We start from the raw sequence: 69922 nt of genomic DNA, 5'->3' as shown, positions 1-69922 counted from the left end.
CATCTCACATCATTGGGAAGGTGATAAACCCCGATTTCGTGGTTCATCTTGTGCTTAATTTGGGGGATTTTATCACTTTTTCCACATTTATTCAATGAAATAGCATGGTTTTGCAATTCTCCCTTGATTTGTGCTTAAATGTGAAAATATGCTTTTTAGGCCTTAAAATAGCTAAATTTAATCCACTTTAATTCCATTCGATGCCTTGACATGTTTGTTGAGTGATTTCAGGTTCATAAGGCAAGTATTGGATGGAAGAAGTGAGGAGAAAAGCATGCGAAGTGGGAGAACTTATGAAGAAATGAAGGAACCGTAAAGCTGTCAAGCCTGACCTCCTGGCACTCAATCGACCATAACTTGAGCTACAGAGGTCCAAATGAGGCGGTTCTAGTTGCGTTGGAAAGCTAACATCTGGGGCTTCGAAATGATATAAAATTTTTTATATGTTGCTTCGCGTTCAGGGGCGCGCACGCGCCATGTACGCGTGCGCGCCGATGCTGCTCGTGGCCCACTAAAGTGAAATCGCCCCCAGCGATTTCTAAAGCATTTTGGGGCCAATCCAACTCATTTCTGATGCTATTGAACCTAAGGATTGGAGGGGGAATAAACCAAGTAGTCATAGTTTAGTTTTCATCATGTTTTAGGAGTAGAATTCTAAAGGGAGAGGCTCTCTCCTCTCTCTAGATTTAGGATAGAAATTAGAGTAGAGTTAGGTTAATCACTCTCAAATTTCTCTTTCAATTATTGTTTTGATCTTAATTCTCTTTCATTTTAGTGTTCTATTGTCTTAATCTTCTTAGTTTCTCTTGTTAATTTCTTGTTTTGCTCTCTTTTATGTTTATAAACAATTGTTGGATCTTATTTTTCTTTAATGCAATTTTATGTTTCCGTGCTCTTCTATGTTCATCTTCATTGTTATTGTTGATTTCTTGCTTATGATAATTATGGGTTTTACTCATTCTTGCAATTGATGATGTTTACTTTTCTTGCACTCTAGGTGTTTGTTAAAATGCTTTTACTAGTTTTTGAGTAGTTTTCTTCACTCTTGGCCTAGGCTAAGGGAATTGAGTGACCTTGAGCCATTGGGTCTCAATGATTTGGTGATTTGAGAATCCTTGGTGGTCAATTTGATACTCATTGACACCAACCCACTACTAATCTAATTAGTAGATAGGTTGGGACTTATGGGTTGATGTGATCAAAGCCATTTGACGTACTTCAAGTCTAGGAGTAGATATTACGTACTTAAGGCTTTTGGAAGTAGACTTAATGAGCTCGGTTCCTCATAATTGTCAATATTTGGTTTGTAGACAAGGATGGTAATCTCAATTACCTATGTCTAGCCAAGAGTACTTTCCTTTATTTTATTAGTTCATTGTTTATTTACTTTTCTTGCCATTTATTTTCTTACCAAAACACAAAATCAAAACCCCTTACCCCTTTATAGCCAATAATTAAGCACTTCATTGTAATTCCTTGTGAGACGACCCGGAGTTCAAATACCTCGGTTAATTCTTATTTGGGGTTCGTTACTTGTGACAACCAAATTTAATTTGATTCGAGGATTGACTATTGGTTTGGACTATACTAACAACGGAATTATTTTGTGGAATTCCGAACCGGTATAAATACTTGTGTCAAATTAATGGCGCCGTTGCCGGGGAATTGCAATGGTGTTATGTTATTGGTTATTGTATATATGTGAATATTGCGAATAGGATTGTCTTTTGCTTGCTTACTAGAATTTGTTAGTTTTATTTTGTTTTGCTACTATGAATTCTCACCACTTTGGCTATGAGTTTGGTTCAAATTATGTTGTAGGCAATGGGAACTATAATGACAATATGCATCAAGGATGGAACAATCAAAGGTGGGAGGAGCCTCAAAGGATTGATCACCCTTTTTGGCAACAACCACCTCCGGATTCTTATGGGTATAATCTTAATCCTAATGCATATCAATCTAATGGATATGGTGACCCTTATTGTGATTGTCAACAACCACCACCATATGCCTATTGATGAGCGGATAATTTATACGCTTTTTGGCATTGTTTTTACATAGTTTTCAGTATGATTTAGTTAGTTTTTAGTATATTTTTGTTAGTTTTTAAATAAAAATCACATTTCTGGACTTTACTATGAGTTTATGTATTTTTCTGTGATTTCAGGTATTTTCTGGCTGAAATTGAGGGACTTGAGCAAAAATCAGATTCAGAGGTTGAAGAAGGACTGCAGATGCTGTTGGATTCTGACCTCCCTGCACTCAAAGTGGATTTTCTGGAGCTACAGAACTCCAAATGGCGCACTCACAATTGCGTTGGAAAGTAGACATCCAGGGCTTTCCAAAAATATATATAATAGTCCATACTTTATCTGAGTTTAGATGACGCAAACTGGCGTTCAACGCCAGTTCCATGTTACATTCTGGAGTTAAACGCCAGAAACAGGTTGCACAGTGCAGTTAAACACCAGAAACAGGTTACAAACTGGCGTTCAACTCCAAGAGAAGCCTCTACACATGTAAAGCTCAATGCTAAGCCCAAGCACACACCAAGTGGGCCCCAGAAGTGGATTTCTGCATCATTTACTCATTTCTGTAAACCCTAGTAACTAGTTTAGTATAAATAGGACTTTTTACTATTGTATTTACATCTTTGGATCATCTTTGGATTGTCTTTTGATCCCTTGATCACGTTTAGGGGGCTGGCCGTTCGGCCATGCCTGGATCTTATTCTTATGTATTTTCAACGGTAGAGTTTCTACACACCATAGATTAAGGTGTGGAGCTCTGCTGTTCCTCATGAATTAATGCAAAGTACTACTGTTTTTCTATTCAATTCAAGTCTATTTCTTCTCTAAGATATTCATTCGCACCCAAGAACATGATGAATGTGATGATTATGTAACGCTCATCACCATTCTCACCTATGAACGCGTGCCTGACAACCACTTCCATTCTACATGAAGATGAGATAGAATGAGTATCTCTTAGGTATCTAATATAGGGGACCGAGTCCAAGATATTAGAATCTTTGTGGTATAAGTTAGAATCCATGGATGGCCATTCCTGAGATCTGGAAAATCTAAACCTTGTCTGTGGTATTCCAAGTAGGATCCGGGAAGGGATGGCTGTGACGAGCTTCAAACTCGCGAGTGCTGGGCGTAGTGACAGACGCAAAAGGATCACTAAATCCTATTCCAGTATGATCGAGAACCGACAGATGATTAGCCATAAAGTGACAGCGCATTGGACCATTTTCACTGAGAGGACGGGATGTAGCCATTGACAACGGTGATGCCCAACATACAGCTTGCCATGGAAAGGAGTAGGAATGATTGGATAAAGACAGCAGGAAAGAAGATGTTCAGGAGGAACGAAAGCATCTCTATACTCTTATCTGAAATTCTCACCAATGAATTACATAAGTATCTCTATCCTAGTTTATATTTTAATCATGTTTTTATTATCAATTCACCATAACCATTTGAATCCCCCTGACTGAGGTTTACAAGGTGACCATAGCTTGCTTCAGGCCGAAAATCTCAGTGGGATCGACCCTTACTCATGTAAGGTTTATTACTTGGATGACCCAGTGCACTTGCTGGTTAGTTGTGCAAAGTTGTGACAAAGTGTGATTCACGTTTGAGAGCACCAAGTCTTTGGCGCCATTGTTGATGATCGCAACTTCGTGCACCAAGTTTTTGGCGCCGTTGCCGGGGATTGTTCGAGTTTGGACAACTGACGGTTCATCTTGTTGCTCAGATTAGGTAATTTTATTTTAATTTTAAGCTTTTAGTTCTTATTTTCAAAAAATACAAAAAAAAATTTCTTCTTTTTTGTTCTTCCCAAAATAATTTTTGAAAAAATCCAAGAAAAAATTAATAAAATCATAAAAACCATTAATATTGTGTTTCTTGTTTAAGTCTTGTTTCAGTTTTTAAGTTTGGTGTCAATTGCATGTTTATCTCTTTCTTGCATTTTTCGAAAATTCATGCATTGCATTCTTCATGATCTTCAAGTTGTTCTTGGTAAGTCTTCTTGTTTGATCTTTAAAATTTCTTGTTTGATGTCTTTTCTTGTTTCTCATATGCATTTTTGAAGTATTAATGTGTCAACATTGAAAATTTCTAAGTTTGGTGTCTTGCATGTTTTTCTTTTCTTAAAAATTTTCAAAAATAAGTTCTTGGTATTCATCTTGACATTCAAAGTGTTCTTGGTGTTCATCTTGACATTCATAGTGTTCTTGCATGCATCATTTGTTTTGATCCAAAATTTTCATGCATTGAGTCTTTTTGATGTTTTTCCCTTTCATCATTAAAAATTCAAAAATAAAAAAAATATCTTTCCCTTTTTCTCTCATAATTTTCAAAAATTTGAGTTGACTTTTTCAAAACTTTTTAAATTTAGTTGTTTCTTATGAGTCAAATCAAATTTTCAATTTAAAAATTCTATCTTTTTCAAATCTTTTTCAAAAATCAAATCTTTTTCATTTTTTCTTTCATAATTTCGAAATTTTCAAATTTATTTTCAAAATATTTTTCTTATTTCTATTTCATATTTTCAAAATTAATGCTAACAATTAATGTGATTGAATCAAAAAAAATTTTAAGTTTGTTACTTGCCTAATAAGAAAGGTTCAATCTTTAAATTTTAAAATCAAATATTTTTGTTTCTTGTTAGTCAGTAATCAACTTTAATTTTTAAAATCAAATCTTTTTAAATTTCTTTTTCAAATCTTTTAAAAATAAATTTCAATCACATCTTTTTCAAAATCTTTTCTAACTTCTTATCTAACTTCCTATCTTTTCAAAATTGATTTTCAAATCTTTTTCAATTAACTACTTGACTTTTTGTTTGATTTTAAAAGTTTTCTATTTCAATCATATCTTTTTCAAAACTACCTAACTAATTTCCTCTCTTTAATTTTCGAAAATCATCTTCCTCTTTTTCAAAATTTCTTTTTAATTAACTAATTGTTTTAACTTTTAATTTAATTTCATTTTTCTTTTTTTTATTTTCAAATTTTTTATCTTAATTTTAATTTAAGAAAAATATTTTTCTTTTCTTTTCAATTATTTTCAAAAATTCTCATCTCTCATCCCATTCTGTTTATTTATTCATCTACTAACACCCCTCTTTCACTCAAGAATTCAAACCCATTCCTCTCCCCTGTGTTTGGATTCTTATCTTTTCCTTCTTGTATTCTTCTCTTCTTATACTTACATAAGGAATCTCTATACTGTGACATAGAGGATTCTATATTTTCTTTTCTGTTTTCTTCTTTTTCATATGAGCAGGAACAAGGATAAGAATATTCTTGTTGAGGCTGATCCTGAACCTGAAAGGACTCTGAAGAGGAAGCTAAGGGAAGCTAAAGCACAACTCTCTGGAGAAAATCTGACAGAAATTTTTGAAAAAGAAGGAGACATGGCCGAAAATAATAACAATGCAAGGAAGATGCTTGGTGATTTTACTACACCAAATTCCAATTTACATGGAAGAAGCATCTCAATCCCTACCATTGGAGCAAACAATTTTGAGCTAAAGCCTCAATTAGTTTCTCTGATGCAACAGAACTGCAAGTTTCATGGACTTCCATCAGAAGATCCTTTTCAGTTCTTAACTGAATTCTTGCAAAATTGTGATACTATTAAGACCAATGGGGTTGACTCCGAGGTCTACAGGCTTATGCTTTTCCCGTTTGCTGTAAGAGACAGAGCTAGAATATGGTTAGACTGTCAACCTAAGGATAGCCTGAACTCTTGGGATAAGCTGGTCACGGCTTTCTTAGCCAAGTTCTTTCCTCTTCAAAAGCTTAGTAAGCTTAGAGTGGATGTTCAAACCTTCAGACAAAAAGAAGGTAAATCCCTCTATGCAGCTTGGGAGAGATACAAGGAACTGACCAAAAAGTGTCTTTCTGACATGCTTTCAGAATGGACCATCCTGGATATATTCTATGATGGTCTGTCTGAGTTATCAAAGATGTCATTGGACCATTTTGTAGGTGGATCCATTCACCTAAAGAAAATGCCTGCAGAAGCTCAAGAACTCATTGACATGGTTGCAAATAACCAGTTCATGTACACTTCTGAAAGGAATCCTGTGAGTAATGGGACGCCTCAGAGGAAGGGAGTTCTTGAAATTGATACTCTGAATGCCATATTGGCTCAGAATAAAATATTGACTCAGCAAGTCAATATGATTTCTCAGACTCTGAATGGATTGCAAGCTGCACCCAATAGTACTCAAGAGGCAACTTCTGAAGAAGAAGCTTATGATCCTGAGAATCCTGCAATAGCAGAGGTGAATTACATGGGTGAACCCTATGGAAACACCTATAATCCCTCATGGAGAAATCATCCAAATTTCTCATGGAAGGATCAACAAAAGCCTCAACAAGGCTTTAATAATGGTGGAAGAAACAGGTTTAGCAATAGCAAGCCTTTTCCATCATCCACTCAGCAACAGACAGAGAATTCTGAGCAGAATCCATCTAGCTTAGCAAATATAGTCTCTGATCTATCTAAGGCCACTTTAAGTTTCATGAATGAAACAAGGTCCTCCATTAGAAATTTGGAGGCACAAGTGGGCCAGCTGAGTAAAAGGGTCACTGAAACTCCTCCTAGTACTCTCCCTAGCAATACAGAAGAAAATCCAAAGAGAGAGTGCAAGGCCATTGATTTGACCATCATGGCTGAACCTACAAGGGAGGAGGAGGGCGTGAATCCTAGTGAGGAAGACCTCCTGGGACGTTCAGTGACCAATAAGGAGTTTCCCTTTGAGGAACCAAAGGAATCTGAGGCTCATCTAGAGACCATAGAGATTCTATTGAACCTCCTTTTACCATTCATGTGCTCTGATGAGTATTCATCTGCTAAAGAAGATGAAGACATTGCTGAAGAGCAAGTTGTTCAGTATTTAGGAACTATCATGAAGCTGAATGCCAAATTATTTGGTAGTGAGACTTGGGAGGATGAACCTCCATTGCTCATCAAGGAACTAAATGCCTTGGTTCAGCACACTTTATCTCAAAAGAAACAGGATCCTGGTAAATTCCTAATTCCCTATAACATAGACATACCATGACCTTTGAGAAAGCTCTATGTGACCTGGGGTCAGGAATAAACTTAATGCCACTCTCTGTAATGGAGAAACTTGGGATCTTTGAGGTGCAAGCTGCCAGAATCTCTTTAGAGATGGCAGACAACTCAAGAAAATAGGCTTATGGACAAGTAGAGGACGTTTTAGTAAAGGTTGAAGGCATTTACATCCCTGCTGATTTCATAATTCTAGACACTGGGAAGGATGAGGATGAATCCATCATCCTTGGAAGACCCTTCCTAGCCACAGCAAGAGCTGTGATTGATGTGGACAGAGGAGAATTGGTCCTTCAACTGAATGATGACAACCTTGTGTTTAAAACTTAAGGATCTCCTTCTGTAATCCTAAAGAGGAAGCATGAAAAGCTTCTCTCACTGTAGAGTCAACCAAAGCCCCCACAGTCAAACTCTAAGTTTGGTGTTGAACCCCCACATTCAAACTCTAAGTTTGGTGTTGGGAGGTTCCAACAATGCTCTGAACATCTGTGAGGCTCCATGCTCACTGTCAAGCTATTGACATTAAAGAAGCGCTTGTTGGGAGGCAACCCAATGTTATTTAATTATATCTATTTTATTTTTATTGTTACTTTCATGTTTTATTAGGTGGATGATCAGGTAGAGTCACAAAAACTACTAAAAAATCAAAAATAGAATGAAAAAATAGCATTAAAAATAGCACACCTGGAAGAGGAGCATTTTGGTGTTTAAACGCCAGAAACAAGCACCAAGCTGGCGTTTAACGCCAGAAACATGCATCTACCTGGCGTTAAACGCCAGAAACAGGCTACATTTGGGCATTTAACGCCAGAAACAGGCAGCAGTCTGGCATTAAACGCCAGGATTACACAACAAGGGCGTTTTACACACCTAATTGGAGCAGGGATGTTAAGTTCTTGACCCCACAGGATTCCCATCTTCTCCCCTCTTTCTTCTTTTGCTCGAGGACGAGCAAACATTTTAAGTTTGGTGTGGTAAAAGCATTGCTTTTTGTTTTTCCATAACCATTAATGGTACCTAAAGCCAGAGAAACCTCAAAAAAGAGGAAAGGGAAGGCAAAAGCTTCCACCTCTGAGTCATGAGAGATGGAAAGATTCATCTCAAGGGTCCATAGCTCAGTAGTAGAGCATTTGACTGCACATCAAGAGAGCCCACTCATGCACCTCAACAAGAGCATGAGAAATTCCTCACCATGAAATCCCTGAGATGCCTCAGGGGATGCACTTTCCTCCACAGAATTATTGGGAGCAAATCAACACCTCCCTAGGAGAATTAAGTTCCAACATGGGACAACTAAGGATGGAGCACCAAGAGCACTCCATCATCCTCCATGAGATTAGAGAAGATCAAAGAGCTATGAGAGAGGAACAACAAAGACAAGGAAGAGACATAGAGGAGCTCAAGAGCACCATTGGTTCTTCAAGAAGAGGAAGACACCACCCTTACTAAGGTGGACCCTTTCCTTAATCTCCTTGTTCTTATTTTACTATTTTTCGGTTTTTGAGCCTTATGTTTTATTTATGTTTGTGTCTTTACTATATGATCATTAGTATTTAAGTGTCTATGTCTTAAAGCTAGGAATGTCCTATGAATCCATCACCTCTCTTAAATGAAAACTGTTCTAAAAACAAAAGAACAAGAAGTACATGGTTTCGAATTCATCCTTGAAACTGGTTTAATTATTTTGATATGGTGACAATACTTTTTGTTTTCTGAATGAATGCTTGAACAGTGCATATGTCTTTTGATGTTGTGGTTTATGAATGTTAAATATGTTGGCTCTTGAAAGAATGATAAAAAAGGAAAAATGTTGTTGATAATCTGAAAAATCATAAAATTGATTCTTGAAGCAAGAAAACGCAGTGAATACAAAAGCTTGCGAAAAAAAATGGCGAAAAAAAGAGAAAGAAAAAGAAAAAGTAAGAAGAAAAAGCCAAAAGCTCTTTAAACCAAAAGGCAAGAGCAAAAAGCCAATAGCCCTTAAAATCAAAAGGCAAGGGTAATAGAAAAGGATCTAAGACTTTGAGCATCAGTGGATAGGAGGGCCTAAAGGAATAAAATCCTGGCCTAAGCGGCTAAACCAAGCTGTCCCTAACCATGTGCTTGTGGCGTGAAGGTGTCAAGTGAAAACCTGAGACTGAGCGGTTAAAGTCAAGGTTCAAAGCAAAAAAAGAGTGTGCTTAAGAACCCTGGACACCTCTAATTGGGGACTTTAGCAAAGCTGAGTCACAATCTAAAAAGGTTCACCCAGTTATGTGTCTGTGGCATTTATATATCCGGTGGTAATACTGGAAAACAAATTGCTTAGGGCCACGGCCAAGACTCATTAAGTAACTGTGTTCAAGAATCAACATACTGAACTAGGAGAATCAATAACACTATCTGAATTCTAAGTTCCTATAGATGCCAATCATTCTGAACTTCAATGGATAAAGTGAGATGCCAAAACTATTCAAGAGGCAAAAAGCTACTAGTCCCGCTTATCTGATTGGAGCTAAGTTTCGTTGACATTTTGGAATTTATAGTATATTCTCTTCTTTTTATCCTATTTGATTTTCAGTTGCTTGGGGACAAGCAATAATTTAAGTTTGGTGTTGTGATGAGCGGAAAATTTATACACTTTTTGGCATTGTTTTTACATAGTTTTCAGTATGATTTAGTTAGTTTTTAGTATATTTTTATTAGTTTTTAAATAAAAATCACATTTCTATACTTTACTATGAGTTTGTGTGTTTTTCTGTGATTTCAGGTATTTTCTGGCTAAAATTGAGGGACTTGAGCAAAAATCAGATTCAGAGGTTGAAGAAGGACTGCAGATGCTGTTGGATTCTGACCTCCCTGCACTCAAAGTGGATTTTCTGGAGCTACAAAACTCCAAATGCTGCGCTCTCAATTGCGTTGGAAAGTAGACATCCAGGGCTTTCTAGAAATATATATAATAGTCTATACTTTACCCGAGTTTAGACGATGCAAACTGGCGTTCTACGCCAGTTCCATGTTGCATTCTGGAGTTAAACGCCAAAAACAGGTTGCAAAGTGGAGTTAAACGCTAGAAACAGGTTACAAACTGGCGTTCAACTCCAAGAGAAGCCTCTACACGTGTAAAGCTCAATGCTCAGCCCAAGCACACACCAAGTGGGCCCTAGAAGTGTATTTCTGCATCATTTACTCATTTCTGTAAACCCTAGTAACTAGTTTAGTATAAATAGGACTTTTTACTATTGTATTTACATCTTTGGATCATCTTTAGATTGTCTTTTGATCCTTTGATCATGTTTAGGGGGCTGGCCATTCGGCCATGCCTGGATCTTATTCTTATGTATTTCCAACGGTAGAGTTTCTATACACCATAGATTAAGGTGTGGAGCTCTGCTGTTCCTCATGAATTAATGCAAAGTACTACTGTTTTTCTATACAATTCAAGCCTATTTCTTCTCTAAGATATTCATTCGCACCCAAGAACATGATGAATGTGATGATTATGTGACGCTCATCACCATTCTCACCTATGAACGCGTGCCTGATAACCACTTCCGTTCTACATGAAGATGAGATAGAATGAGTATCTCTTAGGTATCTAATATAGGGGACCGAGTTCAAGATATTAAAATCTTTATGGTATAAGTTAGAATCCATGGATGGCCATTCTTGAGATCCGGAAAGTCTAAACCTTGTCTCTAGTATTCCGAGTAGGATCTGGGAAGGGATGGCTGTGACGAGCTTCAAACTCGCAAGTGCTGGGCGTAGTGACAGACGCAAAAGGATCACTGAATCCTATTCTAGTATGATCGAGAACCGACAGATGATTAGCCATGCAGTGACAGCGCATTGGACCATTTTCACTGAGAGGACAGGATGTAGCCATTGACAACGGTGATGCCCAACATACAGCTTGCCATGGAAAGGAGTAGGAATGATTGGATGAAGACAGCAGGAAAGCAGATGTTCAGGAGGAACGAAAGGATCTCTATACTCTTATCTGAAATTCTCACCAATGAATTACATAAGTATCTCTATCCTAGTTTATATTTTAATCATGTTTTTATTATCAATTCACCATAACCATTTGAATCCGCCTGACAGAGGTTTACAAGGTGACCATAGCTTGCTTCAGGCCGACAATCTCCGTGGGATCGACCCTTACTCATGTAAGGTTTATTACTTGGACGACCCAGTGCACTTGCTGGTTAGTTGTGCGAAGTTGTGACAAAGTGTGATTCGCATTTGAGAGCACCAAGTCTTTGGCGCCATTGTTGATGATCGCAACTTCGTGCGCCACCTATGAACCACTTCCTCAACATAATTTTGCACCACCTTACTCACAAGCCCTTTTTCACCAAACACCCCCATATGACCCCAACCCATATCCACCATACCAACCACCTTGTGAACCATATTAACCATATGAAGAACCACCCCAATTCCACCACCAATACCCTCAAGAACCACCACCTCCATATTATCACCAAGATGAATCACCTCCCATGTATGATAACTTTCAACCACATAATGAATTTCCCTTTCCACCACAACCCTCCATGGAAGAACACCCATATCCATCCATCCAAGAGCTAATGGATCATCTCAATTAAGCAATAGATCGGCTTCAAGAAATAATCCATCAAAAGGAGCAAGAGGAAGCCCAAAAGAATTATGAAGCTATCGAGGCTAACCTTGCCAAAATTAAAGCCAACTTGGACTCATGGGACTCATGCAACAAGCAAAGCATCTCCACAGATGAATGTGAGAAATCAACCGAAGAGAGGAGTATGAAGGAGATTTTAGAATCTCAACATGAGGACAAGGAGATGGGGTATGTCTTGCAACAAGTGGAGGAGGAAGAGATGGTTGAAAAAGAAGAAGTGGTTGAAGAGTTAAAGGAAGTTGAACAAGAGGTGGATTTCAAACTTGAGAGCACTTCCACACCAACTGACATTGTTGATGATTTTGTGGAAGTTTTTGAACCTTCTTCCAATGAGCTTGAATTTGGTGTTGAGGAGGATAATGCGCAACCTCATAAGCATATAATGAATGATAAAGAATTGAAAGAAGGTGATCAATTAACAAATCTTCCTCTTGGAGATGAGGCCACACCAACACATGATCCTTTGGTATTTGAGAAATCTTCTCCTCTTGAATTTGAGGTGGATGTTGAGACAAGTTCCACATTACCTCCAAGTTTTGATATGAAGAATGGAGAAGAGTTAGAAGAGGTTGGTGAGGAAGTAATTGGACATGAAGAGTCTTGTCAAGAGGTGAACATGGAAGAAGCTTGCCAAGAGGTGGAGGTATTCAAAGAAGAGCACAAGGGAATGGAACTTACAAGACCATTGGAGACGTCCCTTCCTAAGTCACCATCCAACATAATATTCAAGTGGGTAAAATTCTTATCTCTAATCTTTACTTTCCCACTTGAATATGGTTTGATTGAGACGGATGGACAACTTAGAGCTCTTTGTGGGGTTAAGAGCAAAAGAGAATTTATTAGTGGGTGAAAATGCCAATCAAGGTTTGTTATGGTTGAAAACTCAAAGCCTAAGTGCAATGGTTGGTATAGTTCTCAACTAAAGGGGTCTAGGAAGATGCTTTGGTGTTTACTTGAGAATTCGGATCACTTGTCACCTAATTAGAATTGTGATGATCAACTTGAAGATGGGTGTAGAAACAAGATTTGGGATCCGGAAATATATGAAGACCAATTTTGGAAGCTCTTAGCTTGTGTAGAACTTCATCAAGGCTTGATCTTGAATTTTGGAGCTTACTTGAAGTCCAAGCATTGGTGGAAGTTTCAAGATGAGTTCAAGCATAAGCCACCATGACAAGGAGCTTCCCAAATGTCCAACTTAAGGACTTAAACTAAAAGTGCTAGGTGGGAGACACCCCACCATGGTAAACTCTTTCCATTCTCTTGTAAATATAATCAATGGATGAATTGGGTTGCCATTGTTAGGTAGTTTTCTTCTTTGCATACTCTTGTTTTAATATTTTGGTTGTTGGTTTGTTTGATTAGATTTGTGCCTTAAGTTGTAGTTCAGTTGTTATTAAGTAGTGTTTTGCTTGTAGTATAAGTTATGTTTTTAGTGTATTTGAAAATTTTTCAAAAACCAAAAAGAATTTTTGTTAAATTTGATTTTTGATTATTTTAGAATGCTTGTAGATTAGGAGAGTACCTTGTTTTTATCCTAAGCTTCTTAAAAGAAAAAAAAAAGGGAATCCGCGCGCGAGCGTGCTATGCGCGCGCGCGCGCCGGTGTTGCATATGCACTCCTGGTACAAAAACCAGAGAGTTGTGCCAAAGTGGTGCCTATTCTGTGCCTGCGACCACGCGTAAGAGTGCATGACACGTACGCGTCGGTCGCCATCTTTACATCCACGTGTATGCGTGCTATGCGCATACGCGTCGCTTGTCATGCCTGCCCACCCACGCGCACGCGTGCGTGACGCGTACGCGTCGCTCTCCGCGCCCTGTTTTTTCCCCTGTTCTGCCCTATTTTCTTTCTCCCTTCTTCTCTTCTTTTCCTTCTAGTTTCTTCCTCTTTCTTTCTCTTCCTTTCTTCCTTTCTTACTTTCTTTCCCTTCTTCTTTTCTTTCCAAAATTCCACTTTTTATTTTTCTTATTTTCATTTTCTTCTATATGTTGCATTCGCATATTATCACCCGTTGCATTTTAATTTTGTTTTTATAGCTTGTTCTTGTTTTCTTTTCTAAGTTCTTGTTTTAATAATGGTGTTGGATTCTTATATTCAATTGTTGAGGATTTCTTGGTTAATCTTGGTGCTTTGTGACTTGTTTGACATTAATTGTAATATTTGCTCTACACACAAGATTAGTGCTTTAGTCCTTCCTGACTCATGATCCCTTGTTTTTGTACCTCATCATCATTGAGTTAGGATGGGACCAAATGCTCTCATGCTTATCACTAATCTTGTTTGTGTCAATTGTTGATTAACCTTGATGCAACATGCTCTTCATGTCATTTGCCTATGCTTTGACTTTGTTCTTGCATCAAGTATTAGTTAATATGCCTTTGCTTGAATTATTTTCTCACTTACAAGCGTAGCTAACATGTAGTGAGAACCTTACTCTTATTTGGCATTAGCCCCCGCCTATGTTCTACTTGCTTTGCTATCTTTGTTGTAGGCTTAATTTTCTTTCTTTTTCTTTCCTTTTAGGTTGGCCACCAAGAAGGGAAGGAATGGAAAAGCTTCTAAATGGGGCAACAAACAAGTTCACTCACACACCCTTTTGAAGGAGCTCATCAATTGTAGCAACCCATCCACCTTGCTCTCCTTTGTATGCACCGAGGACGGTGCAAATTTCTAAGTGTGGGGAGGTCGTTCGACCGACCTCCATGGGTAACAACTTCCTTTTTCAACACCAATTCTTAATTTTTGTCTTTGTTAGTTAGTTGTTGCATTGCATGATAGGTTTCATGTTAGTTAGAATTTGTACATATTTCACCATTTCTTTTTATGTTAGGACTACTTGGTTAGGGTGATGATTTCTTTTTCAAGAAAAATTATTTTTAGGGCACCCTACCAATTTTGAAAAAAAAATTGTTGAACTTGCTTGGAAGAATGTATTTTGGAACATGGTTTTTGAGCTAAGAACACAAGCATGTGAGTTTTGAGCCCAATTGCGTGGTTACATCATATAACCACTTATTTTCATTCTTGTGTGCATTATTCTTTTTCTATGATTGTAATCTTTGATTTGTTTGATTCTTTATGTCCATTATTCCCTGTATACATGCATTTATATGATTGAGGCCATCATTTCATTTAGCTCACTTACCCAAATAGCCTACCTTTCATCAACTATTGTTAGCCAATTTTGAGCCTATTTAATACCTTTTGTTATTAATGTTAGCACATCACTACCCATAAGCGAAAAATAATAAATGTCCCTTAATTTGGATCTTTGATTAGCTTAGGCTAGTGAGGGTGTGTATCATTTAGGTATGGGAAACTTGGGACATTGGTTGAGGTAAAAGTGTAGTTTTTATTTTTGTTGAAAATATTGGAAATTTGGTACATATTCATGCACTATATGTAAAACCATATGCATTGATACGTTTGTATATACTTTAGAAAAAAATGATAAAGGAAAAAAAAAAAAATATATATATATATATATATATATATATATATATATATATATATATGTGGAATATATATATAGAAAAAGGGAATGCATATAGAAAAAATGTCCCAAAGTAAAGTTCAATAAATATAGAAAAAAAAATCAATGCATATGGAATATGAATAAAAAAATATATATATAGAAAAAATATAGAAAAAAAAAAGAGAAAAAAAATAAAAAGGGGACAAAAATGTCCCAAAGTAAAGTTCAATAAAAATCAATGCATATGGAATATGAATTAAAGAGAATGCATGAGTATGTGAAAAGTGGGAATCATATGTACCTAGGGTGTGTATTAGAATTATATAAGTTGTTATATGTGTTTGGTGAGATCTTAGGCTAATCAAAGATTCAAATTTCAAGCTCACTTGACCATATACATCCCTAGCTTTACCCTAGCCCCATTACAACCTATGAATAAGACCTCATGATGAATGTATGCATGCATTGAATAATTGTTGATTGTTAGATGAAAAACAAATCATAGAAAGCATGACTAGAAGAGAATTGAGTGAATCGACCCTATACACTAGAGCGACTAGAGCGGATACACTTCCGGTGAGGGTTCGATGCTCAATTCCTTGTTCTCGTCTTTCATGAGCTTTTCTTCTTGCAAGTCTATTTGTACTTTATTTTGATATTCAAATTGGTAGGATCCATGAATCGTCATATGATCTTAGCCCTACTTGTTCATATGTGTTCTTGGAGATTGATTTACCTTTAACCAAGTAGGTAGAATCATTTTGCATTTAGTTGCATTCATATAGATAGGTGCACATAGTTTATTTGCATTGAATAAATGTTCATACCCCTTTTCCTGTCCTTCTTTATTCTTAGCATGAGGACATGCTTGGTTTAAGTGTGGGGAGATTTAATAAACTTCAATTTCGTGGTTCATCTTATGCTTAATTTGGGGGATTTTATCACCTTTTCCCACATTTATTCAATGAAATAGCATGGTTTTGCAATTCTCCCTTGATTTGTGCTTAAATGTGAAAACATGCTTTTTAGGCCTTAAAATAGCTAAATTTAATCCACTTTAATTCCATTCGATGCCTTGACATGTTTGTTGAGGGATTTCAGGTTCATAAGGCAAGTATTGGATGGAAGAAGTGAGGAGAAAAGCATGCAAAGTGGGAGAACTTATGAAAAAATGAAGGAACCGTAAAGCTGTCAAGCCTGACCTCTTGGCACTCAATCGACCATAACTTGAGCTACAGAGGTCCAAATGAGGCGGTTTCAGTTGCGCTAAAAAGCTAACAACTGAGGTTTCGAAATGATATAAAATTTTCCATATGTTGCTTCACGTTCAGGGGCGCGCACGCGCCATGTACGCGTGCGCACCGATGCTGCTCGTGGCCCACTAAAGTGAAATTGCCCCCAGCGATTTCTGAAGCATTTAGGCCCAATCCAACTCATTTCTGATGCTATTGAACCCAAGAATTGGAGAGGGAATGAACCAAGTAGTCATAGTTTAGTTTTCATCATATTTTAGGAGTAGACTTCTAGAGGGAGAAGCTCTCTCCTCTCTCTAGATTTAGTATAGAAATTAGGGTAGAGTTAGGTTAATCACTCTCAAATTTCTCTTTCAATTCTTGTTTTGATCTTAATTCTCTTACATTTTAGTGTTCTATTGTCTTAATCTTCTTAGTTTCTCTTGTTAATTTCTTGTTTTGCTCTCTTTTATGTTTATGAACAATTGTTGGATCTTATTTTTCTTTAATGCAATTTTATGTTTCCATGCTCTTCTATGTTCATCTTCATTGTTATTGTTGATTTCTTGCTTATGATAGTTATGGGTTTTACTAATTCTTGCAATTGATGATGTTTACTTTTTTTGCACTCTAGGTGTTTGTTAAAATGCTTTTACTAGTTTTTGAGTAGTTTCCTTCACTCTTGGCCTAGGCTAAGGGAATTGAGTGACCTTGAGTCATTGGGTCTCAATGATTTGGTGATTTGAGAACCCTTACTGGTCAATTTGATACTTGGTGCACGAAATTGTGATCTCTGGTAATGGCTCCAAAAGCTTGGTGCTCTAATCTCAATTCATAATTTGTCACAACTTCGATACAACTAACCAGCAAGTGCACTGGGTCGTCCAAGTAATACCTTACGTGAGTAAGGGTCGAATCCCACGGAGATTGTTGGTATGAAGCAAGCTATGGTCACCTTGCAAATCTCAGTCAGGCGGATATCAATTGATAATGGTGTTTTCGAATAATAATTAATAGAATAGGGATAGAGGTACTTATGTAAATCATTGGTAGGAATTTCAGATAAGCGAATGGAGATGCTTTTCGTTCCTCTGAACCTCTGCTTTCCTGCTATCTTCATCCAATCAGTCTTACTCCTTTCCATGGCTGGTTTTATGCAAGGGCATCACCATTGTCAGTGGCTACATCCCCTCCTCTCAGTGAAAAATATGCTCACATGCTCTGTCACAGCACGGCTAATCATCTGTCGGTTCTCGATCATGCTGGAATAGGATTCACCCTCCTTTTGCATTTGTCACTAACGCCCAGCACTCGCGAGTTTGAAGCTCGTCACAGTCATTCAATCATTGAATCCTACTCGGAATACCACAGACAAGGTTTAGACTTTCCGGATTCTCTTGAATGCCGCCATCATTCTAGCTTATACCACGAAGATTCTGGTTAGGAGATCTAAGAGATATTCATTCTAGCTTATTTCATATAGAACAGAAGTGTTTGTCAGGCATGCGTTCATAAGGGAGAAGGATGATGAGCGTCACACATAATCATCACCTTCATCACGTTCTTGGGTGTGAATGGATATCTTAGAAGCGAAGTAAGATGAATTGAATAGAAAACAGTAGTACTTTGCATTAATCTTTGAGGAACAGCAGAGCTCCACACCTTAATCTATGGAGTGTAGAAACTCTACCGTTTGAAAATACATAAGTGAAGGTCCAGGCATGGCCGTGTGGCCAGCCCCCATGGTCTAAGAACAATGCGTTCAAAGATGTCTAATACAATAGTAAAAGGTCCTATTTATAATAAACTAGCTACTAGGGTTTACATGAGTAAGTAATTGATGCATAAATTCACTTCCGGGGCCCACTTGGTGTGTGCTTGGGCTGAGCTCTAACTTTACACGTGCAGAGGCCATTTGTGGAGTTGAACGCCAGGTTTTGATCCATTTCTGGCGTTCAACTTTGGTTTTGGATCCTTTTCTGGCGCTGGACGCCAGAATTGGGCAGAGAGCTAGCGTTGAACGCCAGTTTGCGTCGTCTATTCTTGGCCAAAGTATGGACTATTATATATTTCTGGAAAGCCCTGGATGTCTACTTTCCAAATCAATTGGAAGCGCGCCATTTGGAGTTCTGTGGCTCCAGAAATCCATTTTGAGTGCAGGGAGGTCAGAATCCAACAGCATCAGCAGTCCTTCTTCAACCTCTGAATCTGATTTCTGCTCAAGTCCCTCAATTTCAGCCAGAAAATACCTGAAATCACAGAAAAATACACAAACTCATAGTAAAGTCCAGAAATGTGAATTTAACATAAAAACTAATGAAAACATCCCTAAAAGTAACTAGATCCTACTAAAAAGATACTAAAAATAATGTCAAAAAGCGTATAAATTATCCGCTCATCACAACACCAAACTTAAATTGTTGCTTGTCCCCAAGCAACTGAAAATCAAATAGGATAAAAAGAAGAGAATATACTATAAATTCCAAACTATCAATGAAACATAGCTTCAATCATATGAGCGGGACTTATAGCTTTTTGCCTCTTGAATAGTTTTGGCATCTCACTTTATCCATTGAGGTTCAGAATGATTGGCTTCTATTGGAACTCAGAGTTCAGATAGTGTTATTGATTCTCCTAGTTCAGTATGATGATTCTTGAACACAGCTTCTTTATGAGTCTTGGCCGTGGCCCTAAGCACTTTGTTTTCCAGTATTAGCACCGGATACATAAATGCCACAGACACATAATTGGGTGAACCTTTTCAGATTGTGACTCAGCTTTGCTAAAGTCCCCAATTAGAGGTGTCCAGGGTTCTTAATAGAGTTAGATAAATAAACATTGGGTTGACTCCACATGATCATTAACCTAAGAAAACATGAAAAACAAAAATAATAGAGTTAGATAAATAAACATTGGGTTGCCTCCCAACAAGCGCTTCTTTAATGTCAATAGCTTGACAGTGGGCTCTCATGGAGCCTCACAGATGTGCAGAGCTTTGTTGAAACTCTCCAACACCAAACTTAGAGTTTGGATATGGGAGTTCAACACCAAACTTAGAGTTTGGTTGTGGCCTCCAAACACCAAACTTAGAGTTTGACTGTGGGGGCTTGGGTTGACTCTGCTTTGAGAGAAGCTTTTCATGCTTCCTCTCCATGGTTGCAGAGGGAGATCCTTGAGTTTTAAACACAAGGGAGTCCCCATTCAATTGAAAGACTAATTCACCTCTGTCAACATCAATCAAAGCTCTTGCTGTGGCCAGGAAAGGTCTTCCTAGGATGATGGATTCATCTTCTTCCTTTCCAGTATCCAGGACTATGAAATCAGCAGGGATGTAAAGGCCTTCAACCTTTACTAATACGTCCTCTACTTGTCCATATGCCTGTTTTCTTGAATTGTCTGCCATCTCTAATGAGATTTTAGCAACTTGCACCCCATAGATTCCCAGTTTCTCTATTACAGAGAGGGGCATGAGGTTTATTCCTGAACCAAGGTCACACAGAGCCTTAAAGATCATGGTGCCTATGGTACAAGGTATTATGAACTTCCCAGGATCCTGACTCTTCTGAGGCAATGTCAGTTGATCCAAATCACTTAGTTCATTGATAAACAAGGGAGGTTCAACTTCCCAAGCATCAATGCCAAATAATTTGGCATTCAGCTTCATGATTGCACCAAGAAACTTGGCAGATTGCTCTTCAGTAACATCCTCATTCTCTTCAGAAGAGGAATACTCATCAGAGCTCATGAAGGGCATAAGGAGGTTCAATGGAATCTCTATGGTCTCTAGATGAGCCTCAGAGTCCTTTGGTTCCTCAGAGGGAAGCTCCTTATTGATCACTGGACGTCCCAGGAGGTCTTCCTCCTTGGGATTCATGTCCTCTCCTCTCCTCACAGGTTCGGCCATGGTGCTTATGTCAATGGCCTTGCACTCTCCTTTTGGATTCTCTTCTGTATTGCTTGGGAGAGTACTAGGAGGGATTTCAGTGATCCTTTTACTCAGCTGGCCCACTTGTGCTTCCAAATTTCTAATGGAAGACCTTGTTTCAGTCATGAAACTTACAGTGGCCTTGGACAGATCAGAGACTAAGTTTGCTAAATTAGAAGTATTTTGTTCAGAGTTCTCTGTCTGTTGCTGAGTTGATGGTGGAAAAGGCTTGCTATTGCTAAACCTGTTTCTTCCACCATTATTAAAGCCTTGTTGAGGCTTTTGATCCTTCCATGAGAAATTTGGATGATTTCTCCATGATGAGTTATAGGTGTTTCCATAAGGTTCACCTAAGTAATTCACCTCTGCTATTGCAGGGTTCTCAGGATCATAAGCTTCTTCTTCATAAGAAGCCTCTTGAGTACTGTTGGATGCAGCTTGCATTCCATTCAGACTCTAAGAGATCATATTGACTTGCTGAGTCAATATTTTGTTCTGAGCCAATATGGAATTCAGAGTATCAACTTCAAGAACTCCCTTCTTCACAGGCGTCCCATTATTCACAGGATTCCTTTCAGAAGTGTACATGAACTGGTTATTAGCAACCATGTCAATGAGTTCTTGAGCTTCTGCAGGCGTTTTCTTTAGGTGAATGGATCCACCTGCAGAAGTGTCCAGTGACATCTTTGATAGCTCAGATAAACCATCATAGAATATATCCAGGATGGTCCATTCTGAAAGCATGTCAGAAGGACACTTTTTGGTCAACTGTTTGTATCTTTCCCAAGCTTCACAGAGGGATTCACCTTCTTTCTGTTTGAAGGTTTGAACATCAGCTCTAAGCTTGCTCAGCTTTTGAGGAGGAAAGTACTTGGCTAAGAAAGCCGTGACCAGCTTATCCCAAGAGTTCAGGCTGTCTTTGGGTTGAGAATCCAACCATAATCTAGCTCTGTCTCTTACAGCAAAGGGGAAAAGCTTGAGCCTGTAGACTTCAGGATCTACTCCATTAGTCTTAACAGTATCACATATCTGCAAGAATTCAGTTAAGAACTGAAAAGGATCTTCAGATGGAAGTCCATGAAACTTGCAGTTCTGCTGCATCAGAGAAACTAATTGAGGTTTCAGCTCAAAGTTGTTTGCTCCAATGGCAGGAATGGAGATGCTTCTTCCATGTAAATTGGAATTAGGTGCAGTAAAGTCACCAAGCATCCTCCTTGCATTATTATTATTTTCGGCTGCCATCTCCTCTTCCTGTTCGAAAATTTCTGAAAGGTTATCTCTGGATTGTTGTAATTTAGCTTCTCTTAATTTTCTCTTCAGAGTCCTTTCAGGTTCTGGATCTGCTTCAACAAGAGTATTTTTGTCCTTGCTCCTGCACATATGACAAAGAAGAGGGCACAGAAAAAATAATAATAATAGAGACCCTTTATACCACAGTATAGGGATCCCTTTGTGAGTGGAAGAAAAGAGGGGGAGATGAAGAATGTAATGTAATGGAAGAAACACAACTGTGAGGAGGGTTGATATGTGAGATGAGATGTTAGTAAATGAATAAATAAATAGAATAAGATGGGAGAGGGAGAATTTTCGAAAAATATTTTTGAAAAAGTGTTAGTGATTTTCGAAAATGGTTTTTGAAAAATGTTAGTATTTTTCGAAAAAAATTTTTTAAAATCAAAAATAAAAATAAAAATAATTAGTTAATTAAAGAGAAATTTTTGAAAAAGGGGGGAGATATTTTCGAAAATTCGGGAGAGAGAGTTAGTTAGGTAGTTTTGAAAAAGTTAAGAAACAAACAAAAAGTTAGTTAGTTAGTTGAAACAAATTTTTTTTTGAAAAGATAAGAAGTTAGGAGGTTAGAAAAGATATTTTGAAACCAACTTTTTGAAAAAGGTAAGATAAGAAGATATTTTTAGAAATTAGTTTTGAAAAAGATTTGATTTTTAAAATCTCAATTAATGACTTGATTCATAAGAAATCACAAGATATGATTCTAGAACTTAAAGTTTGAATCTTTCTTAACAAGCAAGTAACAAACTTCAAATTTTTGAATCAAAACATTGATTGATTATGTTATTTTCGAAAATAACTAAGAATTTTGAAAAAGATTTGATTTTTGAAAGAGATTTTGAAAAAGATAAGATTTTCAAATTGAAAATTTGATTTGACTCATAAGAAACAACTTGATTTTAAAAATTTTTGAAAAAGTCAACTCAAATTTTCGAATTTGATGAGAGAAAAAGGGAAAGATATTTTTTTTTTTTGAATTTTTATGATGAGAGAGAAAAACACTAAAATGATGCAATGCATGAAAATTTTAGATCAAAACTATGAATGTATGCAAGAATGCTATGAATGTCAAGATGAACACCAAGAACACCGTGAATATCATGATGAACATCAAGAACATATTTTTGAAAAATTTTTAATGCAAAGAGAACATGCAGGACACCAAACTTAGAATTCTTTAATGCTTAGACACTAGGAATTCAAGAATGCATATGAAAAATACTATACAACACAAAACAAAAAATCATCAAGATCAAACAAGAAGACTTACCAAGAACAACATGAAGATCATGAAGAACACTATGAATGCATGAATTTTCGAAAAAATGCAAGATGCATATGCAATTGACACCAAACTTATAACATGACACATGACTCAAACAAGAAACACAAAAATATTTCTGATTTTTATGATTTTCTAAATTTTTTGGATTTTTATTTTATATTTTTCGAAAAACTATTTTGGAAAAGAAAAATAAGGATTCCAAAATTTTTAATATGAATTCCAGGAATCTTATGTTCTAAAGCTCCAATCAAAGGGTCAGGCATGGCTTAATAGCCAGCCAAGCTTTAGTATATAATTACATGGACTGGAGTGATTAGTTGAATACCAATCCCAAAGCAGTTTGGGTATGGCTTTACAGCCAGATAGGATTCAACATGTTTCATGAAACACTAGAATTCATTCTTAAAAATTTTGAAGCCATAGAATAATTTATTTTTGAAAACATTATTTTTATTATTATATTTATTTATTATATATTTTTTTTTCGAAAACAAAAGAAAAATTTTTGAAAGATTTTTGAAAAATTTTTGAAAACAAAACAAAAAGAAAATTACCTAATCTGAGCAACACGATGAACCGTCAGTTGTCCATACTGGAACATTCCCTGGCAACGGCGCCAAAAACTTGGTGTTGTTGCCGGATCAAACTTGGCACTGATGTTACCGGACCAAAAGCTTGCCGAAAACTCAAACAATCCCCGGCAACGGCGCCATAAACTTGGTGCACGAAATTGTGATCTCTGGTAATGGCTCCAAAAGCTTGGTGCTCTAATCTCAATTCATAATTTGTCACAACTTCGATACAACTAACCAGCAAGTGCACTGGGTCGTCCAAGTAATACCTTACGTGAGTAAGGGTCGAATCCCACGAAGATTGTTGGTATGAAGCAAGCTATGGTCACCTTGCAAATCTCAGTCAGGCGGATATCAATTGATAATGGTGTTTTCGAATAATAATTAATAGAATAGGGATAGAGGTACTTATGTAAATCATTGGTAGGAATTTCAGATAAGCGAATGGAGATGCTTTTCGTTCCTCTGAACCTCTGCTTTCCTGCTATCTTCATCCAATCAGTCTTACTCCTTTCCATGGCTGGCTTTATGCAAGGGCATCACCGTTGTCAGTGGCTACATCCCCTCCTCTCAGTGAAAAATATGCTCACATGCTCTGTCACAGCACGGCTAATCATCTGTCGGTTCTCGATCATGCTGGAATAGAATTCACCCTCCTTTTGCGTTTGTCACTAACGCCCAGCACTCGCGAGTTTGAAGCTCGTCACAGTCATTCAATCATTGAATCCTACTCGGAATACCACAGACAAGGTTTAGACTTTCCGGATTCTCTTGAATGCCGCCATCATTCTAGCTTACACCACGAAGATTCTGGTTAGGAGATCTAAGAGATATTCATTCTAGCTTATTTCATGTAGAACAGAAGTGTTTGTCAGGCATGCGTTCATAAGGGAGAAGGATGATGAGTGTCACACATAATCATCACCTTCATCACGTTCTTGGGTGTGAATGGATATCTTAGAAGCGAAGTAAGATGAATTGAATAGAAAACAGTAGTACTTTGCATTAATCTTTGAGGAACAGCAGAGCTCCACACCTTAATCTATGGAGTATAGAAACTCTACCGTTTGAAAATACATAAGTGAAGGTCCAGGCATGGCCGTGTGGCCAGCCCCCATGGTCTAAGAACAATGCGTTCAAAGATGTCTAATACAATAGTAAAAGGTCCTATTTATAATAAACTAGCTACTAGGGTTTACATGAGTAAGTAATTGATGCATAAATTCACTTCCGGAGCCCACTTAGTGTGTGCTTGGGCTGAGCTCTAACTTTACACGTGCAGAGGCCATTTGTGGAGTTGAACGCCAGGTTTTGATCCATTTCTGGCGTTCAACTCTGGTTTTGGATCCTTTTCTGGCGCTGGACGCCAGAATTGGGCAGAGAGCTAGCGTTGAACGCCAGTTTGCGTCGTCTATTCTTAGCCAAAGTATGGACTATTATATATTTCTGGAAAGCCCTGGATGTCTACTTTCCAACGCAATTGGAAGCGCGCCATTTTGAGTTCTGTGGCTCCAGAAAATTCATTTTGAGTGCAGGGAGGTCAGAATCCAACAGCATCAGCAGTCCTTCTTCAACCTCTGAATCTGATTTCTGCTCAAGTCCCTCAATTTCAGCCAGAAAATACCTGAAATCACAGAAAAACACACAAACTCATAGTAAAGTCCAGAAATGTGAATTTAACATAAAAACTAATGAAAACATCCCTAAAAGTAACTAGATCCTACTAAAAAGATACTAAAAACAATGTCAAAAAGCGTATAAATTATCCGCTCATCAATACTCATTGACACCAATCCACTACTAATCTAATTAGTAGATAGGTTGGGACTTATAGGTTGATGTGATCAAATCCATTTGACGTACTTCAAGTCTAGGAGTAGATATTACGTACTTTAGGCTTTTGGAAGTAGACTTAATGAGCTCGGTTCCTCATAATTGTCAATATTTGGTTTGTAGACAAGGATGGTAATCTCAATTACCTATGTCTAGCCAAGAGTACTTTCCTTTATTTTATTAGTTCATTGTTCATTTACTTTTCTTTCCAAAACACAAAATCAAAACCCCTTACCCCTTTAAAGCCAATAATTGAGCACTTCATTGTAATTTCTTGTGAGACGACCCAGAGTTCAAATACTTCGGTTAATTCTTATTTGGGGTTCGTTACTTGTGACAACCAAATTTAATTTGATTCGAGGATTGACTATTGGTTTGGACTATACTAACAACGGTTACTAACAACGGAATTATTTTGGACTATACTTTTCTCTCATGGAAGATAACCTATATCTTCTTCCAATGTTGGAGATGACGAAATAAGATAAATTCTTGTTAAGTATTGTTATGATTAATGACTAGGATAGAAAGCCTATGATCTCAAACCTTGCCATGAATGTCTCTCTTTATTAATTGCTTTCTTTAATTGCTCTTTTTACTTTTCTTGTCATTTAAGTTTTCTTGCCATTTATTTTATTGTCCCTTTACCAAACCAAACCCCTTATCCCCTTCATAGCCAATAATTAAACACTTCATTGCAATTCCAAATCAAATACTTCGGTTAATTTTTATTGGGGTTTGTACATGTGACAACCAATATTTTTTTTATGTGAGAATTGTTTGTTGGTTTGGAGCTATGCTTACAACGAAGTAATTCTTTCTATAAGAAGAAAATATAGACCAACAACAAATTTTCTCATAATCAGAAGGACCAGTTTCTTTTCAATATTCAAGTTCGCCTTCCGAAATTTGAGTGGGAAGCGAAGCTCACAGTAGAGGTTGGGGAATTTGATCGGGTCAGTGGATGGAAGTAGCTGATTCTCTTCGTCCATATCATTCAGAGGGTTCTTAGCATAGTTCGCGTAAGGTGAAGGGGTAGAGGCTTTAGAGCGCTTTCTCTTCTTTGAAGTAGTGGCTATAGCTTTTCCTTTATCTGACATCCTGAAAAACAGATGTAATATTATATAAGCAATAAGCCAAATAGATGTATAGTACTCAAAGTGAAACATATTCATGAAGTGAGTGAAGAAAAGAGAATTCTTGGAATGCAAGTAACAGAGTTTAAAATTCAAGCAAAGTCACAAACCAAGAATTCAACCCATAATTGCACAATACTTGTTCATTGAGCCTAAAAAATGCCATATTCAAAAAGAATGCTTAATGAGTTATGTTCAAAACAAAAGGAAGAAATCAGTTGGTTAATCAAGTTAGAATTAGAAATTAGTTCAAAAATTAGTGATATGACCATTATCGGCTCAATCGAAAGAAGTGTACAAAACAGGGTTGCAAGCATACTCACAATCATGAAATGCATATAGTCATTGATGATGAAATATAATATTGCTAAAAAGCAACTAATATGAAAACAAGTCATCAATCAATGTAAAGATCACTAGAATTATATGAATTGGTGTTGGTAAAGTCAAAACATTAAAGAATGAGTCACTCAAGAAGTATTCAACACCAAATTCACTGATGCATAAAAGTCACAAGTTGAGACAAGAGTGGAAAATCTTATGATCTATGTGGCTTAATGTAAATTATGTATGAATAAAGTGAATTAAATCAGCCACATAGTTTGAAAACCTTCAACTTGTGTGTTCATGCAAAAGAGGCACAAAATCTTAAAAGAGTTACAAGTGATGGCCAATCTGAAAAATTCATTCAAACTATTCAATGCATATAAGCAAATCAGCATGAATAATAAGCAAAGAATATGATAAACATGACCAAAACTTGTTCTTGAGGAGTTTCCCAAACCATTTAGCTAACAAAGTTCTATTGACACAGAGATCGTCAAATAGAAGTTTGTTGCATCAATCAAAACAATGTCATTTCATGAAAGATGGTTAGGAAAAATCTGGCAGTATTTCAACAGTAAATTGGCTATTTTCCAAATTCAAACAGTCAAATCAATTTCCATATGAATTCATTAAAAATCAAAAGCACAAAAACTATGTATGAGTTCATATGAATTGAACAAATAGCCAATCTTTAGCAGCAAACATCAGAAATCAATTCAAACCAAACCAGCCAGCTACAAACAGCATTCTTTCTTTAAACAATGCAGAAAATACTAGCTTTCAGCACAGCACCAGAATGGAATCATGAACAAAATAAAATAGAAATTCAGCAATAACAGGGTCTTGAAACAAGAATACAATGGAAAATTGAAGTGGAGCAGTTGACAATTCAATTTGAATTCGAGAAAAACAGCATCACTCCATCAACAATGAACCATTCAATAAGCAAGCAATCTGAATTCCAACACTTCAAACCAGATTGAATTCAGGGAATTGGGTTCAAATTAGAACAAGACTCAGTATCACCAGGCATGACACAGCAGCATTAAACCAGCCAAACGTACAGCACAAACAAAGCAGGAAAATCAATGGATGGCAACACTTTCAATCATCATCATTGTTCAAACAAACCTAAATCCATTACTCAGCCCAGGTTCTCTAACCACCTAATCAACTAACATGCAATTCTAACTAACTAAGCTAATTACATAATTAATATAACAGTAAAGGAAACAGAACAGGGGAAGGCAAAAACCAGGAAGACAGAGAAGAAGCAGAAATGTAGGAAGGGAAAACTGACAGGGGAAACAGCACGGAAGCACTGCCAGCAGCGGTACTCATGGCGGCGCTCTTGGTCGCGGTGGCGGCGCAGGTTGCTGGCGAGATGAAAAAACAGAAACAGAACAGGGAGAACGGGTGAGATAGAGAGAGAGCAGAGGGGTGAGAATGGAGAGAGAGAGAGAGAGAGAGAGAGAGAGAGGGTGTGTGTACGGCGACGGTGGTGCTTCGCCGGAGGTCGCAGGGATGATGGTTGAAAATGGAGGGAGAAGAAGAAATGGAACGTTGGAGAGAAGAAGAGGGTTGGGGCACGACTGCGCTAGGGCTTTCGTGTCCCTAGTTAAATGGGATTTTTTAAATCCACGCGTGCGCGCACCGTGCGCACCCGCGTGGGTGGGAGAATAAGGAAGTGGCGCGGAAGCGCCATATGCGCCCGCACGTAGATGAGAGAATTGCCAATGGGCGCGAACGCGTACGGTGCACGTCCGCGCGGGTGTGCTGGGCCAGAGGCACAAAAGGGGCCCAGAGTTGGCATAACTCTCGGGCCCTTTGGCCTGGGTGATGCAAAAATGAATCCACGCGCGCACACTGTGCGCTTGCGCGTGGATGAGTTGAATGATGGTGAGGCGCGGAGGCACAAAGTGCGCCTACGCGTGGGTATGGGAAACGCAAAGGGACGTGGACACGTACAACACGCGTCCGCGTGGGTTAAGGCACAGAGTTGGCCCAAAAGTGGCACAACTCTCTGGTCCTTGGCCCATAAAGCTCAAAGGCGCAGCCGACGCGCGCGCGCTATGCGCTTGCGCGTGGCTGCTCAATTTTCATTCTTTTCATTCATTTTTTTTACATAAAGCACTAAGAAGTCCTCAAAATCCTCCTAGCCTTCTCTAGGACTCATAAACCAGCCAAAATGCAAAGTCAAACAAATTTTTGAATTTTTGGAGATTTTTCAAATAAATTGAGGAAACTTGCAATCCAAGCAAAAACTAATTAAGGCATAGATTCTATAAAAAAATTAGCAAGCAAGACAAAATGTACTACGGAGGAAAGAACTATATACAATGGAACCCAATTTATTCATTCATTATTCCTACAAGAGAATGGAAAGAGTTTACCATGGTGGGGTGTCTCCCACCAAGCACTTTTGGTTTAAGTCCTTAAGTTGGACATTTGGAAGGTTCCTTATCAAGGTGGTTTATGCCGGTATTCATCCTTGAACCTCTAAGAGTGCTTGACCTTCAATTGGTTGTCAGAAGTCCCAACCATTTTCACCAAGCTTTGGTGAGATTCTCTCCAGGATATGAGCTCCCAAAATCGATTTTCATGGTGTGATCCAGGATCCCATATCTTATCTTCGCACCCATCTTCTAGTTGATTGCCTTGATTCCGTCCGGGTGACAAGAAAGCAGAATTCTCGTAGAAGCACCAGACTATCCTCCTAGACCCATTTAATTGAGCATTACACCAATCCACGCTCTTCAATTTTGAGCTTTCAACCATAATGAGTCTAGATTTACAACGCCAACCACTAAACATCCTCCTTTTTTGCTTAATTCCACAAAGCGCCCTAAGTTGGCCATCCATCTCAAGCAAACCATATTCAAGTGGGGTAATAAAACTGAGAGTTAGAAGTTTTACCCACTCAAATGAAGGATTAGATGATAACATAGGTGGAGGAGTTCCCAATGATCTTGACAAAGCACGCTCCACTCCCGTCCATCCTTTTCTAGAGTTTTCCACCACTTGGCAAGGTTCTTCGAGCTTTACTTCTCGCCAAGCTTCTTCAAGTTCACACTCTTCTTCACCAATTTCTTCTATTCCCCCCCCTCCCCATCACTCTCATCATAGACAGGAGGTTTAGCGAAGTCTACCTCGTCATCAATTCCAAGCACAGTGGGGAAGGACTCATCAAGCTCAAAAGGATCATATGTTGATTCGGAATCATCATAAATAGGAGGGCTTGTTGCTTGGGACTCTTCTTCCAATTCTTCATTCACAATATGCCTTGGAAGTTGCACGTCCTCCTCAACATTGCTTTCTAATTCACTAGAAGAAGGCTCAACAAGATCATCAAGGGGATTGATCAAAGTGGACAAAAATTCACTAATGATGGGATCCACTTCTTGATGAATTTTCTTCGACTTTCTATCCACTTCCTCAACATCACTCTCCTCTTTAGCATCCCTCCCAAACTTCGTGGAAGGTGGCTCTTTAACTTGAGATTCCTTTATGTGCTCAACGTATCCTAAACATCCAACCACTACTTCCTTTTGTTCACTAATTTCTACCTCCTCCTCTTTTTTTACTTCTTGTTTTCATTCCTCCTCCTCTCCATGGAGCTTCAAGTTCACTCTCTCGCCAAGCTTAGGCGGGATGAAACCATGTTGCCAATCGCCTCTACCATGGTAGCCATTTTTGCTCTTAACTCTGCAAACTTCTTTTTATCCTCCTCTTGTCGCCTTAAGATATGAGATTCAAGATCTTTCAATTCCAACAAGGGGGCTTCATCGAAAGGTGATGGTGAAAGAGAGAATTCATTGTTTGAGGGAAGGTTGTTATAGTCAAAAGGTGGTTCATATTGGTGAAATTCTTGAGGTGGTGTGTATGGAACTTGTGGTTCATGAGAGTATTGGTATTGGAAAGGTGGTGGTTCTAGATATGGTTCATATGGTGGTTGGTATAGTGGGTATGGGTTGGGGTTATATGGAGGTAAATGGTGGTAGTAGGCTTGTGAGTAAGGAGGTTCAAAATTATGTTGTGGAGGGGGTTCATATGCATGTGGTGGTTGTAGTTGACAATCACAATAAGGGTCATCACACACATTGGATTGGTATGCATTAGGATCAGGATTATACCCATATGAGTTCAGAGGGGGTTGTTGCCAAGAAGGTTGTCCTTGAGTTTGGGGTTCCTCCCATCTTTGATTTCCAAATCCTTGATGCACATCCTCATTGAAGCTTCCATTTCCTACAACATAGTTTGAACTATACTCATAGCCAAAGTGAGGAGAATTCATGGTGATAAGAGAAGACAAAAATAAAACTAACAAGAAACAAAGAAAACAAAATCCTACAACAAGTAAAAGCCAACAAACAAAACCAAAAATCAAACTATTCACAATATATACAATAGTTAATAGTATAGCGCCATTGCTATCCCCGGCAACGGCGCCATTAATTTGATGGGGTGAGAATCGTTGTCGATCTAGATTTTCTTCCTAAAGAAAGGAATTACTTCGTTGTAAGCATAGCTCCAAACCAACAAACAACTCTCACATCAAATTAAAATATGGTTTTGTCACAAGTACAAACCCCAATAAGAATTAACCGAAGTATTTGGACTCCGGGTCGTCTCACGAGGATAGCAATGAGGTGGTCAATTATTAGCTATGAAGGGGTAAAAGGGGGTTTGATTGGTAAGAGGGCAAGAAAATAAATGAGCAAGACGCATAAATCAAACAAGCAATTGAAGAAAACAAATAATAAAGGATCCTTGGCTAAGACTTAGGTGATCGAGATCACTATCCTTGTCAACGATTCAAACATTGATAATCATGTGGAACCGAGCTCATTAGGTCTATTGACTAAATCCTTAAGTACGTGATGTCTACTCCTAGGCTTGGAGTATGTCAAATGGCTTGATCAACATCAATCCATAAGTCAACCTAGCTACTAATTGACTTAGTATTAGGTTAGAGTCAATGGTTATCAAATTGATCCCCAAGGGTTCTAGAATTACCAATTCCATGAAGCCCAAGAACTCAAGATCACTCAATCCCCTTAGCCTAGGCCAAGGGTCAAGAGAACTACTCAAAAACTAAAGGGAATATTATATCAAACACCTAGTGTGCACTAAGAGAAATCATCACAAAATGCTAAAATTAAGGAGACCCATAACTATCATAAACAAGAACTCAACAGTAGCAAGCAAGATCAACATGAAAGAAACATCAACATCAAATTGCATTACTTGTAAACCGAATTCAACATGAGTTCATCGTCACAAATGAAAACAAGATGAGAAATTAACATTATAACTAAAGAGATCAAGTTATGAACATGAGAAACTATAAAAGAAATAAGATGAAAGCAAGGAATTAAACATGGATCTATAACAATTTAACCTAATCCTAACCTAATTCTAGAGAGAAGAGGGAGCTTCTCTCTCTAGAAAACTAACTAAAGGCTCATGTTGACTAACTAATTGCTCCCCCTTTGCTTGGACTTCAATTCTGCATGAAATACACTCAGAAACAAGTTGGATTTGGGCCAGGGCAGCTCAGAAATTGCCCCAGCATTTTGCCTTTAAGTGGGCCACGTAAGAGTATCGGCGCGTGTGTGCCATGTGCGCGTGCGCATCGATTGACTGTTTCTTCATCGGCGCGTACGCGGCATGTACGCGTGAGCGCCCTTATGTGAAATCACATTTGCGCGTGCACGCCTTGTACGCGTGCACGCCCATTGATGCATTCCCAAATCTTTGTTTCTTCATGCATTCTCCACTTTGTATGCTTTTCTCCTCATTTCTTCCATCCGATACTTGCCTTCTGAACCTGAAATCACTTAACAAACACATCAAGGCATCGAATGGAATTAAAGTGAATCAAAATCACCAATTTAAGGTCCTAAAAAGCATTTTTTTACACTTAAGCACAATTCAAGGGAGAATTACAAAACCATGCTATTTCATTGAATAAATGTGGGAAAAGGTGGTAAAATCCCCAAAAATAAGCACAAGATAAACCACAAGATCGGGGTTTATCACATTGTCAATCTTAATCAATTCCCGGCAACGGCGCCAAAAACTTGATGACACGGAAATCACATCCGCACAACTACCGGCAAGTATACCAGGTCGCATCATGAAGTAAAACTCACAAGAGTGAGGTCGATCCCACAGGGATTGATGGATCAAGAAACTTTAGTTGGGTGATGAGTCTAGTCAAGCTAATATTTGAAAGAGTTTGGTGAAATTTAATGGACGGAATATAAATTACAAGAAAGTAAGACAACAAAATGTAAAGTACTAGAAATTTAAACGCTGGAAAGTAAAGGACTAGAGAGTTAAATGTTGAAAAGTAAATGACAGAAACATAAATGACAAGAAATGTAAATAGGCTGAATCTTAAATTACAAGAAAGTAAAGGTACAAATGTAAATGGTGCTAGAAAGTAAATTGCATGAAAAGTAAAAGGTCACGGGTGCTGGGAATCAAGGAAGCAATAAATCAAAGCAATTAAAGTGAATTCAAGGTAACCAAAATGAAGAATATCAAAGAGAAAGATTCATTAGGGATTGAAGATATCATAATCCATCATGAATCAAATGGGTCTCAACTTCATTCTCAATCATATGAAGTAGATCTATGGCGGATTGTAATTGATTGAGTCCCAATTTCTTGACAACTCAATCTCTCTAAAGACAATCAATCTTGCCAATTCCTTGATCTAATTGTCATGAGAAGAGGTTAAGCACATTTTCTTATCCATAAGCCACACAAATTCTCAAGACCTCAATTCCTCCCGAATGGTGTTGGTCAAGAGAATTGTGAAGGATAGAGCTTCAATTATAATGCCTATGATTCCCCTTCCGAGGCTCACATAAGCATTCAATAGATTTAAACCCCTTCCGGAGTGAGTGAATCACAATCAACATAGAAGATATCCTTTAGCTACAACAAGTGGATTGAGAAGAAGAAGAATTTCATTCAATCATGTAAATTACAAAAAGAAAAGAAAAGTACATGAAACTAAAGAAAGTACAAAGAGAATGATTTCAGGGTTTCCCAATTAGGGTCCCTGCTTCCCAGCCTTTTTTTCTAACTACAAAATCTATCTTATTTATACACTTTCCAAATCAATCTTCAAGTCTTTAGATGTGGGCTTTCGGCCTTAGTTGAAGCAAGTTAGGATTGGCTCTTTGTGACGTTGACATTGGCGTTAGTTCACTAACGTTCACAAGCGTGCTTCGGTGCCATTTGGAATGAAAGTTGGTGCTAGCATTGGTGACCAACGTTTGTGCACTAACGGTGGCACAAACGTTGGGTGCATAAGCCACTTTGGGCGTTGCCACTGACGTTGGTACCCAACGTTGGTGCACCAACATTCGTCTGGTCACATGTGCGCGTCGCCCACGCGTACGCGTCAAAGCTGCTTTTTGTCATATCACGCATGTGCGTCGCCCATGCGTGTGCGAGACTGGCTAATTTCCCACTTTCACGCATACGCGTCACATCAAATTTTTCCAAGTTTTTATTGAAGACGTTGGTGTGCAACATTTGTGGCAACGTTGGCACACCAACATTGGCACTTCCTTTGCTTGCAACGTTGCCAGCAATGTTGGTGAGCCAACTTTAGGCTACCAACATTGCTTTTCATGCTTGGAACGTTGGTGAGCAACGTTGGTGAGCCAACTTTGGCCACCAAAGTTGCTTCTATCTTCCTTGTCGACATTTGTGGCAACGTTGGTGAGCCAAATTTGGCCACCAACGTTGCTTCCTCCTTTCCTTGTTAACGTTTATGGCAATGTTGGTGAGCCAACTTTGGCTACCAACCTTGCTTCCTCCTCCATAGGCATTGTTTATGGCAACGTTGGTGAGTCAACTTTGGCCACCAACGTTGTCTCCTCTACTTCTTCTTTGCTCTTCTTTGGCTTCTTCTTACCTATCATCAACCAAACAAAATGCATCAATGTATTGCCATAATTATAAGATAATGCATCATTCATTGCATCAAGTAAATCTTGCATAAATCTCATGAAAAATGCACATAATTAACAATGTTTGATTGAATCAAGACATGCATACATTTCTCATCAAAATGCTTACTTATTGCCTAATAAAGTGAATGAAACCAAATGTAAACTAATGAAAAAGGCTTGTGAAACTAACCTAAGATACCTAGGCATCAAGCATCTAAAAAATTAATAGTAGCTGTTGTTAAAGATCCCTTTAAGAGATCGAAAGTCATAGGCCAACACAAATGCCAAAAATATACATAAAAGAGTTCATAAAAAAGATCCCACAAGCCGGGCCTTAACAGAAACATCAAACAGAGCCAATTAGAGAGTTTGAATAGTCGACAGGAAAGGACGACGGGTTAGCAGCAGAAGTTGGAGGGGTCGGAGGAATCTATTCGGCAACAGAAGTCGGAACGGCCTTAGGATGAGCAGATGAACTCAGCAAAAGCCCCTCGGATGGACTGACCTCACGAGGAGAAGCGCTGCACAGCCGTCTTCAACTCGGAGTCAGCGGGAGGATGAGGAGGAAAGACAATTTTCCCCTCGATTACAACCTTATCAGGATGAAGAGGAGACAGGTCAAGATTGGGAGCAATAACCCGAACCTGGTCCTTTAACACCCTGAACACCTCTTCCGTCCCTTCCACAACCGACTCCTCCAAGTCTATGTAACACTCCCTCAGCTGCTCCATCTTCTTTTTCAACTTTAGATTCTCCCTAAAATCCCTATCATGACTTTCTTGAGGCTTTTTTAGCAAGTTCTCAGCCAAAGCACAGGAAGCGGCAGACTCCCTCTCCCTATCTAGAGCTTTGAAGAGTTCGGCCTCCAATCTTATTTTTTCCTCTTCCAACCCCTTCTCAGCCTCCTTAAGAGTAGCCACCTCGGAATGAAGGGCCTCCAAAAAATGCTGTCTAGCATTTAGAAGAGCCTTTTCAAACTCCTTAAGGAAAGCATATCATACTCCAGCAATCCGGATCCCCCCTCGAATTAAGACTTTGAGGTGATTTTTGATAGAAGCATCGTCCATGGAAATAAAACTATGAGGAAGAACGTGCCTCTTGCAAAACTTCACCCCATCAAACCCAGCATCATTAATGCTAAGGACATTGGATTCTGCAGTTGGTGCGCGAAATTGTGATCATCAACAATGGCGCCAAAGGACTTGGGGCTCTTAAACGTGAATCACACTTTGTCACAATTCTGCACAACTAACCAGCAAGTGCACTGGGTCGTCCAAGTAATACCTTACGTGAGTAAGGGTCGATCCCACGGAGACTGTTGGCTTGAAGCAAGCTATGGTCACCTTGTAAATCTCAGTCAGGCGAATTCAGATGGTGATGGAGAATTGATAATTAAAAGATAAATAGAACATAAAATAAAGATAGAGATACTTATGTAATTCTTTGGTTGGAATTTCATATAAGCGTATGAAGATGCATTGTTCCTCCTGAACCTCTACTTTCTTATTGCCTTCTTCCAATCATTCATACTCCTTTCCATGGCAAGCTTTATGTTGGGCATCACCATTGTCAATAGCTACTTCCCGTCCTCTCAGTGAAAACATTCCAAATGCGCTGTCACCGCACGGCTAATCATCTGTCGGTTCTCGATCATGTCGGAATAGAATCCATTGATCCTTTTGCGTCTGTCACACACCCCACAATCGCGAGTTTGAAGTTCGTCACAGTCATCCCTTCCCAGATCCTACTCAGAATACCACAGACAAAGTTTAGACGTTCCGAATCTTAGGAATGGCTACCAATAATTCTAGCCTATACCACGAAGGTTCCAATCTTAGATTAGAAACCCAAGAGATACACATTCAAGCTTGTTTGCATGTAGAACGGAAGTGGTTGTCAGTCACGCGTTCATAGGTGAGAATGGTGATGAGTGTCACATAATCATCACATTCATCATGTTCTTGGGTGCGAATGAATATCTTGGAGAAGAAATAGACTTGAGTTGAATAGAAAAATAATAGTACTTTGTATTAATTCATGAAGAACAGCAGAGCTCCACACCTTAATCTATGGTGTGTAGAAACTCCACCGGTGAAAATACATAAGAACAAGGTCTAGGCATGGCCGAATGGCCAGCCTCCAAACGTGTCTAAGATAGCATAAGGCTTCTCAAAGATCCAAAAGTATGAAAATACAATAGCAAAAGGTCCTATTTATAGAAAACTAGTAGCCTAGGGTTACAGAAATAAGTGATTAATGCAGAAATCTTCTTCAGGGCCCACTTGGTATGTGCTTGGGCTGAGCATTGAAGCTTTCATGTGTAGAGAGTTTTCTTGGAGTTAAACGCCAGCTTTTGTGCCAGTTTGGGCGTTTAACTCCAGCTTTTGTGCCAGTTTTGGAGTTAAACACCAGAATTCTTGAGCTGACTTGGAATGCCTATTTGGGCCATCAAATCTTGGGCAAAGTATGGACTATTATCTATTTTTGGAAAGCCCAGGATGTCTACTTTCCAACGCAATTGAGAGCGCGCCAATTGGGCTTCTGTAGCTCCAGAAAATCCACTTTGAGTACAGGGAGGTCAGAATCCAACAGCATCTGCAGTCCTTTTTCAGCCTCTGAATCAGATTTTTGCTCAGGTCCCTCAATTTCAGCCAGAAAATACCTGAAATCACAGAAAAACACACAAACTCATAGTAAAGTCCAGAAATGTGATTTTTAAATAAAAAATAATAAAAATATAATAAAAACTAATTAAAATATACTAAAAATATACTAAAAATAATGCCAAAAAGCATATAAATTATCCGCTCATCAACAGTCTTCCTCTTTTTAGAGGTCGGCACCGAAAAGGGAAGAACTGGAGGAGTAAGAGCTAGAGAAGGAGGAGGAAGGGGAGGAGAAAGAGAAGGGTTTACCGATTTGCTTTGAGAGGAAGACGTACTCGACTTGCTACTCTTCTGCAGCTGAACAGCTCGGGCACGGGCATTTCTCTTCGCCTCCTAGACCTTTTGATATGCTAAAGACCCGCTTTTCATTTTTACTACAAAAAGAAAGGAAAGGACATCAATAACAAGTCGGAAAAATGGTAATTGCCTAGATAATAACAATAAAGAAGGCTACCTAGTTCAGTACGGACAAAGCTCGGAGTCCCGAGTAGAAATTTTTTGGTGTCAAGGTTTGGAGCCCTTCCCCAAGCCTCTCGAAAAAAATCGACTGCAGCTTCCTCGACCTCATCCAAACTACCAAATTACATTTTTCAACAGGGGTTGCCTCCGCCCAATACAATTGAAACCGAGGTTCATTGGCTTCATTCAAGAAAAAGGGATGGTGACCCTTAACCTCTCAAACCTTGAAAAAGAAGTTTTTAAGGTCATGAAATGACTCATCAAATATAGAGAATACTTTCCGACCTTGGATAGCCTAGAAAGAAACCCATTGTTGCTTGTTTTGTTTATTCAAAGCACTAAAAGACTTCGTCAAATGGAAAAGATAAAAAAAGATTCTTAAAGAGATCGAAAATCCAAGTTCATGGCTTGTAAGCTGGTAAATCTTAAGGAACCTCCAAAAATTGGGATGAAGTTTGGAAGGAGCCACCCTACAGTGGGACAACACTTCTATCTCAAAATCAGAAAAGGGCAAGGTAACCCCCAAACGAGTAAATAAACAGTCATACAAAAAAATAAAATGAGGCTCTGACTTTGTAACCTCCTAGAACAAACTCGGTCCTCAGGGTTAGGGGCAATTATTTCATATTTGGCTTCGTCCTCAACAAAATTACAGATCCTTTGATGCTTACAAAGTTCTTTTACAAAAATATTATCGACAATGGGGTTGGACACAAGGACAAAGGAATCTATCCATTGCAACAAATCATCAAAAATATGGGAAGACATTTTTTGAAAACAAAGGTGCGATGTACGGAATACCTACATTACACAAAAAGAAAAAGAATCATCACTAGCAAGTTCGAAACAAAGGAAGTTTCTTTAAAAGCACAGCCACAGAGAAACAACATTTTGAAGAAAAAGCAAGGGTCCTCAATGCATAGAACGTTGAAAAGATACATAAAAACTACACAGAACAAGCAATACACTTAGTTTATCAGGCATAGACCACGATAACAGTATGAACATGGTGAAAGGTATGAGAAACTAACTTTTGGGGGAGAAAAACGAAGGGAGTTCTCAACGAAAGAGAACCAATCGTCTTGAGGCACCGAATGATGGAAAACGAAAAGATTGGAAGACGAAAAAAGCACAGAAAGACAAAAAAGAAAGTTTATAGGGAAAGACGAAAAAGAAGAAAGAGAGAAATGGTCAAAGTACTTATAAGACACCAGGGGCAAAAGCGTAAAAAGCCCCACTCATTTAAACAGCGCGTCGTTACTAATGTAACTGCTCCCCACGTGTCAATACGAAAAGCCAACAGACGCGACGATTGGCAAGCCTGAAACCATGTTGGTTTTCAATCCAAAATCACGTCGATCTTTCAACTTGAAAAGAAGAAACCGACCTGACTATCTCCGACTTTAGCCAATATTCGAATCCGATTCAAAATGAAGAGATCGGACTCGAGTAGGAGCACTGTTCATACCCTGGCCCAAAACGTAAGCCATGCCCACTAAAGCTGAAAGGCCTAATAAAGAGAATGGCCTCTACCGTTTATTCGACCTCTTTAAGGAGGTCGAATCCGACGAAAACGGGCAGCTTATGCTCATCCAAGTAAGTAACCGCCTCCCTGAATCTCTCACCCACTTCTAGAAGATAGATCCTAACAATCCTATGATAAAGAAACGGTTATCTACCATCAGAAGTGGAACTATTCCAACGGTGGTTATTGGCTCATCTCCTATAAGTACCCTGACACACTCAGAACATTTAAGTTCCAATACACAAAAAACCTGCTAAAACCCTTGCTGACTTAGGCATCGGAATGTTTTACAGGTACCAGTCCCCGCTTTCTCACGAACAACTCGGACAACAGTCACAGGACATGAGACAAGTCGGAACACATTCTATTGAGGATTTGGGCCTCACTTACAAGCCCAAAGACAACTCCATTTCAAGTAACCCTCGGAACAAGGTACCAAAACGAATAAAGTGCTTTACTATTCTCTTGTACTTGGTTAGCTAACAGCAACCCCAAAATCCAAAATTAAAATGTTTCTATGCAATCATACACTATCCTATGCAAAACTCAAATTGAAGATGCTTACATAGAATCGCAACAAAATTTTGAAACAAATTTAATGATTATAATTATTTGTTTCCATCAAGTAATCACATAATTCACATTGACATGGGAAGTACATATCAAATATCCGAGCCTTATATCAGTCTCACCAATAAGGTACTGGATAAGGGTATTTTAGCCTTTTTATAAATAAATTCTAAATATTTTAGTCTTTTTAAATTGAATTCATATTTTATTTCAAATACAATTAAACAACCTTAAATCTAAAATTATATATTTATTTTTTCGAAACAATATTAAGCTTTGATTTTGAATTTCATGCTTATTTATATATTATATATTATGCTTTTATAATTGTAAAATATTCAAATTGTTTCAATTATGATATTTTAAGTGTAACTATGTAATACTAAAAGATTTCAATAAAGAAAACTTTTTACGGAAAAGTTTTAAAATATGAGAGGGTTAGTGCACATTTTATTTCCTAAAATATATATATATATATATATATATATATATAATATATATATAACTCCAAGAGCTAAATCCATAATCTTTTTAATTTTAATATAAAATAATTACTATTTTGCCCAAGTCAAATTTGTTATTAACCACAATTCATAAAAAAAAGTAGATTAAATACACTACTGGCTATTAATACATGAAATGATACCAATACATGAGTTTCATTGGATATAATATCATGTAAAAATAATATAATAGACTCAATAATATAATTAATAATATATTTTAATAAGTAAATCGTTTTTTCAAATGTGATCAACAGAAATAATAAGAAGACCCTTGCATCCTAAAAATAAGTTTATGCTTACTACACCTTTATCGTACCATCGTTGCGCATTAGGCCTAACTTGAAAGTTGTCTCTACAATCAATTTTTAAAGTCAAACAAAGAATAAATTATTATTTCTAATCATAAAATTTTAAAACAGACAATTTAACTACATATAAATAAAATTAATTTTGTACTCACAAAAATAATTTTTATGTGATAAAAATACTCAATTATTAATTTTATTTAATGATAAATTTATTAAAATTTCAAATTTTTATAGGTAAAAATGACAAATCTTTTTCATCTTTTGTGAATACAGAATTTTTTTTATTTATGAATAAATTTGTCAATATTTTTTATTTTTTTTGTATTGGTCAATATTTTAAACTTTAATAGATAAAAATAGTAGTTCACTCTACCTCAATACAATCATTACGATACCAAGGCATATATCTTCCAAATAAAAACATGGCCTGCTTACAACAGATTTATCTTCGATTTGGATGCCTCTAGTTCAACGCTTGAAATCTATTTTCGAAATGAATGTAATAGTGCCTAAACATCCCCGAAAACCGAAACCCCAGAACTCTTGAACGCTTAGAAATAACGATAATTCGGGAAGTCAGGACATGTCTACTTTCAATAAAAACTGGAAGCAAATTACTCAGCAGCTCTCTTTACAAAATATTTTATCAAGGGATTACAACCTCACTCCAATCCAACGCAACCCAACAATCTCCTCAAGTACATTATTACTTTTGTTTACTACTAATGTGTAGGCAACCTTCCTGATCCTTTTTCCTCTAGGAACCATTTGAAGGCCTGAATACAGTATAGCCATTGACACCACTCGTGTTTGAGTAATCTTGATAGTATGAGTAACCATCATTTTGCGTATTTCTCATTCCTAAATAAGACAGATCGGATCCAGCCACCCCCCACTGGTTTGGCATCATCCTATCTACCTTGCCATTTCCATATGGTAGTGTACTCACCTGGGGAAGATAATCCCTCAGTGAGTCAAAATGCCCACCAGATGAGCTATAACCTTGCTGAAACCCAGGATCATGGTAACTATGTGACCGCTCAAACCTACAACTGCTTGACGACCCCAAATCATTTGTACCTAAGTCTCCAGGAAAAGTGAACTGCCGATTTAGCAACTGCGGTCCATCATTGGGTGACTGGAAGACAGAACTTGCACTGGTTGTCTCCCCGAAACTTTGTTCATCATCAAGCAGATCATTTATGATATCAAGATGTGGGAACTCATCCACGAGCAATCCTTGGCTCTGACACCCCGATGTGCAGGCTAGGATCTCACTGGGTATATTTCCCAGAGATCTACTGTGTACCGACCTGTAGAAGTCAAGGTTTTGAACTTCATTAAGTCGTGAAGGTGGTTCATAGTGCATACTCCTGCTGGCTTCCCTTTGTGAGCCGTCAAGCCACTGCAGGCCATTCTGTAAAATATCCTGTGTAATCATGCCAAAGGGAAGAGCAGACTGGCCAGCATTAGAATCCATTTTGTCCGAGCTATGCGACACATATACTGGTGATGATGCCAGGGGGGGTGGTTGTGAGTAACCAGGAGTTTGGTTTACGCCTGAATTGGAGCTGGAATGACTGAGACTAGCAGAGGCCACAGGGTTTCCTATTATTGCATTCCTGTAAGACTGAGGAACATAATTATGAGTTGCAGAAGAGGGATCAGGACCTAAGCAACCAGTTGCACTCACTGAGCGTGCAACTAGTGGAGTTGTTTGCACCATGGAAATAACAGGGGCAGTTGGTCTGGGACCAGGAACTAGAGGAGCACTTGAAGGCCGTGACATCATAGGCAATTGGGACATTGATCTCTCGGTTAATCTAGGGGGTGAAGTCTTCTGGAATTCTCTCTTGGACACAATTGTTACTTGGGATACCGTAGTTAAATATGCATCTTTGTCAGTGTGCTGTGAACCACTTAAAGATGTTTTCCTGACATGAACAGGATCTACAGTAGCACTAGCGTGGTGTTCTGACTTCATTTTAACAGATGAGAGTAAGCTCCCTTGAGGACTGCTTGGTGAGGATGGCACCACTGATGTCTTCTCTTTCTGTAGGCTTTCTATTTCAACAGATCTTTCAACATCAATACATTCTTCAGTGCTCTGCTCGTCTTCCTATCAATTAGAAAAGTAGGAGGGAGTAATATCAGGCTCAAACTGCAACAGTACTATGAAAAGATACTTCAATATAAGATTGGACACATTAAAATCATCTATTAAAAATGAGACTAGTTTGTAGCAGGAAAAAAAAAGATTAAAAAAGCATGGGATGATTACAAAAATTAAGGAAAAGAATTCACCTATCCATTTTTACTACCATTTCAAATCAAGTTTCCTGCTATTTCAACATAAAGCATCTAGGGCATTGCTACATAGATACAAAGGGATTTATCTAAAATTATGGTTTGGAAGCAGTATAAAAAACTATTGTAAAATCACATCTGAATGATGGGAGGGAAAAAAAAATATAAGCATCATTGTTGAGCGTTCAATTCCTGTGTAGATCATTCTCTAGATATGAAAGCTATATTGAAACATCATCAACTTCTTTTGGCCCTAGAGTATCAAATTACTTTGCCAGACTTGGAGCAAAATAAGGCAAACAAGATCAGCAGTCATCTCATATCCAAGATCTTTTAAAATGTCTTTTGAAGTGATTCTCAATGAAGAAACCAATCTGGCTCTCCAAGTAGGAAGTGAGACATCTTGAAAACAATGGGCAAAAACATGACATATCCAGTAATTATAGCAAATTGTACAAGATATCTCGAAACTAAGACCACCTTGCTATCATGCTTCTCAAGCCACTTTAATCGATCCTGCAAGCAAAGAACACCACTCTCGGGCTCAAATTGACCAACTTTACCACTTCCTGATGCATTATTAATGTCCCCAACCTCTGCAGTGGAACCAGATAGCTGACTATCCATTTCAGTTGTCCAACTACCTCCACCGCATGATGTTTTACCTTGGTTCTTACTTCTACAGATACATAGTGCCAAATCAATAACATGCATAAATCATTGAAAATCAAAATCCATCCACATGAAACACACCATGAGCTATATGGTTACCTGCTAGGGGACTTTTGGACTTTGTAATTTGAAAATGAGTTCCGGTCATTCATCACTGCAGATGGCAACGAATCAGTGGAGCATGTTGAAGAACTGTCATCCATCACTAAACTGCTTCTCTTCTCAGCAATTCCATTTTGCATAGATGAAAGGCTGCCTACGCCATTGCTACTAGCCTCAGTTGTAGGATGAATTTCTGATGCATCAGTATCCCAATTAGCAGGACTAGCATCTCTGTCTTCTGAGTCAAGCTGAAGCACTTCACCAACTCCATCAATGGAGTCTGAAGCATCAGACACAACATCCAGGGCTTCAAACTTTTCATCCTGAGTATGAACTTCCTCCATGTTAGAATCCTTTTTCTCATCAGCAGCATTTTCATGGTGCTTGTCAAGTACAGCCATGGTTGGCCTCTCCTCCCTCCCTTTATCCTTTCCTTTTCGATTGTTCCGTTTCTGTTTGGCCTGAAGTGAAAGAACTATTTTCAGAAAACCCAACCAACACAAAAACATGCACATCAGGAAAGCAAGCAATTCAAAAGAATGTGAACATCTGGAAAAATATCATTAGAGTATACTAAAACGGCTTATAAGGTATTAAGGTTGCGTTTAGAAGAGAGACTGAGACTGAGAGACAGAGACTAGGAGACAGAGACTAGAAGACAGAGACAGAGAGACAGAGACTTAATAAGTCTTTATAGCATTTGGTGTAAAGTGTATAGGACTGAGTTATGTCTCAATATCTTGTTTGGTTTAAGATAAAAATAGAGACTTAAATAAGTGAAATTACTAAAATACCCTTATTAATTAAAACCCTAACCCTACCCATGCAGCCACCCACCAAACCCTTTCCCGTTTTCCCATCTCTGTTTTCTTGCTCTCTCTCTCTCTCTCATCTCTTTCTACTATTCCCCTTGAAGCACCCCACATCTTCACCATAACCTACATCCACAAAACCTTTGGAGGAACCCTAAGTTGAACCCAAATCGAAAACACCACTGGAAGACGAAGACGAAGTTGATGAAGAACACAGAAGAAGGATCATACACCAAACCCTTCTTCCTTAAGATCTTTGAATCCTTTTCGGGATCTTTTTCCTCCCTGGATGATAAATTGGAAGTGTTGACGAGATCATTGAAAACGGTGATATTGTTGCCCTCAGCTTCTTGTGGCTGTTCCTCTTCTTCGGATTGGAGAGGTTCCTTCTTTTCGTTGAGCTTCTTTGGTGAAGATTTCTTCTTCCTCAGATCTCCAATTCCGCCCCTTGTTCTTCTCTTTCATTTCTTGATTTTGAAATCCTCTTGTTTATGATTGTTGAATCTGATTTTGACATATGTTTATGAGATTGTTGTTGTTCTTGGTCTTATTGCTGTTGGTGGTGGTGGAATTCGGTAATGGCAGAGATACGGTGGTGGGGGTGAGAGGTGTGCTGAGGTTGGGGGGTGAGAGGTGAGGGATATGAAGTGTTGGCAGTGGGGTGGCAATGGAAGGACTATGAGGGGCAGACTTGGAATATAAAATTCCGAATGAGGGCATTTTAGCAAAGAAATATCAATAAAGTTTCAATCTCCATCCCCAAAAGTTTCAATCCCTTGTGTCCCCACTTTCTAGAGGTACCGAAGGGACTGAGTGTTCCAAGACTGAAATTTTATTTCCAGTCTCTGACCACCAAACATGATATTGAGTTTCAATCCCCTCAGTCTTAGTCTCGGTACCTCAAAACAAACACAGCCTAGTGGCGAAAATAATCCAAGTTTCCAAATCATTATCCCGAAAAAAGATATGTAGAAAAGAATCAAAAGATCTAAGACACGTAGAAAATACATTAATAAAGTTGAATCATGCAAGCCAAGAAATGAACTCATTACAAACCAATATTCAAAGCATGGGATTTAAGATAGAAACTCAATATAATGTCAAAAAATAGTAATGTATTTTGCTGCTGTTCATTACAAATAACAGGATAATGTGATTATTTTATAATACTTGTTATTTATGATTCATTTTCTAAGAAAGATTTAATCTTGACTCGAGTTTTAAAATAAATTATTAACTGGAAATATCAGATGATTGCATATGAATCTCAATCAGATATTCTAGTATAACCAATTTTGTTAAGATGACACAGGATGTAGCATCAGTAAAATCAAATTTATGATATCTGAAGATGAGTGCCAAACCTGTTTCTTCTTATTTTTCTTTTCCCTATCATTAAGTCCACGTTTTGCTTTCTGCTCACTTTCTGCTAACCATGCTGCCTCTTCGCGGATGAGTTCCTCTTGTCTCTTCAGGGCAACAGCTTCCTGGTATGAAACCTCAATCTTATTGCTGCACCAATGAAATAGTTAATTAGTACATCATAATCCATTCGTCTCTTAAAGATACAAGTCAACATAAAACTAAATTATATCAATGAAATGAATGAGCAATACAAACATTGTAAACAGATTATATATTACCAAAACCAGGTGTATACAATCCACACTTCATACATGAAGAACACAAAGCATGCGCTGCCAAATATTTTGACAAGCACTTGCTCACTATTGCATTGATAATTATATTAGACTACAAGACTGTGGACAAGCTTCCACTGAACTCAAGCTTATTGCGAATCATCATATATGAGACTTTAAATATAATGCTAGCTGCGCATCATTTCTTATTGTCTCAAATGGAAGATATAATCAAGTTCCACATACATGTCCCATGGTTATCCATTATCATCAAGTCATAGAGTCATTACTCAATACGGTTCAGAAGATTAGATAGTACACACTTAGTTACAGAGTATCATGTCATCTACTGGAAACAAGGTCAAAAGCCCTCACTTCACAGTTCACATCCTCTGAAATATAATAGATAAGAATTCTCTACTCTGTAGAAGAAACATTCCAGAAGTCTTTGCAGACAACCCTAAACTGCAAATCTGAGGTTATGAATAGACAAACTTATTGGTAATTATAATTGCCATTGTATAGGATCAATAATAGTCTTGGAATTTCCAAAAGATGCCCAAGACAAGTTCTGGCCATTACATCTGAAATAACATAGGAGGCAAGCCATGTACTCTACTTCTCAGAAAAGAAAGTTACTGAACTCTCATAAGAAACTCTAATCCTCTTCAAAAACACAAAATTGTAAAGAACTTTTAAATTTTAAAATGAAAGTAAAACTTGAAAATATATGAAATATGAAATTGGTTAGCATCATAGCTGAGTGATGTCAATTTAAACAGGCCCCTTCAGAATGATCAACAAACCCCTACATGCGGAGCCCTAAAATTTAATTCAGGAGGTAACAGAGCTAAAATAAAGAATAGTAGAGAAACAGTTAATAAAGAATAATTGAAGAATCAATAACTAAGGAAGACACTCCTCCACAACAAATTTCTCTGTAAAGTGAAAACATGAGTATGTATTCACTCTTAATTCAACAGAATGTGCCATGATCATTGCCCATTAAATGATCTTAAGTGTGAATACTCCCTTAAGCTTACTTTAAATATATAAGTAAATTTTAGAGTATCTTTTCTAAGATATAATTGCATTACTACCTGAATATATGAGCAAGGACAAAAATTTCCAAAGTCCTACGACCCAATTCTGTAAGGCGCCTTTCATCACGCTCAATAGAATCTTTATTGAAGTCCTCCCCAGTGTTTCCATCCTGCCAAAAGAGGTGATCCAGGTTTCTTAACACTCAAGAATTACTAAAGTATCAATTGCCCTTTAGGCATTTGGTGCACCTGATGATATAAAACTTCAATAAAGGAATAGGACAACTAATTGTATAAAATACTACCTCCAGTCAAACATAACTATCCTGTTTGGTTAATCTTTTCTGCACATAAATAACAGTCCTGCTGATAAGATCTAGAGAAGATAAATTATTTTTTTCTTATCATATCCCTATTATTATCGAGAAGAAAGAATAGTTGAAAGAAGTAATAAAGACATGAAGATTTGTCAAGTTAGATAATACTGTAAAATGCATCAAAATTACGCAAATCCACATACATAATTAATCATTTATTTAATCTCTCTTCACATTTATAACAGGACAGTTACTTTTACTGGAGGGAATAGCTGATAAGATCTTATACTGTCAATGTTGATAAATACTGCAATGGTAAACTGCTCTATGCAAACATATTTGTCATGAAAAACCAGCAATCTAGCAAAAATCATAAATCCTAAGACCAAGAATACCAAACCAGCAACCTATACACAACACTATAAACAGTGTCTTTGATCAAGATGACAAACTCATAAACAATGGCTGAAATCCAGTCTTTGACATTTTGGATGGTCAATATCTAAAAAGATATCTAGGGTCATAACAGAGAGAATCAGATTATTATACTAACAAAATCAGATCCAGTGCACTTGCTAATTGCTACTATCACCAGCCATCAGCATACTTCCTCAATCACATTTTACAAAAACAAATTATTATTCACCTTTGTACGATTTTGAGGACCCTTCTCATCTTTTGGAGGAAGAGGTTCTATAGCCGCCCTCTCAAGTAGAAGAAGAACATCATCCACCAGAACAAACATATCTTTCTCAACGCGAACAATTGGTGCTGGCAGTTCCTCAACATCCAACAATTTTGCCGTACCTTTCTTTGACGTAGTATGGCCTTCAAGAGCCTTCAGTCCACTATATAAGGAGTCCATTACTAAAGTAGAAGTCACTTCTTTCTCTATAAAGAAATGCTTTACAACTACTTTCAAAATTACATCTGTCTTTTCCTGAGACATGCGGCACCTAGAAGCTTGGTCAATTTCCCGCCAGAATGTACAGAAGCTGCAAATGCAAATTACCATTAGATTCAATAAATCAAAGATATGAAGTTGGATTTGGGTCCTCTAAAGTGAGTTTCTGCTTAATGTGGGAAGTCATTTACCAACTTTGAATCATTAAGGAGGACCCACCATACAATTGAAGTTATTAATCTAACATTGATTACCCCATTACCTTCTCCTTTTCACATTTGCTCAGTTTAGAGGGTCTGAATCCTAGTATGTTATAACTTATATATGATTGAATGGTTCGAGTATTAACTTACAGATGGTCATGGGCTACATAGTTTGATATGCCACCTTTTCAGGAAAAATTTTGGAGCATGATAATAATTACAGGTAAACATAACCAGTTAATAGTTCTAGAGAAGAGCATAGAATACCTCAACCACCTAGCTTTATCCTCTATCAACTTCCCAAGTTTGCCTCTTCTCTCCTCCACAAAACGACGGCAAATCTGTTCCACATTTGTCAAATACACCCTTACAAGTTCTCTCCTATACTGACAATCAAGGCAACGAAAAGGCCTGTCAGCTTTCTCCCTGTGCATAAATAACAAAAAAAATATGGTCACACATCTGAAGCAAAAATTCCAAGGAGCACTGCACCACTGCAGCAAAAGTGCAAAACGACAACATCCAACCTGACGCCAGCATAAGCATTACTTAAAACTCAGTTTAAAACAAACACAAGACAGGACAACCAACATACAAACAAGCAGCAATCAATTTACTTTGCACTTCTGTTAGTACATTATTTCCCAGATTGTCCAGAACAATGCACAGATAGATTCTAGAGATTCATTTGCTACATGTCAATTTGGATTACCATTTTTCAACAAATTCATTCGCTACAGCTAATGCTTCTATACACTCATCCTTCCTCCTATTTTCATGTAAAGATATTCCCTATCTTTATCTCTATGGAATTCTTCATCAATCCAAAAGAGATAATGTAGTAACAAGGTGAAGAACACCCTGGGATCCCCAACCATTAAAGTTCAACTTTGAATTCAAAATAAAAATAAAATATAAAAAATAAAAAATAAAAAAACAATATGAATGTTGCAAAGTTTGGATTCAAGGAAACCAGAATGGTGAAGGAAGCTGAGTCCTGTTAAAATATAACAAGAACTCCATCGAACTTGAAGCAGATTGTAGTTAAATCCAGCCATAAGAACCAAATAGAAAATAACACTGTACTAACATAGAAAAAACAGTTATCCTCTACCTTCAACAGAAAATTCAGAGTTTAACTTAGGTGAAATCAGAAATAATCATTGAAGATATTAAAGGATTAGAAAAGGCAACAAATGCAGTCCATGGGTTACAACCTACTTCAAAAATGATAAGAGAATAAGAATGAAGTTTTTATAGAACCAACTTGACCAAAACTTTTCTTGCCAGCTTTTCATCAATCCAAATAAAACCTATATTTGACAACAACAACAACAACAACAACAACAAAAAGATGACAAGAAGAAGACAATAACAAATCTTGCCGGCTTTCTCATATCCTGTAGTAGGTATTGGAAAGGACCAATCACTGTCACTAGCAGAATTACATTCATTATCTTTTATATTAGATAAGTAAATAAATGGAGTCAAGATTATGCACTATATAATATACATTTATACATAATGATGTATGGCTGTGTGGATCTTTGTAAGATTAGTAAAATAGATCATATGTACCTAATGACTTGAACTTGAGCTTTTATAATCAGATTGTCAGAAGTGTCAACAAATCCATCATACACCTTCGAGAGCTCCATGAATTTTTTCCATCCCCAGTCATGCTCCTTCTTCCAAAATCGGTGCAACGTATCTAGAAAACTCGAGAGAAAACCACTTAACAATGACGTTAGACTAATTGTGAACTCCGACAGCTAAGCCTACTATTAGCAAACATACCAGAATACTTTGATTTCTTTGGGTCTTTATTGACCACAGCTATGGTGAATTGAGCAAAATGACTCCATCCTGTATTACAAATAAAAAAGTGAGAAAGTTTTTTAAAAAAATGCAAAACGAAATCAATTACTATCAGATCGATAGATGATGGTAAAATTAACAATCATCAAAGAAATCAGAAGAGTCTAGAAGACTCCAACCTGGAAGAAGTTTGTCATGATTTGCAACACAAAGAAACAGAGAGAGATGATTGCAGACATCACAACCTTGTGGGTAAATTAAAATATACCTGTCACACCACATCATGATTAGGTTAAAAACTAAACTGATATGTACGCCATACACAGCGACGGCAAGCTTTTTCACGTTATAAGGACTGCCTAAGGAAACAATACATTGCGATCGTAACATGAAAAGGATGAAGAATCAGTAATTGTGAGACATGGAGGCTCTAAGCAGCAAGCAACTTGGTTTTTAATTAATCTATTAATTTACTACGAAAAATATCAGTCATCAACTTATAGGTAAAAAGCAGCGCAAACTAGTATAGTTTTCTTTTCAACGTAGACCTTCCATCAGTGAGGCATGAACTTTCCTGTAGCCTTCTCAACACATGCAGTTGAAATCCCTAGTGCTATACGGGTAGTTCATATCTTTGATTACCTTGTTATAAATATTCGTAGATAGATTTAAATTAAAATGATGTCAAAAAATTTAGATACTTAAGCGCTAAAGCACATTGAGACCAGTAAGTTTATTGAAAGCACCATACCACTTGTAGCCGCCAACCTCAAATGCATTACTGCGAAGTTCCCGTTTGGTAATCTGAGAAAATTTTTCTATCTTCCATGTATATTTTCCATATAACTCAGACGGTTTTGGTCCTGTAAAGAAGGAAAATTTTAAACTTAAATTTCATCAACAATAGAAAAGTAACATTTTTGACAATTATAGATTCACCACCATCGTCATCGTCATCAGTGTCCCAATAAGGGGGTGAAGTCGAGGGGATTCCATTCTCCACCTGCTCAGAAGACCGCCACTCAGCCAGTGCTTCCCCAGTTTGACATCGCTGCCCACTTAACATTCCCTCCACGGACTTCCCAACTCCAGGTTCCTCAATAGCAATCCCAGCCATCCCTATCAAGCACTATTGCCTTAACACTCCTCTTATAACAGCTGTCAGATAAGAACACAAATAATGCATCAAACCTAGCCCCTCAAACCCCAAATCGCATTACAACACAGTGAACCATTCATACATCATTCCGCAATAATTAAATCACTCAAACACGTAAGGCTAATATTTTCAACCACATCAGAGAAAGTCCTACTATATATTAAACGATTATTAAATAACAAATACAGAAGCAAGGCACATTGTCACGATAAACTGAAAGAAGCGTAAAAATTCTAAAACAAAAAAAAATCAAATTCCAATAGTTCATCAATTGACACCAAAGATAAACATCAGTTAATGAAAGGAGTGGTACCTTCCCCCTCATGTCTCAAAGTCCAAAACATAATAATTAAAACTTACATTTCTAATAAACCCAAAAACCCACCTCTAAAAAATTAAACTAAAAAAGAAAAAAAAAAACCCATGAACAAAACCCTAAAACAGAAATTAAAAAGTTGACAATAACTAAAGCGAAAACCAATGAAGAAAAAATAGAAACATGCCCAAAATAAATCGAAAAAACGAACATGACGGCAAGAGCCAGCTCGATGACGCAAATTGCATGAAAAAGCAGAACCCAAATCCCGCAGAGAAAAAATTCGATGTCCGAAATCAAAACCAAGATCTCAGGCAACGGTTTCCCGCGGAGAAACACTGATCGAAATCGAAGAAATGGCTCAGATGAAATGCTCCGAGAACAAACGCAAAATAGATTATTAGGGAAAAAACGGCGTCGTATTAGATGGTTACAAATTAGGGTACACGAACCTGGAACCAAAGAAGGAGATAATAATTAATAGGGCTATGGTGCGTGAAAGGGAGCAATTCGGAGTTCTGAGATTTTAGAGAGAGAAAGGCGAAGAGAGAGATGGAGGTGAGGAGCAACGGAGAGCAAAGGCATAACCCAGAAAATGAATATAGAATTTAATTTTTTTAAAAAGAGTAAAAAACTGAAAAATAAAAAAATACTTGATAAAAACGGAACAAAAACCGAACAAAAATATTCGATATTAAATATGAATTTTTCAAATAATATTTTAGAATTTAAATTTTTATACGATTTTTTATAAATTTGATTAAAAATTAAAACATTTTTATTTTTAAAAATTAGTAATTTTTTATTAATTATATATTTTTTTGTAATTTTTAAAAATATTATTAGTTATAGACAAAAGAATCACAAAAATATATATATTTAGTAAAAAATTACTAAATTTTAAGAATAAAAATATATTATTTTTCTGATCATTCTTAAAAAAAATTGTATCAAAATTCAATTTCTAAAATATTTTATGAGAATACATATTTAATATTGAGTATTTTTGTCACATTTTTAAATTATTTAAAAATATTTTTTGATAAATTTGGGTATATTTTTTTTAACAACAAAATTATTCGGATGTATTTTTTATTTTTTCAAAAATAAAATAAAAAATAATAAGGATTTTCCTCACTATTTAAAGTTTGAAAATAACCAATGTTATTAAGTTTTTAGTTTTTTATCCATTCCAAAAGTAAAATTTTAATATATATTAAGAATTTAATTTTAATTATCTCCCATCACATAATGTCACGAAAATAAAAGAATAAACTAACAAAAATATATTTAAATTATTTAAAAATATAATAAAAATATTCAAAAAAATTATTATTTTATAAATGAAAAATAACTTTTGTATTTGATAAATTGTTTATGTATTTAATCTAAAATTTTATAAGAATATTTAGTTAATTATTTAAAAAATGCACACGAAAAATTTGATAAAATTTTGATCTCTAAAATTTCACTCATTTTTCAAAAATATTATTGGTTGTTAATAAAAAAATTACAAAAAATTATATACTTAACGAAAAATTATCAAATATTAAAGATAAAAATATTTCATTTTTCTAATCATATTTGCGAAAAAAATGCATTAAAATTTAATTTTTAAAACATTTTTTGAGAATACATATTTAATATTAGACATTTTTATCTTGTATTTAAATCATTTGAAGATATTTTTGTTGATAACAAAATTCAGGAGCATTTTTGTTAGCACCAAAATAATTATTGTATTAATAATTATTTAAAAATAGATATAATTAGATAATTATATAAAATATTTTACTCTTTTAATACATCAAAATTAAACTCATATATTTATTTAAAGATAAAATGACATTTTAATTACTCTATTGATTGTTATAGTTTTACTAAATTTATATCTCTATATTTTTTCATTTTAATTGAATTTTTACATTGCTTTTAATTTTGTAATTAGATCATTTTCGTATCAAAAATATTAAATTTAATAGAATATTATTTTCAAAAAATATATACTAAAAGATCTAATTACGTTTTTAATTGTAGGTATCTTCAATTTGTTAAAAAAAAATTCTGTTAATGTTAATATTTTTACACTAAAAAAAATCTAATTATAAAATTAAAAGTGGTATAAAAATTCAATTGAAAAAAATAGTACGAGAATCTAATTACAAATTGAAAAAAAATAAAAGAACTAATTGACTAATCAAACTCAAAATGATATTTTTTTACAATATTTATAAAAAATATGCTAGATATTTTTTAAGATTAAAATAATATATTTTAATTTATTTGAACAAATAATGATCATTAATTATAATTATATACATAAATTAATAATAATTAGGTGAGTTCAAATAAAAATAATGGTAGTAATATAAAATATATATATTATTATTATTGTAATAAATTTTATTTTGTTTTCAATGTTTTAATAGATAATATAAAATATTTCAACTTGTTACAAAAATATTTATTTTATAGTTTTTATATATTTCATGATTTCTAATGTAATAAATTATATTTATTAGTGTTGAAATAAATTTTTTTTATATTTTAATATTTATTATTAATTATGAAATAAATAAAATATTTTAACTTGAATATTTTATAATAAATTAAAATATTTAATATTTTGTGACAAAGTATTGAAAATAATAAAAATTTATTACTAATAAATATATGTTTAATATTATTATTTAAATTAACAAAATAATTATTACTAATTTATATATATAATTATAATTATTATAATTGTTGATAGTTATTTTGATAAAATAGACTACCGTATACTTTTATTTTATATATATATATGAAATGTATTAGATGGAAATGACATTTTTATATGAGAATGTGAGAATGTATTTATAGCTATTAGATTGATTTTAATGATTAAGATTAAACTTATCTAATAAATGGTACTATAAATACATTTAAAACTGTTGTATTTATGGTTATTATGGTTAATGGTTCATCCAACCTAAACAAGTGGTCGTTGAGCCTCGCGAGATAGGCCATACTAGTCATCTACAAGTACGGCATGATTCTATTATCTAACGGCACATCATGCTGCCTCCTCATACTCGTTATACAGCGATGGGCTGCATGATATTGAAAAAATTCTCTTAGAATCATAACACTTTACAAAATAACAATCACCAAAAACAAATAATTTTAATTGAAAAATACTTTAACTAGAATTCCATTAAACTCTAACAGAACATAGTTAACCTAATATTTACGCATAAAACTAAACCTTTTAGTATATACATACAATTGCAGTGCATTGTTAATTTAACAATTAATAATTCAATTTTTTAAATAAATTAAATCATTTTATCCTTCTTTTTTTAGGAATATTTAATAATATCCAAATTTTAAATCAAATTTAGAAAAAATATTAGCATTACTTATTCTTTTAATTAAGTCATTCTTATTTGGTAAAGGATATCTTATCTATTTTTTGGCTTTATTTAGAGGCTTGTAATTAATTATTAACCTGGGAGCTCTTTTTTCTATTTCGAAAGCTTTCATTACATAAAAATCATATATTGCTCTAAAGAGATTTTGATGAACTAATTCAGCCTATTTCTAAGTATTCTTGGATTTCTTTCTTGCAGTAGTCCAAATGTAACATCCTACCACACAAAACCTTATGCTATAGTCGTAAATCAGATGTGGTAAGGCATTACAACATCTAGAAACAAAAATACATACATATAGTTGAAAGATATAAATATATCTAGGAGCCTATAAAGGAAGATGACAGAAAAAAAAGGCGCATCGCACTTAAAACGTAAAAGGTAGAAAGCGTAGGTTATAGAAACAGAGGAGACTATATATATATATATATGATGGTTTTTCAGTGGCTAAGAGAAAGGGGGTTGAATCTTATTCCCTTTTTCGCTTAGTAACACTTGCTGATCTTTGAAACAATTTCTGGAGACTTTTTTATTTTTGTCTCGTACCCAGCCACGAGACTTTTTCTTTTTATCTCGTAACCCGGCACGAGATATTGTCCAGTTTTATCTCCTATGTAGCAGAAACAGAAATGGAGTAGAAGAGAGATAGTAAATCACACCACGAAGTATCCTAGTTCAGCTGCCAAGTGCAATGCAGCCTACATCCAGTCTCCATCACAACAATGATGGAATTTCACTATAATCATCATGATTACATACACCAATTCTCCCTAGGAACTACCCTTCCTATCCGGGACAAGTCCAGAATCTAAACCCCAATCCTGAACTTGACTTGGTTACTGCCAAGCTTTCAACTACTAAGTGCTAACCCAACTTGCAAGAGATTTCCACAGAATCATGAAACACAACACAGATGTACAAAGGACCTCTAAGGACATCTATGGCTTTTTCTTTTAATTTTTCACTCTCTGCCTTTTTCCGCTCTATGACTTTTTCTTACAAACCTCACTGTTTGCCTTTTTCCATGAGACTCAAGACAGACAAAATTAAACAGAAAATTACAAAATAGAAAATATTGAAGGAGAAGAACTTCTTTTAGCTTGGGGAGCTATAGGAACTCTGTGCTCACTCTTTTCCTTGCCTCAAGCCCTGGCTTTTCACCCTTATTTATAGATGGGGAAGCCTCCACGGTTGAAACCAAATGAACTAAGCTAAACTTCTTCTTCTTCATGCAAAACCGGTTCGGCCAGAGAGAGGAGAGATAACCGAATGCTAAAACCAACATGCAATTACCTCTGAGTCTTTCCTTTACACCAAGCTTCATCAATCCGAGCCATCCATCTTGACTTGCACTCCAAGAAGGATTCCTAGCCCTTGATGCTTCTTGATGCATGACAGCTCCTCCTGCTCCAGTTTTGCTTCCTCCTTCACGTAGCCTCTCTAGCTAACTTCTGTGATGAGTGAACACAAAGCAGAGTCGAGCCATCCTCTGAGATCTTCTTCCTCTGACCGAAATATTCTTCAACCATTTTTGGTATGAAGAGCATGAGCTTACTTCACCAAATCTTACCTTATTTTGGTGAAGATCTTAGCCACAACATACTTTTTGTTTTTTTTTCTTGCCTTCATTACAATGGTCTTGTTACTTGCTTCTTCTTCTCTTTGGTAGCTTGCCAATAGCTTCCAAGCTTTCTCTGTAAAGTGACCGAATGAAGAAGAGAAATGAGAGAGAAGAGAGATTAGAAAGAAAGGCATGTAATGGATTTGAGCAAATTAAATCAAGCTGAATTAATTCCTACTCCCCTTTCTTTCTTAGTGGCGTGTAACATTAATGAGGCCATCAAATCAATTGCATATTCTCTCTCATGTTTCCAATGCAAGTTAATTCAAGTTAATTAAATTTGAAATCCACCACATGATGGAAATGAGATCCGTTGGAAGCATGAAGCAAAACATTTGCTTTCTCTCAACATTGGTTTCGGACCAAGCCTTGGATTTCCAACTAAAATTTGAATTGGGCTAATAATAATGTTAATAGAATCTGGCCCATTAACAAAATATTGATTCAGCCAAACAATTTAACCAATGCTAAAAGTAAAATTCATATTTGGGCTTGCAACAATTTTTCTTTTCTTTTCGGCCCAATCAAAACCTGCACAACAAAATTATTTTAATTAACATATATGAATTGAAATCAAATTAATAATTTTACAATTAATTATATTAATAATGTTTGATCATCACTAATTTAATTTGGAGTTTTCCAAACTCATCAATCTCTCCCTTGATGACAAACATTATTAAAAAAAATTGAAATAGAAAGAAATCAAAGATTATAGTACTCCCTTTGAATACTTGGATTCCTTCCTTTCCAATTGTTACATGGCTCCCCCTTAATGTATGCTATTTTACCAAGGGAAGCTTTACCTGTAACTTTTGAAATCAAGCTTATGGCAACTATATTATTCAACATATAAAATTCTGCAATGTTGAATGGCTTAATTTATGAGCAGAGTTGAGGATAAACAAATACTTAATTTGTTATCAAAAAATTTCTGCTCAATCAAAACAATCAAAAAGTAAAGCATGCTTGAGTACTTTCAGAATACTTTTCAACATATATTAAAAACTTAACATACTTTAGATCAAACTAATTCTTGTAAAAAGCAGTTTCTTGTCAAAAGGATTTGCCAAACAATAATTTACAGTCTATGAAACTATTTCAGGTCATCATTCAAAATGAGTAAGATTTGCAGATTATCAAACTAAAATTATCAGAGCTTAAACAAACTTATCACAGACAAAAAAATAGATTATGATAACCATAAACCTGCAAAATTAGTATAAAAAAATAAACATAAATCAGAGCAACACAATCAGAACAACACATGTACAGGGATAATTATAAATCAACTTGATTTCAGCCCCTGTTTTTAGTTCTAGCCACTTTTCTCAAGCAAACTTTTTTCAATTTTTCAGCTTTCCTCCCCCTTTTGTCATCAAAGGGGACACCTGCAAGAAAACACAATGGTATGCAACATATCCAAAATATAACTAGTACCAAAATACTAAGTATCACAGTTCTAAAGTATCCATAATATCTTACAAAGTATCAAAATAAACAAAGCCAGAAATCAATAATAAACATAGTGATCAATCATCAGAGAAATTGTACTCAGAGCCATCTGCATCATCATCATTGGCACCCCCATCTCTTCTTCGAAATTTTGCAGCATTAGGCCAACCCTTTCTTGGCACTTCATCCAAGCCCTTTCATTTTCAAATGCTTGTTTACGAGCAGCCTTGTACGAATCCACCATTAGTTTAGACATATTCGAAAACTAAGTGAGTACTTTTCTGATTGACTCTGTCACTTTGGATGGCTCGGCTGGTCGGCTCTCTAGGTCACTGTCAGAGGGCATTGAGTTTTTTCCTTTGGTGCCTTTCATTATACTTGAAACTCCTCCTCCCTTAATGATTGAGACCTTATTCTCTACAGCTTCATTTGTTAGATCAACTTTAAAATATTCAAAAATATTGGTGAGAAATATGCCATAGGGAAGATTGGTCAAGCAACTTTAATCAGAGGAATGTTCTAGTTGAGCTACGCAGAAATTGAGTTGATATTTGCAGAAACATAAATGGCAGGAAAGTAAATAACAGAAAGTGTAAAGGCTGGAAATAAAGAGCAAAATGTAAATGGCGGAAAGTAAATTGCAGAATCTTAAATGGGGATTTGGGGAAATGAACAGAAAAGTAAATGGCAGGAAGTAAAGAGAATGGGTAAGATAAAAAATGGGGGATTCATTTGGCTCAGGAGATGTTGTATTCTCCGGATCAAGTTCATTCTCATCTCTTCCTCAATCAATGCATTCATTGATCTCCTTGGCAATCATAAGTGATTGGATTCCAATTCCTTGGTAATTCAATCTCTCAAATCTTGATCAATAACCAATTCCTTGGTCTAATTGCTCATGAGAAGAGATGAAATATGGTCACTGATTATACCACATGTATTCCCAAATCAAAGTGTTGGTAGGATTATATGTCACTATATCCATCCAAACCCCAATTTGGTCCAACATGAGAAAGCATTTCTAGCATGATCTCTTCATTCCTCTTCCAAGGTTCCGAAGAGATCCAAGTATGAATAGCTTCTTTTCCAAGACAACTACCCAATTGGATGAAGATTGAAAGCTTTCTAGTAAAATCAAGAGAAAAGAAAGAAGAAGAATAATGAAAACTATTATTGATCCATCAAATTACAACAGAGCTCCCTAACCCAATGAAAGGGGTTTAGTTGTTCATAGCTCTGGGAATGGAAAGCGTAAATGAAAAGTACATTTTGAAAACTAAAACTAGAAGTTACAGAGAAAGTAAAATATACAGAGTGTAGTTCTTCCAAATGCCAAAAGCTCCCTCACTAGTTCAAAACTACTCCTATATATACTACTCTTCTGATCTTCTAGTTGGCTCTTCAAGTCTTGGATATGGGCCTTTGGATCTTTAGTTGAAGCAGTTACAGTCTTCAGTGGGCTCAGCTTTGCTTGCAGAAAAAGTGAGTTAGGCATGGACGTTAGTTAGGACGTTAGTGGTGTTAACGTTAAGTGAAAATGTGGGTTCGAGAATGTTAGTGACGATTATCTTTTTTACTAACGTTCCAAGCCAAAAATGGTCCACGTTAACTTCAACATTAGTGGCACTAACGTGACCACTAACGTTGCCTCTTGGTCCTTCGCAAACGTTATTGGTATTCACCTTTTCCAATAACGTTGCTTATTGCCCCTTTTCCCCACGTTAGAGTTCACGTTAGTATAACTAACGTGACCCTTAACGTGGGCATGCCTAAACTTCGAGAGCGTTAGTAACACTTACCTTTGTCACTAACGCTCCAAACGCCCCTTTTTCCCACATTAGAGTTCACGTTAGTTAGATTAACGTGACCACTAACGTGGTGGTGATTGCCATCTCCAACGTTAGTGACAAAGGTGAGTGTCACTAACATTGGTCCATCAATTCTTCCTCCACGTTAGCTTCCACGTTAATGTAATTAATGTGGCAACTAATGTGGGCAATAGTGGCTTAATCCAACGTTAGTGACAAAGGTGAGTGTCACTAACGTTGGCGATTCCTTGTTCCTTTCACGTTAGTGTTCACGTTAATGTACTTAACGTGACTCTTAACGTGGCCAAGTGTGCCCTTTTTCCAACGTTAGTGGTATTCACTTTTACCACTAACGTTGGAGCTTCCTTTCTCCTCCACGTTAGCTTCCACGTTAATGTAATTAACGTGGCAACTAACATGAGCTATAATGGCTTTCGAAGGCGTTATTGGCGATCACTTTTCTCATTAACGTTGCAAGCTTATGCCCATTCCACGTTAGTGGTCACGTTAATTAGACTAACGTGGCTACTAACATGGTTCTTCCTTGCTTCCTTTGTCCTGAAATCAAGCAATTAAAGTGTATCAAAGCTCTATTCCAAGTCATGAGATCATGCATTATCTAATTTGTCATTCAATTCATGCATAATTCTCATGAAATCATGTAAAGTTCACAATGTTTGCTTGAATCAAGATGTAAGTGAATATCTACCCAAAACTTGCTTATTTACTAGAAAAATGCAAGAAACTACCCTAAAACAGTAAAGAAAAGGTCAGTGAAACTGGCCAAAATGCCCTGGCATCACAACACCAAACTTAAAGCTTGCTTGTCCCTAAGCAAGTACAGAAACATAAGAATGATGAATGAAAGAACAAGAGAAATAAGTTCTTATTATAGAAGTAAAGCTCTTAGTTTATGGGGTTTCATGCATAGCAACTTAGGTTCATTCCTTTACTGGTTTTCAGGTCCTTATCATGCTTTTGAATACTTGCTTGATTGCATCCTATGAAATCCTTATTCTTTGATCCTCCCTTTTTTTTTTCTCGGGGTTTATTGCATCCTTAGGCTAAGTGCTCTGTGAGGGGGCGACTCTTTAAAATAAGCTTTCAGCAACACTCCCGAACCAGTTGGTTCAAGGTGCTAGGTGTTGAAACACCCCTAAGGACTTACTCCCTCAAGTCTCTTTCCCCCATATGGCTTGTTATTTTCCTTCCTTGAGGCCTTGGTGTCCAGCACCTCTTTGGGTTACTAAATGTTCTGTAGCAAGATTGCTCTTGATAGTGGATTTTCAGTTGATAATTCCGGGTTAGTTAACCCAAGTTACCAAGTGATGAAGCACTCCTAAGAACTTATTCATCCAAGCAGATCCTTGGTACAAGAGCACCACAGACACATCCCTCAAGATTCAAGCCCTTGGTGCCCAGCCTTATTTCTTATTACTTTTCTTTCTTTTTCAACTCTTATTGTTCTTTTTCTTTTTCATATTAGGATCTTGTTATTTAGCTGGTCTCATAGAATGTGCTTCAAGCATGTAATTCAATGCATAAGTGTCCTTCTACCTTACAGGTGAACCAACTTAGCTAACCTATTACCACACCACAAACCTTGAGAACTTACTCCACAATATGAACCCCACTCTGGTTTTTCATAACATTCTCTTTCATTAAATTCAAAGGGCAAGCATACAAGTAAGTAGGATGAAGATGAAAACAGGTAACTTGGACCAGCACACATGTGACAAAAGCACAGGAAACAAACATTAAATTCTAGTGATTTAAACTAAAGAGTAACTATTAATCAAAGGCACATTCAGACTTCCAATTTGAGCATTTCCAAGCATATGGAATCAAGTAACAATACAACCTTTTGGTGGTGCCTTCTAGCTATCCCTTTGTTGTCATCATCCATAGCTTTTGCATCCTTCTTCGCCTCCTTGAATGATGGTGCACTGCTTTTCCAAAAGATTGATTAAATTCCTGCAAAGTTATTGGAAGTTGCTTGTTCCCAAAGCACTTGAGAAATAGTTAGCATGCATGTATGCTTGTGAATTTCTGAACTTAATCTGGTGTGTGAACACCAAACTTAGTTCCTTGCCTAATGCAACAGATTGAATATATGCAGAGAACCTCATGTGCTTTTATTAATAAAACGACTATGAACTAGAAACTAAACTATTGTTAAGTGGTTTCCCTGATTGGTTGGGGCTAGCAACTTGCCATTGAAGAGGTGTAATGTGATTCTAACTGAAATCTTTGGTGGAACACCAAACTTAGAATTACACATTCACCCTTGGATTGTTTTGGTGTGCAACACCAAACTTAGCTCCTCACAATACAGGAAAAACTACTTGTAACTTTTATTGAAATGATCATGAAAAGGAAACTACCTTAGGTTGGGTTGCCTCCCAACGAAGCGCTCTTTAGCGTCGTGATGAGCGGATAATTTATACGCTTTTTGGTATGGTTTTTAGGTAGTTTTTAATATGTTTTAGTCACTTTTTATTATATTTTTATTAGTTTTTAAATAAAAATCATATTTCTAGACTTTACTATGAGTTTGTGTATTTTTCTATGATTTCAGGTATTTTCTGGCTGAAATTGAGGGACCTGAGAAAATTCTGATTCAGAGCCTGAAAAAGGATTGCAGATGCTGTTGGATTCTGACCTCCCAGCACTCAAAGTAGATTTTCTGGAGCTACAGAAGTCCAAATGGTGCGCTCTCAATTGCGTTGGAAAGTAGACATCCAGGGCTTTCCAGAAATATATAATAGTCCATACTTTGCTCAAAGATAAACGACGTAAACTGGCGTTTAACGTCAGTTTCATGTTGCATTCTGGCGTAAAACGCCAGAAACAAGTTACAAGTTGGAGTTAAATGCCCAAAACAGGTTACAACCTGGCGTTTAACTCCAAAAATAGCCTAGGCACATGAAAAGCTCAAGTCTCAGCCCTAGCACACACCAAGTGAGCCCCAGAAGTGGATTTCTGCACTATCTATCATAGTTTACTTATTTTCTATAAACCTAGGTTACTAGTTTAGTATTTAAACAACTTTTAGAGATTTATTTTGTACCTCATGACATTTTTAGATCTGAACTTTGTACTCTTTGATGGCATGAGTCTCTAAACTCCATTGTTGGGGGTGAGGAGCTCTGCTGTGTCTCGATGAATTAATGCAATTATTTCTGTTTTCTATTCAAACACGCTTGTTTCTATCTAAGATGTTCATTCGCACTTCAATATGATGAATGTGATGATCCGTGACACTCATCACCATTCTCACTCTATGAACGCGTACTTGACAACCACCTCCATTCTACCTTCGATTGAATGAGTATCTATTGGATTCCTTAATCAGAATCTTCGTGGTATAAGCTAGAATCCATTGGCAGCATTCTTGAGAATCCGGAAAGTCTAAACCTTGTCTGTGGTATTCCGAGTAGGATTCAAGGATTGAATGACTGTGACAAGCTTCAAACTCGCGAGTGTTGGACGTAGTGACAGACGCAAAAGGATCAATAGATCCTATTCCGACATGATCGAGAACCGACAGATGATTAGCCGTGCGGTGACAGCGCACCTGGACCATTTTCACTAAGAGGACGGATGGTAGCCATTGACAACGGTGATCCACCAACACACAGCTTGCCATAGGAGGAAACTTGCGTGCGTGAAGAAGATGAAAGTAGGAAAGTAGAGATTCAGAAGATAAAGCATCTCTAAAACTCCAACACATTCTCCATTACTGCATAACAAGTATTTATTTCATGCTCTTTTATTTTTCGCAGTTCAAACTGATAATCATAATTAATCTCCTGACTAAGATTTACAAGGTAACCATAGATTGCTTCAAGCCAACAATCTCCGTGGGATTCGACCCTTACTCACGTAAGGTATTACTTGGACGACCCAGTGCACTTGCTGGTTAGTTGTGCGGAGTTGTGAAAAGTGTGAATCACAATTTCGTGCACCAAGTTTTTGGCGCCGTTGCCGGGGATTGTTCGAGTTTAGGCAACTGGCGGTTTATTTTGTTGCTTAGATTAGGAAAAAAATTTTTTTTTGGTTTAGAGTCTTCTATTATTGTTTTTGGTTGAATTTTTTTTTAAATCCTTATTTTCTATTTTTAAATTTTTTTTCAAAAATTTTATAAACTGATAATTGAGTTTTTCTGTTTGAGTTTAGTTTCATATTTTAAGTTTGGTGTCAATTGCATGTTTTTTTTATTTCTTTTAAATTTTCGAATTTATGTTCATTGTTCTTTCTTAATCTTCAAGTTGTTCTTGTTTATTTCCCTTGTTTGATCTTTAGTTTTCCTTGTTTTGTGATTTTTCTTGTTTTTCTTGTGCAATTTCGAATTATTAGTGTCCAAAATTTTTTTTTAAATATTTTATATATTAAATACCTTTATTAAAATACTTTCAATTTATAGCTCAATTGGCTAGAGCATTGTGCTTATGTTCTTGGTGATTGGGTATCTTCCTTTTAAAACTTTTTCAAAAATAATTTTTCTTTGATTAAATCTTGTGTCAAGTTTTATGTTTGGTGTTTTCTTGTTAGTTCTTATTTAATTTTCAAAAATTTATTTTTGGTTTTCTAAAATTTTAAGTTTGGTGTTCTTTTTTTTATGTTCTTGAGTCCTTTGAGTCTTTGACTTTTTGTTCTTCGTGTTCTTGTGAATCTTCAAGGTGTTCTTGAGTCTTTCTTGTGTTTTGATCTTAAAATTTTTAAGTTTGGTGTTCCTTGGTGTTTTTCCTCCAAATTTTCGAAAATAAGGAGCATTAGATCTAAAAATTTTAAGTCTTGTGTCTTTTTATTGTTTTTCTCTTTCCTCATTAAATTCAAAAATATCTTTTTCTTTTATTTTAATTGATTTTTCGAATTTTTCTTTTAAAAATTCAGATTTTATTTTAAAATTTTTTTATTTTATCTTATTTTAGTTTTAAAATTTCAAAATTCAAAATCTTTTAAAAATTTAAATCTTTTTCAAATCCTTATCTTATATTGTTGACTTTTTCAAAAATTCAAATTTCAATTTCAAAACTTTTTAATTTAAATTCCTTATCTTCTCTTACCTAGCTTATCTTATCTTTTCTAATCTCAAATCTTAAAATCAAATCTTTTTCATATATTTTCTTTTTTTATTTTATTTTATTTTATTTTCTTACATGTATCTTTAATTTTAACACATACCTTTTTCAAAACTTCCTAACCGATTTCTCTCTCTTCATTTTTTCGAAAATCCTCACCAACATCTTTTTCAAATCTTTTTAATTAATTAATTTAGTTTTCAATTTTCTTTTATTTATTTTTCTTCAAATTTTCGAAATCATAATCAAATTTTCATTTATTTTATTTTATTTTAATTTCGGTTTTCAAAAAAAAAATTATTTGCAATCCGCATCATCTCCCTTTCTCCATCATGGACCTAAGTGGAAATGAACAGTCCAGAAGGACTCTGGGGTCATATGCTAACCCCACTACTGCTTCATATGGGAGCAGTATCTGTATACCCTCCATTGGAGTCAGTAGCTTTGAGTTGAATCCTCAGCTCATTATCATGGTGCAGCAAAGTTGCCAGTATTTCGGTCTTCCACAGGAAGAACCTACAGAGTTTCTGGCACAATTTTTACAAATTGCTGACACAGTACATGATAAGGAAGTAGATCAGGATGTCTACAGATTATTACTGTTTCCATTTGCTGTAAAAGACCAAGCTAAGAGGTGCTTAAATAACCAACCTAAGGCTAGCATAAGGACATGGAAACAGCTGTCAGAAAAATTCCTGAATCAATACTTTCCTCCAAAACGGATGACACAACTAAGGCTGGACATCCAAGGCTTTAAACAAGAAGATAATGAATCTCTTTATGATGCCTGGGAGAGATACAGAGAGATGCTAAGAAAATGCCCCTCTGAAATGTTTTTAAAATGGGTGCAGTTAGACATCTTCTATTATGGGCTTACCGAGAAAGCTCAAATTTCTCTAGATTACTCAGCTGGTGGATCTATACACATGAGAAAGACAATTGAAGAGGCTCAAGAGCTTATTGATACAGTTGCCAGAAATCAGCATCTGTACCTAAGCAGTGAATCTTCCATGAAAGAAGAGGCTAAAACAGTAACTGCTGAACTCAGTCCTGCAGAACAAATTACTGAATTCAATCAGCAATTAGACTTTCTAACAAAATAGCTGGCCAAATTCAAGGAGATACTACAAGACACAAGAATGGCTAATCTGAATATGGAAGTACAGTTGAAGCAAACAGAACAGCAGTTATCAAAACAAATAACGGAAGAGTGCCAAGCAATTCAATTAAGAAGTGGGAAAACATTAAATACCTCACTTCAAGGCAGCAGGAAGCCAAGAAATGAACAACCTGCTATCCAAAATCCCTCTGAGGACAGTAAGAGCCCAGAGAGGAATAACTCTGGCGTTCAAACGCCAGAAATAGGCAAGGAGTTGGCGTCAAACACCCAATGGAAGCTCAGTTCTGGCGTTCAAACGCCAGGAACAAGTAAGGAGTTGGCGTCCAACACCAATCCAGCTTTTAACCCTGGCATTCAAATGCCAGTGAGGGATCAGACAGACACAAGTGCTGATAACAAACCCTCTAAAAAGGCTTTCCCAACCACTTCTGTAGGAAATAAACCTTCAGCAACCAAGGTTGAGGAGTACAAAGCCAAGATACCTTATCCTCAAAAACTCCGCCAAGAGGAGTAGGATAAGCAATTTGCTTGCTTTGCAAACTATCTCAGGACTCTTGAAATAAAGATTCCATTTGCAGAGGCACTTGAGCAAATACCCTCTTATGCCAAGTTCATGAAAGATATCTTGAGTCATAAGAAGGATTGGAGAGAAACTGAAAGAGTTCTCCTCACTGAAGAATGCAGTGCAGTCATTCTGAAAAGCTTCCCAGAAAAGCTTAAAGATCCCGGGAGCTTTATGATACCATGCATATTAGAGGGTAATTGCACCAAGACAGCTTTATGTGATCTTGGGGCAAGCATCAACCTAATCCCTGCATCCACTATCAGAAAGCTTGGCTTGACTGAAGAGGTCAAACCAACCCGAATCTGTCTTCAACTTGCTGATGGCTCCATTAAATACCCATCAGGCATAATTGAGGACATGATTGTCAAGGTTGGGCCATTTGCCTTCCCTACTGACTTTGTAGTGCTGGAAATGGAGGAGCACAAGAGTGCAACTCTCATTCTAGGAAGACCATTCCTAGCAACTAGACGAACCCTCATTGACGTCCAAAAAGGGGAGATAACCCTGAGAGTCAATGAGGATGAGTTTAAGTTGAATGTTATCAAAGCTATGCAACATCCAGACACATCAGACGACTGCTTGAGCGTGATATTATTGACTCCCTGGTAGAAGAGGTCAATATGAATGAGAGTCTCGAATCAGAGCTAGAGGACATTTTTAAAGATGTTCAACCTGATCTGGAGGATTCAGAGGAATTGAAAGAGCCTCTGAAACTTCCTCAGAAAGAGGAAAAACCTCCTAAACCCCAGCTCAAACCATTACCACCATCCCTGAAATATGCATTTCTAGGATAAGGTGACACTTTTCCGGTGATCATAAGCTCTGCTTTAAATCCCCTGGAAGAGGAAGCGCTACTTCAAGTGCTAAGGACACACAAGAGAGCTCTTGGGTGGTCCATAAGTGACCTTAAGGGCATCAGCCCAGCAAGATGCATGCACAAGATCCTATTGGAGGATGATGCTAAGCCAGTGGTTCAACCACAGAGGCAGCTAAATCCAGCCATGAAGGAAGTGGTGCAGAAAGAGGTCACTAAGTTACTAGAGGCTGGGATTATTTATCCTATTTAAATTTTGAAAATTAAATTTTAAAATTTTGAATTTTAAATTTTTGAATTTTGAATTTTTTGAAATTTGAAGTTTGAAAATTTTTAAATTTGAATTTTGAAAATTTTTAAATTTGAATTTTTGAAATTTGATAAGATAAAATAAAAATTTTAAAATAAAAACCAATAACCTCTTAACTTAAGAAAAAGTAAAAATAAAAACAAAAATAAAAACAAATAAACAAGCAAAAATAAAAAAATATTTACAATAACCAATAATAAGGCACACGTTTGCAATTTCCTGGCAACGGCGCCATTTTGACGTTAGGATTTTTGCCAGTAAAGAATGTCATAAAAACAGTCGCGTTGTAGATATAGTCTCTAAACTGACAAAAATCCCTTCGGACAAACGTTTTGGTTGTCACAAGTAACAAACCCCTTTTAAAATTGTTAATCGAGTATTTAAACCTCGGGTCGTCTTCTCAAGGAATTGCAGGGAGGTATGTTCTTATTATTGGTTATGAGTTTGTAAATTGGGAGTTTTGGATCAAGGTAAAAAGTTAGTTAAGTAACAAGTAAAATAAAATAATAATAATAAAATCTCTTGGCAAGATATGAAAACTGGAAGTCCTATCCTAGTTACCCTTATCAATTGTAATGAGAATTGGATTTTTCTCCCACTTTGTTAACCTCTAACTATGAAGGTAAGTTAAGTGGATGAATTAATTCCGATTCCTCAAGTCCTAGTCTTTCCTTGGGAAAAGTCAGAGTTAGTAGAACTCGAATTAATTCTTGAAGAATTCCAATTTTCAATTAACAATGAGTTTGATAACTCAAGAGTCTCCAATGACTCAACCAAAGCCAAAAGGGAAAGATCTAAATTATTTATATAAATAAAAGAAAGCAATCATAAATCTGAAATACCTCAATTAACTCTAATAAAGATATCAAATGTAACATGGAAGAGTTCATAAATTAAATTAAGAAAATAAATAAAAATAAAGAACCTGGGATTGAGAGTCACTCCTAAAACTAAGAGAAGTCCTAAATCCTAATCCTAAGAGAGAGGAGAGAACCTCTCTCTCTAAAAACTACATCTACTCCTAAAATTGTGAATGTGAGAGCCTCCTGATGAATGGATGCATTCCCCCACTTTATAGCCTCTAATCTGTATTTTCTGGGTCGCAAACTGGGTCAAAAACAGCCCAGAAATCGCCCCCAGCATATTCTGGTACGTTCAGGTCGCGGGCAAGTGACGCGGAGGCGTCGTCCATGCGGCCGCGCGGATTGAAGTTCGCAGATGCGACGCGTCCGCGTGGATCACGTGTTCGCGTCACTTAGCGTCAGGGAAACTATAGCATATTATATATCAAATCAAAGCCCCGGACGTTAGCTTTCTAACGCAACTGGAAACGCATCGTTTGGATCTCTGTAGCTAAAGTTATAGCCGTTTGAGTGCGAAGAGGTCAGGCTGGACAGCTTAGCAATTTCTCTAACTTCTTGTATTCCTTCCACTTTTGCATGCTTCCTTTCCATCCCCTGAGCCATTCCTGCCCTGTAATATCTGAAATCACTTAACACACATATCAAAGCATCTAATGGTGATAAGAGAGGATTAATATTAGCAATATAAAGGCCAAAGAAGCATGTTTTCAATCAAAGTACATAGTTAGGAAGGCAAATATAAA

The 69922-nt window shown here is 36.6% G+C and overlaps 1 protein-coding gene and 1 non-coding gene across 4 annotated transcripts; one reads left to right on the top strand and one right to left on the bottom strand.

The window, feature by feature from the left end:
• The first annotated feature begins 21118 nt into the window (after nucleotides 1–21118).
• Nucleotides 21119–21226, top strand: LOC112732088 (small nucleolar RNA R71). The gene has a single exon (XR_003167826.1). It is a non-coding gene; the product is annotated as a small nucleolar RNA R71 (small nucleolar RNA).
• Nucleotides 21227–41424: 20198 nt separating this feature from the next.
• LOC112727377 (TNF receptor-associated factor homolog 1a) lies at nucleotides 41425–52776 on the bottom strand. Of its 3 annotated transcripts, none has more exons than XM_025777097.3 (13): nucleotides 52579–52776; nucleotides 51594–51809; nucleotides 51403–51514; nucleotides 50831–50919; nucleotides 50631–50699; nucleotides 50412–50544; nucleotides 49101–49259; nucleotides 48373–48721; nucleotides 47467–47579; nucleotides 46091–46238; nucleotides 43912–44375; nucleotides 43621–43819; nucleotides 41425–42952 (listed from the first exon to the last, which is right to left on the bottom strand). In XM_025777097.3, the coding sequence occupies exons 2-13, from the start codon at nucleotides 51766–51768 to the stop codon at nucleotides 41591–41593; spliced, it is 3372 nt and encodes a 1123-aa protein (XP_025632882.1). In that variant the 5' UTR covers nucleotides 51769–51809; nucleotides 52579–52776; the 3' UTR covers nucleotides 41425–41590. The 3 variants fall into 3 exon arrangements, with proteins under 3 accessions (XP_025632882.1, XP_025632883.1, XP_072065363.1); XM_025777098.3 differs by having other exon boundaries at nucleotides 52338–52723; XM_072209262.1 differs by having other exon boundaries at nucleotides 52314–52718.
• Between the last annotated feature and the right edge of the window lie 17146 nt (nucleotides 52777–69922).

The sequence above is a fragment of the Arachis hypogaea genome, chromosome 12, assembly GCF_003086295.3.
Source record: "Arachis hypogaea cultivar Tifrunner chromosome 12, arahy.Tifrunner.gnm2.J5K5, whole genome shotgun sequence".
NCBI lineage: Eukaryota > Viridiplantae > Streptophyta > Magnoliopsida > Fabales > Fabaceae > Arachis > Arachis hypogaea.
The sequence above is the reverse complement of the archived record's forward strand: the minus strand, read 5'-3'. Positions and strand labels throughout refer to the sequence as shown.

What these genes read in the sequence shown, in the direction of transcription:
- LOC112727377 (XM_025777097.3), bottom strand. Translation starts at nt 51,768, where the DNA reads ATGGCTGGGATTGCTATTGAGGAACCTGGAGTTGGGAAGTCCGTGGAG. An exon ending in CACTGATGACGATGACGATG is followed by an intron (nt 51,515 to 51,593) that starts GTGGTGAATCTA and finishes CCTTCTTTACAG; the next exon opens with GACCAAAACCGTCTGAGTTA. An exon ending in GTCCTCAAAATCGTACAAAG is followed by an intron (nt 47,580 to 48,372) that starts GTGAATAATAAT and finishes CTCTTTTGGCAG; the next exon opens with GATGGAAACACTGGGGAGGA.